The following is a 69,928-nucleotide window of genomic DNA, read 5'->3' on the forward strand; positions in this document are numbered from 1 at the left end:
GTCACAGTGACCTCTGAGTACATCATCTAAAATAACCCCATGCATGCAACCAAGAATAGAAAGAAAGGACGGATGCATTTTATGTAAATGTAGTCAGAAAGTCTGCAAGACAAATTGCTTGAAGTGGTTCGAAAGATGAAGAAATATGACTCACTTCCAGAAGGAACTGTTTTTGCTGGGCTGGACTGAGAGTAGCATTGCATCTTAGGCATTGCTGTTGGGGCTTTACTGACATCCACAGGAATGGGTTGGACGCCCAGGAAACTGTGTGATGCACATGCAGAGCAGGTGTGCTTCATGAACATGAACGCGAGGGAGCTCTGCAAGCAGAGGATGCACTTGTTTGTCTGCAGTGCAGATTTACACATAATATTTCCAATCAGTGTTATACTAGCATAAGGATTCTTGTCATGCTCTTGACAGAAAAAATTCTGCAATGTACCTTTTTCTAGGCAAGCAGAAACCGCCTGAATGGTTCAGAGTAGTGCTGTATTTAATTAAACACTGTAGAGGATGAGGTTAACATGTTCAGAGACAAACAAGCTGCTAGCAGAAGTCTCCTCTGCCCCCCAAGTTATCATCACTTAGCTCCTCTGAAGCATGAGGGTTTAGTGTTGTTTATCAACACTTCCCCTGTGAAACACAGCTCTGTGGACCCTTATTTGTCACACAGGCATCATTCTCTTCCCAGTGTTTTTCTTTCACTAACTCCTTGCAGCAACTAGCGATTTCACTGAATTAATCTGTGGCTGTTGACGACATCGGGTATTTTATTTCAGACCATCTTTCCTCTCCATGCGTCACTGCCTGCTGAAACCAGGGTTGCTGTTGCATGTAGGAGAGCTGAGAGATGTTCTTCATGAGCAGCTCCATGGCATGTCCCTGCCCCACTATGGCAAGGGGACAGCAGGGGCAGATCCTTCCTCACTGGCCAGGTATGCAGTCCTGGGAGCCCGTTTTGGCCCAGGTGTGTGTCTGAGCAGGACTCAGCTATCGTTAATTGCCGGCTGCCTTTAAACAGACCAGAGTCTGAATTTTCCAAGGCCCTGCTTCCATCCACATCCAATGAAGGCAGGAATGCAAGTTCACCTGGAAACCGCCTCTCCCTTTTAAGTGAGCACATTTTTGAGCTGGTTAGGTATTTCCCATCTCCAGCTGTCACATTTTTTCCACTGACTCCGCAGGCAGCAACAGGAGTTTCAGCGAAAGCCTAAATCCATCAGCGCGCCGGGAAGTGCAGGAAGCCAAACACCGAAGCTTCTCATCCCATTTTCAGCAGAGGGGTCAGAGCTGTCTCTGCCCTGTGGCGCGACAAGCGATTTACCGTCATCCCTTCAGCGCCGGGACAGGAAAGCGCTCGCAGACGCGCTCCATCCCCGGCGCCCCCAGCCCGGGCAGGATCCGCGCCCTGGCGCGGGCGCTGCCTCTCTGAGCACGCGGGTTTTTCCTTTTCCCTCTTCCCTCTGCCACCTCTGAAGATGATGGTTGAGCCAGGCTCTCCCGCACATGCCAGGGCCGGTGGCAGGGTGGCACAAAGCCGGCATTGTGCGAGCTCGCCGCCCTGACAGGCGAGCTAATTGTCTTTCCCTGCTCGGAGCAACAATTTGCTGGCAGGCGGACTTGTGTCATTATATAACGGGAGATAGTCCGACTTGTAAACGGATCTCCAGAACATGTCTCTCTTCCCTTATTTTGGAAAAACAATAAACTTGGGGCTGGCTGACACCTTGATGCTGCTTGCAAGGTCTCTCCCTTAAAGGAAGAAATTCGACCAAAGTATCACCTCCTCTTATCCGAGGCAATGGGAAGTCAGCAGGGGAATCCCAGGAAAGGCAGGAGCTTTAAAAATAAACCCGGAGATCTGCGGGGCTCCTTCAACTGAACCGCATGCAATGCAGCAGGCTTTCCTCCGACTGGGAAAGGAGCTGTGCAGGAAGGCTTGCGATAGTAAACCTGGACGAGCCCAGAGAGCTAACGAGGAGGAATCTGATTTCCATGCTCACTTTCCCTCCTCCCCCTGCCGAGCTCTATACTACGCTAACCGGCTGGCAGTAAGCAGGTGAGAGGAAGACAAAAGCCATCCTCACCTACTTCCGTTTGCATTTCCATACATGACTTCCAGGATGGTGAGAGATGCCCAAAGGCATCTTCTCTCAGTGATTGCCAGAATCGAAGCTGCTCCTTAGGCTCCTTTTCCCCTCCCCATTCTGATTGCTCTGAACTGGTGCCTGTATCCTCCTTGGGAAAGAAAAGAAACAGCTCTCCCTGAGTTTCATATTTCTGTGCTTCTGCACATGGTGATATTGGTGGACAAAATTTATACTCTGAGTAACTGCTTCTCACTGACTGCAGGAAGCAAATTAATCTTCAAGTTAACTTCAGTGCTGGGCTCCCCAAACAGCCGTTTTGCAGACTGAGCCTGAAACAGGGAACGAGGATGGGGTGTCATTATTAATTAGGCTGGAAACTGAATTTTCAGCTTAAAGACTAAAAAGGCTGAGAGGAAAGGACTGCTAGAGTCTGGTCAGAGCCTGCCTGAAAGCAGGTGTCTGTATAAGGACTGCACCTGAGTATCCCAGCATCAGAAATGGGCTATAATACCTTGTAATGATTCCTCCTTGTCACACCTTTCCTCTGCTCTCAACGCTAAGCCTGTCTCTACTGTTTCTTCTGCCTCATTTTCCCGGGGCCTCCAAAGCTCTGATTATCGCCTCCTTCCCCCAGAAAGAGGATAGAAAAATACTGGGAGACTGCTGCTGTATTATAACTTGGCGGCTGCTAGCTCTGCGCGTCCATCTTCCTCCACTCCTCTCTCCCCCACTGTTTGATTCCATTTCATAAATAAATACCCTGAGTATTGACGTCAGTGTAGGCCTTGAGAAATAATACTCCTGCCGCTTCCTCTGCTATGCATGGGGAACAGAGGGGACAGGGAGGAGGAACAGAAGCAACAACATCTTGGAAGATGAAGTCTTAATATTCTCATAATTGCCTTCCTCCCTTTTCAGCTATGCCCCAGCTGCAAAGAAAACAAAGATTACCATTATCAGTGTGCCCTTCTGGCTTGAAACAGGACTATCAAGTATCCGAAATTCCTCTTTTGGTCATACATATATATATATATATATATATATATATATATATATATATATATATATATATATATAAATAAATGAAGGTGGATAATGGGGAGAAATCTGTCCTAGAAGCTTGAGGGGAAAACACCATAGGTGTCTGTGCTCCTTGCATGGAGCTTAAGAAAAGTATGCCCAAAAGGCTGTCACTTTGGTGAAATGACAGAGTTGGTTCCTCCATCCAGGGAGAGAAGACAAAGACAGGGTTGCCATTAGAAGAGATGTGATCATAGGTGGTTTTGTCTGGTATTTAGGATGTGGTTTCTACTAACCAGAAGTGATAAGTCACCATGGACCTGCCAGTAGAGGCAATGATACAAGAAACTTGGATATTTTGGGGTAAGATGTCTATTAAGAAATTATTTTTAAAATAATATTTGTTGGCAATGACAAGCTTTGTAATAATCTCCCTGGCTGTTGACTGCCCTTCTAAATCAATTCCTTTCAAGTTTGACACATCTGAAGGATGTGGTCTTGTACAGAAGGAGCAAAACCTTCCTTTAAAGAAGCTGTTGGGGAACAGGGAAGCACAGAGACTGTCTCAGTACTTCTCTCATGGAAAGACATACAAATATATTGTTTTACATTGTAATCATAGGTAATCATTTCACCTCGCAGACTAAAATTTGTGAACTATGCTCTTTATAAGGCTAGCCAACAAAGAAGCACAAGCATGTTTAAGAACAAGATGTAAGAGCATTGAAAAGTCAGCATAAGCTGAATTAATTCCTAGTAATTTTGAAAAGTGGAACAGGTATTTTACTGCTGGTGACAGGGTGCAAGTTCTGCACTTACCTCAGTTGCTCTACCTGTGAGTTACTCAGGTATTTGAATAGTGTCTTTTTCCATCTAAAACTGTGATATGCTTAATACTTTCTGGTCAAAGCTGTGTGTCATGTTGCCCTTTGCAGAACACACACGAAGACAAATGTTCTGCCATGGGGCTCTCCTCTGATCACTGTTGCATGCTGTGCCTGTCCTGGAAACCCCAACCCAGAGCTGCAAGCAGCCAGATGAAGACCAGAACAGCCCATTTTGCATGTCAAGTTTGACTTCCCATGCTGCCCAAGTGAAAAAAAGAAAAAAAACCCACCACCTTAGTTCAGAAACTTCCTGCCCTCAGACTATTGCTGGTCCCTGAGCTAGAGCCTGGCAGGCTGGAAACCTCAGCTTTCAGTCTGTTCTTGGCAGGTACAAGAAGAAGGCAGGGAAAGAGGCTCTCGCAGGGCTCTCTGCAAACTGACATGATTTTAATGAGCAAATGCATTCCTTGGGTCGTGCACAGCTGGGAGCGCAGCAGCAAAGCAGGCCAAGATTCCTGTGAGGACTTGTGCCTTTCCAGCAGGTTGAAGTTATGTCTGCCACTGCCTGATGACAGTCAGAGCATCCTTCAGCAACCCGGGGGAGGAAGAGCCAATGCTAGCACCTTGGTGGCAATGACAGACCCCCTCCTAGGACATGGGATCTATTTATCTTTGAAAACCAGACTTCCATCTTTGTCTGCACTGGGAGCAGTGGAATTGCTGGGCTACCCCAGCCTTGGGGTAGTTTATGACTCACCTGCTCTTTAGAAAATAAAGTGGAAGGGGGAAAGTTACCAGCTTCCAGGAGATTGTTAGAAGTCCTTTGCTTTATTATGCTTTATTCTCATTTATTTTATAAATGAAAAGCACGAAAGGTGCAGAAAGCATCTGAGTCTTGCCTGCTGCTGAGTGCACGAGTGAAATAATCTATGGTACAACAGTACCTTTCTCAGGTCTTCTCACAGACATGTAAAAAATCAGTGGACAATTATAGGTGCAACAAAGAAATCTGGTGATTAAAAAAAAAAAAACAAACCAACAAACATGTTTTTTCCGCTTCACCTGGTGCAGCTAAGTCCTTCATTTACTGCATCAAGGTACATCACTGAAAGGCTTTTAAGAACAGGCAGGATTGAGGGGATGAAGCTGCTCTGAGATAGAGAGGAACCAGTTTGGAGGCTCAGTCTACTGTCATGGCACTAGTACAACTCACTGAAAACTAGGTAAGGGCTCAACTGCATTCTGGATTAAAAAAAATGCTAAGAAATAATGTAAAATGTGGAAGAAAAGGGAACAGTATCTGTTAGTTAGTGGTTTTTTCTCCTGTACCTCCCTGTATCCAGACAAATCCAGACACTAACTTATATACCTTGAAAATACCATGGCCACTTCCACACAGCAGTTTGGATCTTCTCTCTTTCCCAGTACTCCTTTGTGTATCATCTGGGAAAATGCCCTCCAAAGAGATGTTTTATGGAAAAAAAAAAAAAAATTGCTCTTTGCTGCCTGTAGAACTACATGACAATGCTGAGACTCAGGGGCCAGAGCTGGGGCTGGGCCAGGATGCAGGGTTAGCTTTCTCAGTTGCTCCTGGGTCTCTAAGCAGCATTTAGGACTTCTCTGCTGAAACTATCCTTTGCCTCCCCACCCTTTTGCATGTCAGCAGAGCAGCGGGTGGAGGTTCCTGGAACAGCTGGAGTGGATGTGGAGGTGCATTAAAGCTGAGACATGGCAGCTGTGCCTCCCCAGCCATGATGGGATCACTGCCCACCATGGCTGCATCCTCCCATGTTCCTGCAATCCAGCAGCTAAGCACTTGGAGCTGTGCATGCAGGTAGAGGCATCATTACAAAAAGCAAAGCAAGTTCTGCCCATCCATCTGAGACAACATGGCAGGCTTGCGTTTGTTCTCAATCCTGCTGTCTGAGATTCCCAGGCTAAGCCCATGATTAACCTGCCACTTTGCAAAGAGCCTTTGCAGGCAACAGAAGATACTCTAGACAAAGCAAAGGTCCAGTTTCATCCAGACTCCCACCCTCTGGCCAGGATGATGCTCAGAGGCATCTTCTGCCTCTCCTTGCAAGTAAAGGCAGCCCTTGACAAGCCAAATGGCAAGATGGCTCCTTTTGAAGTCTCAATATCCAAAGAAATGTGCTGCTCTGGTCTGGCCCCACGGTGACTCCTGACAGGATAAGGCAAAAACGGTTTTTGAAGAGCCGTGTTTGGAAACATCATCATCACTGTTATGGTGCCTCCAGCTTTGCTGCTTTCCTTCCTGGGGAATGCAGAAGGATATCTGGCTGAAGATTTTCTTGCTTTTTAATCAGGTCTAAACACCACCCATGACAGTGGCTTACACAACAAAGAGCAGAAAAGAAGCCACAATCAAATCACTCTTCACTCTTCATAGGGACACATTTTTATGTGAAGAAAACCTGTGCCAGTTCTTAGAACATGGTCAGAAAGGCAGACACATCCTGTTTCCACCTGCAATAAAGTACATGTCCAGAGGAAGTAGTCAGCCCTATATCTGTACAAAATATTCCCTGACCAACCACAAAAACCCCAAAAGGAAAAACTGCGTGTAATTTTGTTGTTGTTGTTGTTTATGGCAAATTTTTAAAAGAAACTGGTTTAAAATATGTATTTCCAAGGGTCAAAATCAGCAACTCCCAATTTTGAGATGGAAAATCTTTTCCAGTCCAAGTCATCTAGGGGAGGAGGCTGGGCTTGGCAAGGTCCTTGCCCCACACCATGAGAGAGGCCTTGGCCATGCCAGTGGAGCTGCGCAGTCAATGTGGTGTCAGACTGATTAACCAGATTAGGGATGGTTGGGCACTGTTTTACTCACAGTTGCTCTACTACCAAACTGGAACTGCAGTGTTTTACCTCCTACTTGAAGTGGTGCATGATGGTTGTATGTGATGAAAAGCAGACCTCTGGGATTTCTAAAAACAAAAAGAGAAGATGTATCTACCCCAAGAAACCAGAGAAACTCCATCTATCAGAAAACCTAACCTAGACACAACATTTCTTTGTTCTTTTTTGCCATCTTCAGTTCCCATCCAGCTTTCAGATCCCTGGGAACAGACTAAACTGGTAAAAGCTAAGTAAATCCCAACGGCTGCTGGGAAACAACCCCAGATCTCACCAAGAATCACTGGGCAGATGACTGGGGGGTTTTAGTGGGGCATCTGCCACAGGACTGAGGTTCCATGTTTGTGTTTAAGGGTACCACATGCTCTCCTGCAGTTTTCAGCTCCAGGAGGAGCTGCAGCACACTCTCTTCCTCCACAGGGAGTGGCTCTTGGCATGGCCTTCTTCCCACCCAACTCTCACTCCAGGAGCAAAAATAAATGAAAAGTAAAAGAAAAAGTCAGGCTTCATATTCTGGATGGATATTTATTTGCTTAACAGGTTTTCTTTTCTTTTCTTTTCTTTTCTTTTTTTTTTCTTTCTTTCTTTCTTTTTTTTTTTTTTTTGTTTTTTTTTTTTTTTTTTTTTTTTGTACAAATAATCCAGGAAAGCTTTTATTTCTCTTTTTAAAAAATAAAAACTAAGTTTTTTTTTTTTAAAAAAAAAGACACATGAAAAGGAAAAAAAAAGTCAATTATTTGCAATTTCTCTGTTTTTATTCTGCCTTCCCACCCTACCCGCTTCCCTTCCCCCCTCCCTAATTTGGACTGATTTTCATTCTTTTCCATATATATTTAATAAAATAAATAAAGGATTTTCTTTGTCGTGTATTGCAGTGCCATTTTTTTTAAACAAAGGCTTCATGGCTCAACATTGCAAGGTAATAACAAACAAAAGGATATAACATTAAAATCCTCCCTCTCTCAAGACTCCCCCTAGCCCTCCCCTCCAAACCACGAAATAGAATACAATTCAAGTAGTCTTTTTTTTTTTTTTTTTTTTTTTATGTTTTAAATGTATGGATATATAAGACAAAGCAAGTACAGAACTGGTTAACAGAGTGTCCCCATTTTATTAGCAAGTGAGAGTATATTAGGGAGATGTAATTGATTCCCCCCCTTTTACGGTTCCTAGACAGATAATATATATTATTTTAAACCCGACTTATTTTACAGCCCTCTGCCCGCCTCTCAAACCCATTGGCTCACCGAGTCCCGAGGCTCAAGCCGGAGCCTTGGAGCCTTGCCTTTCCCCCGATCCCGTGCAGCAGTGCCAGCCCTGCGGGCAGGTGCAGCCCCTCCTCCTGCGGGCCCCGGCGAGGGCAGCCCGGGCAGGAGGGCGGGGGGCGCAGGGCAAGGACGCGAGGGTCCGGCCAGAGGGACGCAAAGGGCGAGAGAAGGAAAGGGAGAAGGCAGGGCGTGGAACTGCTGCTTCTGCAGGGGCTCGGTGTGAGGGCTGCCTGCCCGCCTGCTCGCTGGACCGACGGCACTCGAGCGAGGACAGGGAAGAGCAAGATTCCCCGTGGCTCGCAAAGCCAAGCTCCGGGGGGTCCAGGAGGTCTCCACGGCCGGGGGGTGGGGGAGGTCTGTGCAGAACCAGGGCCTTGAGTTCTAAGCGGCAACACCTTCACCATTCAAAATAGTTTGTCTCCAGAACAGTTCCCTTTCAGTCTAAGTTGCGGTGGTTGTGGTGTTTTTTGTTTTTTTTAAACAAAACAAGAATGCGTGTCGATGTATTCTGTGTGTGCGTGCATCTGTGTACATGAGTAACAGCCAACTAGCTCATATGGTCATGACCAAGCTATATTTCAGAAGAGAAAAGAAACACATTTATCACACTTTTCCTAAAACGAAAAGCTAAAATTTCAAGTTCAGTATTCTCTATCTTGTCCTTCCCTCCCCACCCTCCCTTGCTATTTCTGGGTTTTTTCCCTTCCAACTTACTTTAGCACCATAACACATTTTAAACATTACAATCCCTCTTCAGATACTACACAAAATGTCCCATAAAAATAGTGCTTTTTTGCCAAAAAAGTTATATAATATATTATATATATAAATCAACTAAATCCGTGGCAAATGTGCAATGCAGACGCCTCCTCCATTTAAAGTGAGCATCAGCTCACTTTTTTTTCTTTTTGTTCTTCTTTCCCCTTTCCTTTTCCTTCTCTCTTTCTTGCTTTCTCTCTCTCCTCTTCCTCTCCTTCTCCCGTCATCGGTGATTTCAAAAAAGGTGCAAATCGATTTGGAATCTTGTAATGAAGCACACACACAAAAACGCAGATGGGGGCTCCTCGGAATTTCTTCTCAGATACGTTTTTCTTTTAAAGGTGCAAAAGAAAGTTCTAAAAATAAGAAAAACCAAAAGAAAAAAAAAAAAAAACAACCACAAAAGAAGAAAAAATGTGGGCTGGGAATGAGGCAAAAATTTTTATCCCTCAATGTTTCTCCCCATTCTATTGTTTTTTTTCACTTTATTGTCAAGAAAGACACGGAATGGATGCTTCTCGAGAAAAAAAAGATTAAAAAAAGAATTTAACTTCGTATCCTTTTTTCCTCTTGCTCTTTCTTTTGTCTTCTGGCATTGGCACCGGGGATGTCACGCAGCACCCGGCAGCAAAAAGTTCAAGTGCCAAACTGTCTCTTTGCAAGTACAGGTTTGGAAATACTGGGGGCACGGGGGAACGAAACAGGTGTGGGAAACAAGACAACCCTCCCCCCCACCCCAAAAGGAAGATGCCGTGGGAGCGGTGCTGCTCGCCACCGCCGCCGCCATCCCCTCCTTGCTGTGTCAGTTGTTTGGTTGGGGCCGGAGCAGCGTGAGGATGCCCCGCCGCCCCACTCCTTGGCTCAGCGGCCCTGGGGACGGAGGGGCTTGGGGGGGCAGGAATCGCCAGTCCTCCCACCCTCCCCCAGGAGATCAAAAAATCGAGACAGCTGGTCAGGGTTCATTTCTGGGGGCCAGCCATTTCCGGGGAGGCTCGCGCCGCTGGGGGCCTCTGGCTGGGCAGGGAGATGAGGGGACGGTGCAGCACCTTGGCTTCCTCGGCCGCTTGCAGCCCCTCCGCCTGCCACCGGTACTGGCGAGCCCGCAGGATGTTGGGCGCGTCCCGCTGCCGCCGCTGAGAGCTCTTCTTCTGCCACACGTCGTACTTGGAGTACTTGCCGTGCGAGGGCTTCTGGAAGCTCTCCTGCAAGAAGAGGGATAGTAATATTAGCCTCCACTCAAGCCTGCCCACTCTCCAGATGGGGATTCCCTTCTTGGACCTCCACCCCTCCCATGGAAATATTGCCTCATCCCTGGAAACAGTCACAGAAAGGCTGTACAGGGCTCTGAGCAACCTGATCCAGTTGATGCTTATTGCAGGGCGGTTGCACTAGATGACCTTTAAAGGTCACTTCCAACCCAAACCATGCTACGACTCTGTGACCCGTCCCACCTCTGGTTCCCCACCTTACTAAGAGCTGACTTTTGGCAGGCTACTCAGCACAACTTGCCACTAATGGTGGCTGTCTTTCAAAAGCTCTGCACAAACACCAGGCCTTGCAGCTGGGGTTTGTTCTCTCCACCCACGGCCTTCCCACCTTTTCTGTCTCTGTTTATTTCAGAGGAGGGCCACCACCCCTGCGCAGCCTCCTCACCTTGCTGAGCGCTGGCAGGCCCGCCAGGGAGGTGGCAGAGAGGTCACGCTCTGACTTGACGGATTTGGCGCAGTATGTTTCCAGCAGAGCCAGGTCGCAGCTCCGGAAGCAGCACTCCTCCACGATCCCTCGGTTGATCCGCCGGTTATTTCGTCCCACCGGTCTACCTGCAACAGCAGAAACCTTGGCATTAACCACCAACCTGGGCTGGACCTTCTCCCCAATTCCCTGTAGGCATCCCTCCACCACCAGCCACCAGAGACTGGTGGGCTCTACATCCTTCAAACACAGCAGTGCTTCTCCCAGACCAGCCAACACGCGCCTGCAAACCAGCCAAGTCTCACGTTAAGACTTTCCCAGACAAATGCTTCCGACGCCAACACATGCCTCCAGCAGCAGTTTAAAGGCGCTTTATATGATGGGGGTTTATCTCCCTCCTGTATCTCTGGCACGGGTGGCCTTCTCGGGCATAGCTGAGGCGAGAAAGCTCAAGCCCAGCCTGACTGCCAGCGCTGCACTGATTACTGCGACCGTCTCCGATGTTGATCCTGGCAAGCGGATTGTATTAGAAAGAAGCAGCACAGCGTTGTGGCTGCCAACCTCCCTCCGCCAGATCAACACGCAGGCAGGTGAAGTGAACCAAGGCAGCTAAATCTTACCAGATGGGACAGCTCTGAGACAGCTGCAGAAAGAAGACAGGCTCCCACGCCCGCCAAGAATAGCTATTAAACTTAATCTTTTAATAAGGGTTCCTCTCCCATTTCTGACTGCAGAAGGATGCAAAAGCCCATGTCTGGTGCAGCAATGACCAAGTGCATTTCATATCACTGTTTAATGACGGACGAAGAGGTGCAGAGGAAAAGCTTACACTAGTTTTACTGTGTTTCCTACTCACCTTGAAATAAAAGAGACAGGTTAAGTTGAATTTCTGATGCAAAGCAAGTTTGCTTGGGAATTGTACCCTCCAGAATGTAAACTGGCCCAAAACAAAAGGATTTTCTCCATGCTTTTGCACGTAGCACGTTATGCTCTTATGCTGTTGTGAGGTTAGCAGCCAGACTTCTGCACACTGCTATAAGCACCTTTTCCCAGCACAAGGTGCTCCGGGGGAAGGAAACAGAGGTCAGCAACAGTGGGACTTGCAAACAGAAGCCAGTGTCACAACCCAGCCAGAAGACTTTGGGCATAGGGAAAACTGAGACCAAGACTGCTCACTATGGCATGCTGAGCCCTCACCTCCCAGCTGGTCTGCAGGAACACACACGACTATCCACATGGGCCCTGTGTGTGACCCATGATCTTCACCCCTTGCACTCCTGATGAAGCAGGCACTCAAGTCTTAGGCCTTGGTGAAGACCTAAGGCTGGCTTACACAGAGCTGACCACTTTGCCTGGAGGGTATCCCATCCTGGATGCCCACCCAAATGCCTTGGGACAAAGTGCAAAGCACAGTTCTCTAAGCATACAGGACAACCCCACATATGAGAAGCAGCCCCAGATATGCAATACAGATGTGCATGTGGGATGCAGTCCTGTGCATTCAATGCAGCCCCACATGTGCAATGCAGACATGCATATTCAACACAGTCCTCCAGGCACAACAGAGCACCCGTGTGTGCAATGCTGACAGGTAAAACACCACGAAAATACCTTGCTGCTGCCTCTCTAATAGCCCTGGCAGCAGGGCACCTGCTCTCTGTTAAAGTGAGTCATGTTCCCACAGGCCAGGAGACGTCTGGTCCATGCTAGTGCATTTCCACCATGCTCAGAGGTCACACAAACAAACACAGCATCAGGTGCTGGTTGATGGGGCAGCTGACCCATACCATGAAACCTGCCTTTGGAAGTCATTTCAAATGCTTTGTTTTCTGCATTCGCCTCCCTTGTGCCACCACCTTCCTTTTCTTTTTCTCTGGAAGAATTTCAGGCATGATCTTTAACCAGCTCCACAGGTAGATGAGAAGGATGGTTCCCCCTTGGCAAAGGCTCATGGAAGGAATCTCTGTTAGGAGCTTAATCTTCTCTCTTGCGGTCAATAAACACACTGGATTGGGCCCTCCCCCCTGAAAGGCCGGGCAGATGTGTTGGGTGCCCACAGCTCAAGTGATGCCAGAGAAGGCATCCTGAGTGGTGATGGCCAAAGGAGACAGGGACAGGAGCCAGCTCAGGGCCAGCTGCCTGTGTTCTCTGTACATGCAATGCCCGGTGAGATCCGTGGGAGAGGTGCACTCCACCAACACCCTGCATTGCACATGGACCCTGCCCAGCTCCTATCAATCCCAGCGCCCAACTCAATCCACAGGCAGGCTGCTGAAGCAGTAAGCTGCTCCACAAAGGCATCCTGATATGGACAGAAGGAGTGTTCGGAAGGAAAAGAGAAAAAATTCAAGTCATCCCCTCTTGCTACCACATCCCCTAAGGGCTCCATTCACACTCACGCTGGACAGAAGGTTGCACAAGTGATGACACACATGGTTTGAGGAGAAGTTGAGGTTTTCAAAGGTTACATATCTCCTCTCAAAAACAGAAGTTTCCCACTTGCAGTTATGTGTTTGTTTGGAAAAGAGAGGGGAGGAGAAAAACAATGAGAAAAGCAGGACTATGTTCACCGCTGCGCCTTCAAGGGCAATTTCTGGCGTGGGTAGGCACAGGAAGATCACGTCAGCATGTGTTTGCAAATGCCCAGGTGTGGTACCACCAGGGTGAGCTCCCAGCAGGGACCACCACAGCGACATAGCCTCTTCCTCCCTGACTGCCGCCCCTGCCTGGCCGTCAGGCACACGTGTGGCCCCCAGCCCCAGGGTGCTGCCCTTTCTCCCCTGCATAAAGCTCCTGCAAGCCGTCCCCCTTGCCGGCACCACCGCCAGCTCCACCATGACTCTTGGATAGGGCACGTTTCCCATTACATAATTGTCTGTATGGACCTTGCCAAATGCCACTACAATCGTCCAGGGGGGAGTTACTTTAGGAAAAAAATAAGCAAACATAACAAACAAGGATTTAGTCTCAGAAAGTACCTGGATACAGCAGAGCATTGCTGGCTAACAGCAATATTGCTGCTGACCTGGATTGGGAAGAGCATTTGTTCTGTAACACAATTTACACAGGGACTAAAGGCTGAGTTTCCTGGCTTTTGCCCATGGGTGGCATCGCACTGTACCGCCACTGCCAAACCCAGGGAGGGTTTTGCCGCTCTGTCCCTGGCCCGCAGGGGAGAACTGTGTGGGCAGCAGGCTGCGGCAGTGCCGCCGGGGCACGCGAGCCACTTCCCATCGCAGCAACAACCGCTTCCTCCGGAGGAAATGCGCTTCCTCTCGGCCCTCAATGAATGGCTAGGCTCCCTTTATCCCAAAACTGTGCTTCACCAAAACCTTCTACAGAGCTGCTGAGGGGACAATTCCTGAGATGCAAAGTCCAGTGATGCAAAGCCCAGCAGCGTGAAGCCCTCCAGCTGCCTGGGGTTATTCCTTCCTAGGTATGGGCTGTCCTGACAGGGCATCATAGAAGCAGCACAAAGCCAGACTCGTTCCTGGGAGAACCCAGAGGCCACGTACCTGCAGCTCAGCTATGTTGCTGTGCCAGAGGAAGGGGCACTGTCACTGCCATGGGGAACAGGAGGCTTCCTTCCCTAGCATAAACACCCCATTGCCCCTGGCTCCCTCTCTCACCGGGGCCAAACAGATGCTGCGGGGAAGGGTTCATGGTGCTGGTGCCACCCTGGCTGGGTCCCCTCTCCTCCGGTCAATCAGGCGGTCAGCCGAGTGGAAGGGGACTTTGGGTGTAAACAGTCCCCGTGCCCCTGTCGCAGGAATGTTGGGAGCAACAAGGGGGCCTTTGTGCAGCACCGGGCCCCGTCCCAGTGCCCCCGGCCTGGCCCTCCCCCACCCCGGCACCGCACTTTCCCCCCTGCTTTTTCCTAGTATTATTCGGGAGCGGCGGGTGCGCAAGAATGTGCCCCGTCAGCACAAGCGGCTGCAAAGAGCTAAATTCTTATCAGCTGTTGGAAAGGAGGAAACAGGAGCTGTTGTTTACAGAGAAGTTGGCCGTCTCTCCCCCTGCAGCCCCTTCTCCCTCCCTGCCTCCGCTGCATGACAGCAACTTCAGGGCTGAGGCTTCCTCTCGACCTGCCCTGCTTTTCACTCCAGGCTGGACTCAGCATCCCTCCATGGGCTGTGCTGCTGTCCCTGGGTGGGTGCTGGGGAGCAGGGGTACCAACCCTGTCATGATTCCATGGCAGGAAGCCACCACCTTGACAGCAGCTGCCAGCCAAGCCAAAAGCTTTAGAAGTCCAGAGAGGAGGCATCACCAGTGCAGAGCAACTCAGATTCAGCTGTAGCTTGCCCATGCATGCCTGGGATAGATACAGAGCTGGCATCACCATGTCCACTGTGTTCCATGGCTAGGTAACCTCAGGACTGCAAGCTCTGCCCCTGCTAGTGCAGCTCTTCTGCAGCCCCAGCTCTTGGAGGCAGCTTCAACATTTTCAGCCCCAAGCACCTGCTGGCCGTGGTGCCTCTCCCAGGACACCATCGGTACATGCATCCTCCTTGTCCTGATGCAAAGATTGCTGTATCTCACAGCCAGCTCTGCTAGCAAGGTGCTCTCTTGCGAGAATGCAGAGCATCACAAGCTCTTAAATAATTGCTTCAGGAAAAAAAAACCCCAATAATAGATTTTCATACCAGTTTTGTTTTTCCCAATATTACCAGTCTGATGCTTCAAAAACCCTTGTCCAGCAAGCAGGCCCTCGGGTACGCACAGGACAAAGCTCCCCAGGTCACTTATTTCCTGTGTGAACAGGCTGCTCATCAGGTCACACATCCCATGCTGTGAGGTGCTCAATACAAACCCAGGCCTGGTTTTAAGACATAAACCCATGATGGTGCAACATAATTGTGCCCTATCGCATCTACATGGTGACACCAGTGTAGCCACGTGGGTTTAGGAGTGAAGATGAACATGGTCAGAAATAATCACTTGTGAGGCCAACTGGTGGAGGTAGAGGGGAAAAAACTAAGTGAAATGGGGATATGCAAAACCTTCATCAAGTAGAGGCATCGCCCAAACATCTTCAGCCCTGCATGGCACAGGCTGGTCAGAGACTGAAAGGGTTAAAATATTGGACTATGCTTCATCCCCAGTACCTGGGCTCACCAGAAATATTCAAAAAGGTGAGGTGGGGAAGGGGAACGGGAGGGGACAAAAAGAAATAAAGCAAGAACCTCCTTGCGAGCACCCGACTGGACATTTGGCACCAAGAGACTTGTCTGCCTTCAAAAGTGTTTTTATTTTGGCCTGGGCAGCTGGGTTATTTGAGGTGAAAGGAGGTCGGTTTGACCTTAAAACAAAAGCCCCATTCCCTTTTATCCTCAGAGAGAGGGAGGAGGGAAGAGAAAGCAGGGAGAGAGACAGATGCTCCTCTACATATAGAGGGAGAGGAAGAGCTGTGAGACTGGGAGAGGCACTTGCCTCCTTGCCATTCCAGTAAGGGATGAGGGAGGTGAAAAGAGGAAGGGTAGCTGACACTCAAACCCTCACTGCTTGGCACCATCACAGCAAGGAAGTGCACCCAGAGCACCCCAAAATGCCACCTGCCCATAGCACCCAGGGAGCCATGAGAAGATCCCGCTGCTCAGCCAGAATGGGGCAGGGGGATTGCCCCCAGAGAGCTGCAAAGCCACCTGCAGCCCAACCATCCACCCAAACCTGAACCCGAAGCCCTTCCCAACTCGAACCCTGCTGTGGCTGGGTGTGGGGCCCCTGTGCCTCTCTCTACCCAACATCAGCAGGCAGCAGGAGACAAGTCTGGTAAAGCATCCAGGTTGGGAAGGGACGTCCAAAGTCACCTCCCTACTTTGCAGCACCCTGTTGTTCCCTGCACAGGCAGACTGGAACAAGAGGGAGGCTGGGTCTCAACTCTGTTCCTCAAAAACACACCGTTTACTTGAAAGTGACTTTTTAATTCCTTTTCCCAAGGCAGAGGCAAGACTGTCAAATGCACCATGTGCAGCTGGTGTCTCCATCCTCTTCCTCCCTGTCTGGCTTTGCATCTTTCCTGTAGTCAGTCACCCTGTGGCTCAGTCCTCAGTGGGGAACAAGACATAGTGTCTTCCCACTCCCAAGCAGAGCAGGGCACCAAAACACCAAAACAAGGTATATCACACTGAGGCATCATGGCCCATAGATTACTGAGCATCCATTGTCACTGGTTTACTCCTTATCCTCCCCGTTTACACCAGCTAATCCATAGTACTGCCAATGGCCCGAAGACCCAAAGCATCCAGGTGGAAAGCCCGCTGCAGCCAGCTGGTCTGAAGCCATCTGCACACTGCACACAACAGCAGAGATGCATTTCTTTGCATTAGCTGCACTGCAAAGGGTTAAGACACCACTCTTCAGCAACAAGTTCACCGGTGGTAGCTGCTACGTCACAAAGTTTTGGGACCAGCTTAGAAGGTGCTGCTAGACCCAAGCAAAGCCTACCCGGGAGGGGAGAGTGCTCAGCTTCCTGCCTGCTCTCAGGATGCAACGTTTAGGCAGCAAAGTTTCAAAATAAACCAGGACCCAAGCTCAGCAGAGCACTGGCTGCAGACATCCTCGTTATTGTAATGACTTGTCCTTATCACTGGTGAACCAGCCACATAAGGTTCCCCGGAGACGTTCGACTTTCCCAGCTTCCCCATGGGACCAGACAGACCCCAAAACCAGCGCCAAGTTGATGCACGTCCATTCTCTCGCTCCCCTCCTGGCCTACTGCCACATACAAGGAAATCACGAAAAGCACCAGGCAGGGAAACCCCTCCTTTCCCTCCCGGCCCGGCTCTGCTGAGGCAAGGCGCGGGGTGGGGGCAGCATCCTGCCCGCTGCTGGCAGCTGCCCAGCACTTACTGAAGTAGAAGCCCCTGTCCCCGCAGACGAACTGCAGCGTGTCCACCAGCTCCCCGCCGCACAGGGTCTCCGCCGTGCCGTAGGCGGCCGCCGAGTCCAGCGCGTAGGCCAGGAAAGCCAGGAGCAGCAGCAGCATCCGCCTGGCCGCGCACATCCTCTGCACCTGGGGACAGAGGCACAGCGTTAGCACCGCGGGACAGACCCCTCTCTGCCACCTCTCCCAGCCCGTGCCCCCCGCCCACAGCACGCCGGGGAGTTGATGCCCAGACATGTCGGGATGCTGCTGCTGCGGGGAAGGACCGGCAGCGCTGCGACAGCCGCTGGGGTGAGGCCAGCTCCCTGCGCTCGGCCTGCCGGGCAGCAGCTCCGGGCAGACAAGGTTTGCATTGAAGCAGTTTTTCCATTGGAAAATCCCACTTCAGCCTACCTCTAAAAGGCTTTTATTTCCCCTGCTCTTTCAACAGCGTGATTTTTTAAATTTTCCCCCCTTTTAAAAGGGAATTAATTCTAATTATTATCAGTAGGTGTTTGGTTGTTGTTTTTTTTTTCCTCTTCTGATGACAGGTTTTCGTGCCCTGTCTGAAAACATGTCCATGCAAAGCGAAATCAAGTGAAGCTTCAACCTGTCCTAGAGCTGCTTTTGAGGAAAGCTGGGAAGAGCAGCTTTTGTTTCAGGCATGCAAGAGAGATGAGGCTCAGGCAATCAAGAGACTGATTGCACAAGCTCTGTTTGCTGACAAGAGTTGGGACTGAGAAGACACTCCTCAGGAATAATGTGGTCCCATAGGAAACACACCTGAGGCATCCCTGGGGAGGGGCAAGGCAGTGTCAGACAGTGCAGAGCATCAAAAAAGAAACTCCCTGGATATTTGCTAACTAGCCCAAAGACTCAGCTCCAGCAAACAGCTTTACCTCCGTGTCAGCTTCTGCAGGTGTCCACCAAGGGTGCTATTGCCCCACTGGACAGGGCAAAACCCATGAATGGTTCAAGGCATTATAGTCCCGCAGGGAAGAGCCTCACGATACACATACAGCCAAATAACGTCGGGTTTTGACCAGACAGGTAAGCTCAAAATTAAGAGAAGCATATCAAAATTGCAGGCGGTGGGTGGCAACCCTAATCTCAAGCAGAGCATCCCCTCTCCTTGCTAATATTCAACCAAGGCACTAGGTTTTACATCCAGCTTTCATCACCATAGCGTCTGAGCAACTCGAGAATATCAGTTAATGAATATTACCTCACCCCCCCGGGATGCTCGGAGATGGAGCTGAAGCCCAGGATAGATTAAATGACTCACCCAAGGTCACAGGGGAAGTCTGCAGCACAGCCAGGAAATTAGCCCAGGTCCCCCGAGGCCCCACTACGGTCCTGCCAGCAATAAAGACACCCTTGCTCCCGAATTTTTAGTAGCACGTAGCTCAAATTGTCACTGCTAGAAATGCATCATGCTTACAAGCTGTGAGCTCCACTGAGCAGCGGGAGGACAGGGATCATCAGCAGGAAAAGACAAAACAAAGGTTTCAAGGTCTGGGTGGGCTGTGGGGGACGTTCCCCCTATTTGAGTTTTGACGGCCTCAGTATTGCTCAGCCTGTGTTAAGTGAGATCAGCGAGACTGACAGAAGCCCTTCAAAGCTCCGGACAAGAGAGGCAGGAGCCCTGGGAACAAGCTGGTCCCAAATCAGCAAGTGATGGGACCAGGAACAGCTTTTCTAGTAGCAATGCTCCCTCCAGCACACTGCAGGTGCTTTGTTCTGTATTACAGCAGAAGCAGAGGGATGGCACCAGGCTCTGACGCTGTGTTGCCAAGCTGCAGGGTTTTACCACCTTTTTGCCTCAATTTGCTTAATCAAGTGGCCCACAGGTGTTTAGTGGGCCTCCCCAACATGAACACAGCATCACTTTCACTGCTGGAGTCATGCCGCTTGCTTCTGTCCCTTTTACAGCCTTTCTTTTTCTATGCAAATCCAAATTGCTGGTGTCCCCAGGTCTCAGGTAGTGCCAGCACTCATGGCCAGGGTGACGGATTTGCCACCAGCCAGTGTTGCCATCGAAGACACTCATACGGGACTCCAGGACACCCACACAATCCCGTGTCCCCAGTCAGGCTCATGCTGGCTGTGGGCACTGTGGCTAATGAGCAGGCTGCATGCTGGCCTCCCCCAGCCAGAGCCAACTGACATGAAGGGACTGATTGGTGGCACAGGTGACAAACACCATTTTTCCTCCACACTCAATCTAAAGAAATGGGTGAGATGCTCTGAAGCAAGGGGAGAGCGAGATTTTGTCAGCGGGTGATATTTGCTGCTGGGAAGACCTGATACCTTCTGTGGAAAAACACTTGTGCTCCTCAAAAAATACCCACTCCTGCGCAAGCCGCACTGTAAGCCCCTGGCAGCCTTCCCTGCCTCCCCTGCAAGCTCTTTCCAGGTGCCCACACACCCTCTCACTCTGGCCAGGAAGCACCCCTGAAGCAGCAGGAACAGGGAGAGCCCCAGTGCTGCCATCCAGAGCACAGCTAACGTGGAGGTGTGAAATGCAACCAAGTCCACTTTTGCCCACGCACCAGCCACCAGCCCTTCCCTCTGCTGTCACCTTGGTGTCTCCCCGCTCCTCCCAGTAGCTGTGTGATGAGAAACCAGGCAGCAAAACAAAGAGCATCCTAATTTACTACACAGTGCGGCGGTTTCTCTCCAGCTTGATGGAGTTGCAACCCAACCGAGCCCCATCAGCCTCTCCCTCTTCTTTTGGCCCTACTGACTCTGCTAATGAAAAACCCCCAGACTTCATACAAAGGCTACATGGGCTCCCAGGGTGCCATCACTGGCTCAGCATGTTCCAATAACCTTTCAATTGATCCTTCCCTTCCTCACAAGCAGGGAGGAGCAGACCCAGGCAGGAGAGCTCGCACCCACCTCACCATGGCTGCCAGAGCAGGTGCTGCTCCCCAAAACACGGTGTCACGGCACAGCTGGGTACCTGCAGCCCACGACCTGGTTGGTGCAAGCACCACGCCAGCTGCACAGGTTGCAGTAACTGAATGCTGCTCGGCATGATGAGTCTAAGCCCTGTGAATATCTCCAAGACTTCATTCTCCACTGGAAACCTGGGACAGCGCAGCTTTCGGTTTCTAGTCCCAAGCATTAGGACAGGCATAGTCTCCTCAGCTGTTGAACAGGAGCCAGTTCACACCAATGGTTGGAAGAACCTTCATATTTTATTAGAAAGCCTCTCTTACATGAAATAGAACAGGAATAAGGCAGCACAAGGGAAGTGGGCCACTTCCCTAAAGGACAAGGTCCTGGCTCTGCTAGAAGAGAGGCTACAGCTACCACTGCTCCACTCTTGCCAAAGCAGGTTCAACCAGCCATGCTGACTGCTGTTGTTCCTCATGTGCTCAGGTAGAGCTCAAAGGCTTTAGGATGTAGTGGGAATGGCAGGGTGAGACATGCCAGATGTCCAACAACACCAAATTCCTCCTAAGGAGGGCTTGTACCCCGCACAGTGTGCAAGAGGGTGATGCAGGAGGAATTTCTTGGTTGCACAGGTGACCTGTACTGTCCTGGGAATCACACCTGAAGCTCCTCTGAATAATCCACATCTGAAGCAGCATTATCAGGGCAGGACAGGCTCAGACAAGGTATCAGCACATGCTGCTGGCCTCTCCCTCCTTGGAGAGGGTCTGCTTTGCTCTCTATCCTTCATGCCCCTCTCATACCTTTCCTGGCATCCCCAGCACCCTACACAAAGCCAGACTGCCACTGGAACCAGCTCAGCAGCAAGCTGTTTATGTGCAGGATGGTCCTGCCTTGGAACTCCTGTGTTTCTCTGCCTTGCAGCACACATCACTGCTTCCATGGCCAGGGACCCCCAAACACCTCTTGGCAGGTCCCAGCCAGCAGAGAGGTCCAACAGAGACGGATCTCTCTGAGTGGCTGTGGTGTGCTGGGAGTGAGCCCGAGGGCAGGTCTGCAGTGGAGTTACCCTCCCACCCGAGACAGTTAAAGCATTTTTTCAGGATCTGCTGCTGAATCAGCTGGATCAACAGTTTCTGTCCAGCTGCTGGGGATTCAGGGGCCAAGAGGCCACAATGTGCTAAAAGGCCCAGTTGCCAAGTCTCAGAGTACAGCTCAACCTCCCTTGTATCCAGGCTTGTGCTGAGCAAACCAAACCATGATGCCTCTTGGGCAACAAATATCTCCCCAAAAACAGAGACAAAACCTCCAGTCTGACCTAATTCCTTCTTCAGTCTGCCCTTCATTGCAATTTAATATGAACAGAACAACGTAGGAGGGAATTGACAGATGGCCCAGTCTGTAAAATTTGGATTTGGACAGCAAAAAGAAAAAAAAAAATTCTTGCTTCTTTGTGGAGCAGCGCAGTGTTTAATAGGGAGCATGGCAAAAGAAAAGTCATCAGCCCAAACCCAGTGGCACATGCCAGAGGGGAAAACTCCAGTTTACACATCCCAGCATCTCTCACACTCCACACCCTAAAAAAAAAAAAAAAAAGACAAAATAAAAAAAAAGACAGACTGATGTTTTGCTACTCTGATGATCACCTGTGAGAGACGCTGAACATCTGCCTCTCTGCATTACTCCTCTCCGTGGACAGCCCCAGGAGAGTGGGGAGCTGACCCGGTTCTGAGCACGGCAGTCCCAAAGGAGCAGGATGTGGGCACGTGCGAACCTCACAAGTGTCAAGTGAATGCCACCCCTGCTCACAGGGCAACCCAACCTCACACAGGGCACTGGGCCGTGACGCCCCGGGGTGTCAAGGAGCAAAGGGGTAGTGGAAGCCAGTGTGAGAGGCAGGTGCCTTGGCAGCTGAAAACCACCCAGGAGCCACATCTTGGGCAGAGGCACAGGGATGAGGTGCCCAGCAGTACCTGAAGGCAGAGGAATCACCTCATGCCATGCCACAGAAGAGCCTCTCTTTTCATCTGAAAGAAAAAGGAGATTTCCAACCACCCACAGCTTGGAAGAAGCAAGCTTCAAAACACAAAACTTTTGACCACTGAGTTGTCAGGCAAGTAAAAAAAAAAAAAATCAGGAGGAGCTGCTGTTTAGTTCAGGCTTGAAAAAAAATAAAATACCTTCTGATTCTTGGCACCTGGCTCGCATGACATTCATATGGCTGAGGCTGGCAATACTGCTGCTATTTTCAGCCCTCACTTTTTTTTTGTCTTCACTGCTTGTCCCCATCAGCAACCCACTCTGCCCCACACCGGGGGGTCACCTTTCTTTGCCTTCCATCCCATGAGCCCAGAGAGGCACCTGCCTCCTCTGCCTGTGGGACAGGGGCCGGGGCAAGCAGGGAAACACTGCCTGCACCCCATGTCTATACATGCTGCAGGAGAACTACTGTGCCTGTGGAAAAATCAAGCTGAAAGAGGTGAATGGGGTATTCAGTACCATTTACTCACCCCACTGGGGAGTAGGAGCATATTGCATAAATTTTGGTATGCAGCCCAGAAATATTTGATTTATTGTATAAAAAAAAGGAAATGCAATCTTGCTTAACTCTTCTAAAGACAGCTGGCAGGACCCAGTGAAGGGATTTAAGTCCGTTTTAGTAGCCTCACTTAACTCCTTTCTTTATTGTTCCTCTCTCCTTTCAGCATTCTCTTCCAAAACCTGGAGTGTATCAGGGAAAGTTAACAGCAAGTTAAGCTGTTAAATCAGGAACTGTGGTGACTGGAGTCTACGGCAAGTGATATTCCCACAACACACTGAACTTGCTTTATGTCTTGGCAGAGCAGCTTTAACCCTTGCAGAGCCAGGCTGTAACGCCAAGGCAGACTTCCTCTCCTGGTGCACCCCAGCTCTCCCGACCCTCCCACAACCATGCCAAGAGAGGCCGGTATCGCCTTCCCGGCTAAGACACTCATCAGCTTTTAAAAGCAAAGACAATCCAAAGAAGGATCGGAGAGGTCAGCCCCAGGACACGAGCTGGGAGAGGGTGGGCCACTTACAGTGCTCGTATGCACTGCTGGAAACACACCAACTCCTCGGTCCCTCTAAAAATAAGACCTCACCTGCTGTGTTTGCTTTATTTAAAAAAAGAAAAGTACAGAAATGCTTTTCTCTGGTGCTCCGTGAGGCAAGCTGGGCTCGTGCTGAAGCCTATAGGAATCAAGGGGAAGACACGCACTGACAACTCTGGGTTGACTGGTCAAAGCAGCAGCCCTCCAGCCAGGCTGAAAAAAAGATCACCTGTCAGAAAGAGTGCTGGGACACACACGCAGACACATTTTGGCTCTCAAATTTCATGCAGCAGTGGGAGGGGACCCGCGGTGTCAAATCTTTTATCCCTTAATGAATTTTCACAGGAGCTGGGATAGCCCCTTTGAAAGGCTGAGTGAACTTGTGTGGGTGTCAACAACACGGAGCAAGATTTACAGCTCTGACCCATTCACCCCCACCAAAATTGTCAAGTTGGGTCCAAAACAGCACAGTGGAACTCAAATCAGAAGTGTCAGTCAGTTTTATACCTCCAGATGTCCTTAGCACAAAGTCATCCTTAACAAAACCTCACGACCCAGGCTCCTCAACTCCACTCTAAATCAAGGCAAGAGGAGGAATAAAAATCCCAACATGCTGAACCCTGCAAAGTAAAAGGGAAAGAAAAAAAGAAAAAAGCCACCCACATACACGCACAACCTGACAATAAACAAACCCATAGGAAAACAGGCCTCAGTCTCCTAAGCACATCCCAGCATTTGGAAGAAAACTACAAATTTTGTATAGGAAGCCTGGGTTGAAAGCAGAGGCTCTCCCGAGGTGTCCGTTTAAAACCACCCACACAAACCTTGTTTTTACACTTGATTGCTCCACACCACCCTAGCGAGACCTGGCGTATCAGCAACCCTGCTGAAGTACCTCTGGCTGGAGGCGAGGCAGCCACATCTGCTGGTACAGTTACGCTAAATCCGAGTTCCCTCATGAGCCCCCAATTCCCTACTGCTCAACTGAGTGCTAAAACCTTTCCAAGTTGCGCCCTTAAAACAATTACTGTAGGTAAAAGCAATCGGGAAGGAAGAAGAAGGGAAAAAAAAAAAAAAAAAAAAGAAATTAAAAAATCACAGAAAGTTGAAGGCTGCACGCCAACTATTAACTCTCACTCCATTTTGGCTTGGCTTTCTTGTTTTTCCTCTCTGTATTTTTATCCCTCCCGAGACCAAACACACCGCAGTGTTTTGCAGGAGAGAGTTTAATAATCTCCCCGGTCTCCGGAGCCGGAGAACCGCCGGTCTCCTCCCCGCGCGTCTCTCCGCTCCCGCAGCCGCCCGGCGCGGAGGGAGCGCCGCGGGCAGCCGGGGGCCGCGCAGCTCTGCGTGACCTCGCATAGCCCCGGCCCGGCCCCCGCACGGCCGCGGCCGCCCGCACACGCGCGCTGCCGCCCCTCCGCCGCTCCCCGTGCGAGACCGCGCCTCCGCCCGGGCGACCCCTCCGGCGGCATCCTCCCCCCGGCGGCATCCCCCCCCCGGCGGCATCCCCCCTCCGGCGGCATCCCTCCGCCGGCGGGCGCGGGGGCCCCCCGGGGATACCGCGCGCACCCCACCGCAGCGGGGCCGCTCCGCGGCCGCGGCTGGACCGGCGCTCGGGGTCCCTCTAGTGACACGCGTGGGGACGGCGGGCAGCGGGGCCGGCGCGGCTCTGCCCGGCGTGGCTCGGGATGGCTCAGCGGTACCCGGCACGGCGCGGCGCGGCGCGAGGAATCCCACCGCGCTCTGCCCGCGGAGGAGCAGCGCGGAGCGGCGCTTACCTTGGCGCTGCCGATGCTACTCTCAACTTCTTGCGGCGGCGGCGGCGGGCCGGGGTGGAAGGCGGGCTGCCGGCAGCGCTCATCCGTGTGTGCCCCGGCGCTTGACATGCTGCTCTCCTGCCCTGGCAGCGATCGCGGCTTTGGCTTGCCTTCCCCGCGCCCTGGCACGTTCTCCTCGCCTTGCCTTTTTGGTATGTCAAGTCCCTGCTGGATTTTGTCTGAAGGATGTTATTTTGTTACGATCAGGTATTTTGTTATTCTAGAGAAAGAAAGAGCGAACGCTTTCCCTTCCTTTCTTTTTCGTTTTTCCTTTTTTTTTTTTTTTTCTTTTTTTCTTTCTTTCTTTTTTCTTTTTCTTTTTCTTTTTTTTTTTTTTTTTCCCTGGGTTGTTTTTCGCCTTTTTTTTTTTTTTTCTTTTTCTTTTTTTTTTTTTTTTTTCTTCTTCCCTTCTCTTTCTCTCCTGTTTTGGCTGCCCCTTGAGTGGCTCTCACTTTTGTGTTTACTGAGTGCGTCCCCTCGGTCGGGGTGAAGGGGCCGGCTGCCTCACTGCCCGCTGCTCCCGGCTGCTGCCCCACGAGCGAGGAGACAAGCAGGGCGCTCCGGCTTTTATACCTTTTATACCCCCCCAAACCCCCCACCCCCCCAATGGGCATGCTCTCCCGGCGAGCACCAGCCCGGCCACGCAGCCAATAATGTTGCAGAGCGGTCTAACCCCCTCTCTTCCCTCCCTCCCTTCCTTTCTTCCCTCCTTCTCCCTCGTAACCCTCCGGAGTCCAGCTCGGGAGGGAAGAGGGGACCGAAAGTTTTTGCCGCACGGTTTCTTTGCGTGCTGCTACCCGAGGTGGGGGCTTTGCCCCCTCTGCCCGCCCGGGGTGGGAGGGGGACTACGCGCATCCGCGGCCGCCCCGCAGGTGAGGGGAAGAGCCGTGGATCCGCACCCCGATCCCCTGCCCAAAATACCGGGGAGCACCCCTTGAGCACCTCTCGCTGCGAGGCGGCGAGACCCGAGTCCCGACGGGACGGGGAGAGGGGAGATCGCCCGGTCCGTCCTCTCTCGGGTCCCCCTCTCGCTGCACACGGGTACAGGTGTCCGCGCCGGCCGCCGAACAGCTCGGAGGAGCTCCCCGGCAAAGGCATTCCCGCCCGGCCGCCCCGGGCCCCGTGCCTGCTCCGCTGCGGGCAGCGAGCCCCGCCTGGGCGGCAGCGAGCCCCCGCGGCCACCCCTGCGCGTCCGTGTGGACAACATGGACGCTGCCCCTCCGCACCCGGATCTTGCACCTCGCGGAGCACCTTCCCGCTGCGGTTCCCGCTGGCTGGCTCGCCTTTGCTTCCCGCCGGCTCCTGCAAGCAAGCACTGCTGCCTCTAAGCCAAAGGGGCTTTTCCCAGGCTTTGCCGTGCGTGTGCAGCAGCGCTCCCGCTGCTCCGTGCTGCTGCAGGGCAGGCACGCCGGGCTGCATCGGCCGGCTCTCGCCCGTTCCCGAAGATCTGCCTTCCGAGTCTGGTCCGGGGAAGGAACCCCGCTGGCTTCCAAAGGCAGCCCCCGGGCGGTCTCCGGTGCCCGCACCCTCATCCCTGCCCCGGAGGGTGCCCCTCTGCGCGGGCACGCGTATCAGGCTGCGCCGCAGACGCGCACTCTTGTTGGAGCAGAGAGGAGCAGGGCTACCTGAGACCTGAGAGGCAGGGTTGGCCCACCTCAGGTAGCGCTTGCCATAGCTAGTGGTGCGAAAGGGCAAGGATGCAGCAGTCCTAACACACAACAACAACAACAACAACAAACAATTGTTTTTTTTTCTTTTTTCAAGTTTGTACTTTATCTTTCCCCCAAAGGATGGGAGGCTTGGTGCACTTCTCAGCAGTCGGAATTGCCCTAAACGTGCCCAAGAAAACGTGGGGCAGGATTATCCTTTCTCACTGTGCTTTGGGCATCCTTTCCTTTCTTCCCTAGCATTCTTCTGTTTGCTATGCTGTCCTCTGGGATGTGTCGCTGCGCATCACACCCAGCAATCCTGGTGTCAGGGTTGTAGGCTGCAACCGGAACATCGGCACATCTGGGGGATGCTGAGGAAGCAGTTCCGTGCATATCACAGACTCAACTACAGGCATCAATTCTCGGCTCCTACACTGATATTTAAACATGCAAAGAAGTGACCTGGCCATCAACGAGACTGAGCATCTGCCAGCATGTGCCCACAGCTCCAGATCTCTCCTTCCCTTGGGCTTTTGGAGTTTCTCTTAGATGCTCGGGACTTAGCAAATCCGAGTTGTGGCCCTCGCAAACTGCTCAGCAGAGGCGGTCTTAACAAAGAGCAAGCCACCTTTCCTCCCTGCAAAAGCAGAACCCCATCAAAGGAAAGGAGCCAACCTTGGCAGGGGGGTCAGCAGGGCTGTAAGCTACTGTTAATAGATGAAGGAGCCCAGCTCCCTTCCCCCAGCTCATCACAAGGACCTCCTGAGAGTAGACAAAAGAAAGCTTGGAGGGTTAATCTCCCTGAGAAAAACAAGCGATTTTCCAGTAAACAACTGCAATAGCAAACAATGGGGGTGAAAAATAGCGATCATAAAAAAGTCGATTTGGAGGAAGAGGCGACCCAGTAAGAGAGGTGTCCTTCGGCTGCGGGAAAAACACGGCAGCAGTTTGGTGAAGATTCATCAGCAGCAGAAGCAGCAGCCACAGCAAAATAAACCCCACAAGTTGCCACTGGATCTACTTGTGTTTGTGCCTTTTGATCTTTTAATTGCTTCTTAGTTATCCTTCAGTGCAAATAAATAGTGCATTGTGTCAAGAAAGAGGAGGGGGGCGGGGAAGGGAAGAAAGAGACACAAAAGAAAGAGCTGTCGCCCAGAAGAGAAAAGGAACAGGTTCTTTCCCCCCACCTTTAAAGGAGTGAATATATCTGTATTGGGGGGGAGGAAGGGGATAGGATTAGAAATCAAAGAGAAATTGGAGAGAAGCACATTAAGCCTCAGGCATCCTTACAGTAGGAAGAAAAGAGTGAGGTGGTAAAACCCTTCGGGAGTTTATTCGGTGAGTTATGAGAGGATCCACGAGTGTAATATTGTTAAAGGTCAGCCGAAACCTAATTTAAACTAGGGATGTGTGACCTCCGCCCTTCATTTAATACAGTCATAAGGAACATTACACTGCAGATAGCTGGAACAATAGCTGCCTCCACCCCAAACTCCAGCCCTTGGCTTTGCCTTCGAGGAGGGCCGGCAAGGGGGAGCAGGAGAAGGACCAATAAAACCAGGGACGCAGCAAACCTGTAGACAGGGAGGCGGAAAGAGCAGGATAGGAAGGCCTCTAGAGCACAGCACTGACCACCAAGGGTCTTGCAAAATCCCAGGAAGCATTTTGGTTTGAAAGCAGATGGGGCTGCAGCAAAGCATCACCTTAAAACGTTGAAAATACAGTAAAAATAAATCAGTGCCTCTTGCATTTGTCTGACCTCCGTGGTGGTAGGTGCCGTTCAGGAGGGAAATTACAGTTGTGGGTTCCCATTAATTTTGCAAGGAGCAAGGGCAGCGTTCACAGAGCAAAGTCAACCAAAGCAAGCTGAAACGAAGTGAAGCTAAAGTGGGAGCTGAAATAAAACAGTATCTGAAAGGTGCCCTGAAACGACCAGGGGATGTCAGGGACTCAGAGGGAAAACCTCTGCTGCTGCTGCAGCAGCCCGGGAGAGTTGGGGCAGACTGCAAAGCCTCCTGGCGGCACTGCCCATCTGAGCTGATCAAAGCATCTCGTGGGTGGCCCCCAACATGTGGCGTTGGGCCGGAAAGCTTTCCAGGGAAAGGGGGAAGAACCGGAAAGCTTAGGCCAGCCTGGACCTTGCAGACAGGGATATGAACTTCAGCAAAGGCAGAGGAATGTAAATAACTGCAGAAATGCAGTGGTCCTGGGCCAAGATGGATGTTAGAGATGCTGCTAGGGAGGTGAGCCAAGCAGATACCTTCAGGGAAGGGAACATTTACATGATTTTCCCCTTCCTCTCCTGCCTAGAATCCAAAGAGAGAATCCCAGCCCAGCCAAGACATCCTGTGATGCTCATTTGGTTTATTTCACAATTACAGCCCAAATGACAAAGTGGAAGAGTGGGAATTTGTGGTGCATGGTTCAGGTGCTATGCCTGCAGCAGTACAAAGGCACCCCAGTTTGTATTCTCACGTGTCCCCCTAAATTCTCCTATGTCAACAGTGAAAACAACCAGGAGAAGCCAGACTGCTTTACTGACATGCCCCACAGATTTGGGCTGAGATGTCCAAGATGAGCCAAAAGGAAGGTGAAGGTGGGCTGTGGATCACTGAGGATTAGAAGAAGCCATCCGTAGTGAGACAGGAGAGGGATCAGCCAGAGGCCTGTATGCAGCTGTTTAATGGTTGAGGAGTACTTGGCCCAGAGCATCTTTCACTGGCTTTAAGAAAGTGATACCTTTTGCTTTGTACAACCCAGGAACCTGACAATAACACCGTGTCCTTGCATGCTGAGATATATTGATCCTGGGGCACACTAAACTGTTGGAACGGGAAAGATTCACTGGCAAAGGGGGATGTGATATATGGAAGGTCCCTGAAAAAAAATTGAAGCCAAGAACTAAGAGTGAGAGAAATAATTCACCTGGGGCCCCCAGTCAACAAGGAACAAACAAAAGCAGAAGCTGGGCACGTTTGTTTTAGGACTCCTGGCACGCCTGGGTAGCAAGAACATTTTGAGGCCATGCTCTCAGCCCAGAGGGTTTCTGCTGCAGGATTGCTTTATGGGCAGTGAAAAAGCCAGTTGCCCTTCGGCATTAGCAGGGCACCTTTTCTTGGCACGTTCAGAGAGAAAGAGGGACTCATATCAACCCCTGCCCAGATCTACTGTTGCCTCAGAGCACTTACGGGACTCAGGTGTTCAGGAGAGGTGTTGGCATTTGCTTCCTAAGGACCTGGAGGTTGCTGAGGAAAGCAAAAATGAAGTTATTCCACCATCGCTGTGCCAGAGGAATTTGTGACAGTGGTAAAAGGCACTGTCAGTGAAAACAGGGTAGTGTTTTCACCCCTGTTTATATGGAGGAAAAACTATGCATTTTTTTATGGGCTGGATGGACTTGATATTCCTGTAATATCTTTTAAAATTTAATATCCCCAGTGACTAGAGAAAAGCTCCAGTGTGAGCAGGCTCACATGGCTCAAGAGGCTGCAGGAAGGAGCATGTGGGCTAGAGAGGTGTCCCTGTGGCCAAGTCTGAGGGAGAAATTGAAAAAGCACAAATGATGTTCAGCAAGTGAGGCTGAGTGGGTTTGTTTGTAGGGATGCTGTCTGCAGCGAGGCCCAAAAGGAGGAGAAGGGGTCCCAGGGTCAAATGATCCCAGAAAAGGGAGAAAAGTGTCTCCTCTCTCCCCATCATGTGTGGAACAGCAAACATCTCTTGGTTATCCTTGCTTGCCAAGGAGGACTCCAGCTCAGCTAACAGCTTCCCGAAAGGAATTTCCAAGAAGGGTATGATAGGGTAAGAAAGGAGGAATTCCTGCCCTCTCCCCAGCTTCTTTTCATTGCAGAGGGAGCCCAGAAGGCTCCAAGTTTTGTCTAATTATTTGTGTCAAAAATGTTCAACAAACGGAGTAGCAGAGAAGTAAGATGTGCCTGTGCCTATATTAACAGCTAAGCACATCACCGTTTCCTGTTTTCCTTTTTTTTTTTAAGCATTGCCATTAAAACACCCATTGGAATGTCATGGGGAAGAAGTGGTCCAAGATTGTTTAATGACCAATAAAAGCTCCAGCAGGTACAATTAGTTCTTCCAAGCACCAGCGGATGAAGTTGGCTCTTTACAGCATTGTACAAATATGGGTCTGTCTACAGAGCAGGCTCAGAGTAAAAATATTCTGCAAATGCAACATTACAGAAGGTGGCAGGAAACCCTTTGGACTAGGAGTTTTTTGGGGTAGAGACTGTGACCCATCTCTGTGTCCCTGCAGGGATGGCCCAATGAGAATGTTCTGGGAAAGCAGCGGTAGGAGGAAGCAACCCTGTATTTCCCAGGGAAGAGCTGAGCAGCGGGAAGGTGGTGTGCAGGGATGCCACTTGCCTCTGAGCAGGAGCACACCATGTCCTCTCAGGGTGTCTGTGTCTCATCTTCCAGCAAGGCACCCTAATTCACACCACTTTCCTCTGCTTGCACTTGGAAAACTCAGGGATCACCCTTAAAAATATTCTATACTGCTCACACGAGTATCAGTATCAACTGGTCTGTCTGGCTGCATATTGCTGGATTCATGAGAGAAAACAAGTGAGCTTTTAGTAAGGTCTTTCCCAAAAAATGAGACAGCAGCTGTTTCTGAGATCCTCTCCAGCAGCTCCAACAGAGCAGTCGTAACTGGCCAGTGGCAATGCTGGTGATGGACTATGCCAGAGGTGATTGCAGTCCATATATGCACCAGTATTCCCCTGGTGCAGCTTTTTGAAGATATTTCCCTTGGCCTCGTTGTGCAGTCAGCTCAGAAAAGCTGCCCAGGTGGTCAGGGCTGGGATTTCCAGCCCTTTGCCACTATGGATGCAGCTCATGCATTTCAGCTCATGCACCCTTGGAAGGTGCATGGTTTGAGCACCCTTTCAATACTCTGCAGAAAATCAGGTACAAGAGCCAGCTGCAAATACCACAATGGGATAGATTATTTTTCCAAGTGCCCAAGGGAGCTGATGGCATGGGGCGCAGAGAGTGATGCATTTTGGACAATAAATGTGAGGCCCTTATTTGCCGCAGCGAGGTGGAGTGGTGCAGATATGTCTCTGTTGTGTAATTAATGGCTTTGAAAAAAAAAAAAAAAATCGCAGCCTGTTGGCTAAGCCCAAATACCTCTGAGGGGTTCTGGAATCCCAGCTATGTATCTTTCAGGCATTTCTTCCTCCTTTTTTTTTTTTTTTTTGCACTGCTGCTGTGCTTCAGTGCTGGTCTTTGTTTGCATCTCTCATTGTCTTTCGTCAGAGGGTTGGGTGGCAGCACCTCCTCCAGGCCAGGGCTTCACACCTTATCAGGGATCACTTCTTCAGGCCGGGGCTTTTTGGGCAGGATATAAGTGCTGCCAGACTTACCAACTGAGGCCCTTATGTCTGAGCTGAGCACTGAAGACCCCAGAGTAGGATGTGGGCCTGGGGTCCCATGGCAGGGGGCTGTGGGCATGGGGCAAGGGCCAGCATGGGGGTCATACAGTGCCTTCCTCTGCCACTGCATCCACATATCACCTTGGGCAAGCCACTTAACTTCTCTCTGGTTTTCATCTCCATGCAGCAGTTCATGACAGGGATAAGTCTGTCCCCTGTTGTCTCATTCCCTTTTCAGCTGGGACTTTCAGCACCTACAGCTGGCAGAGGCCATACGGGAGTTTGCAATAACGTACACCCTCACCTCATTCCCATTTCTGATGCAGGTGACACAGGGACACCCTGTGCCCAGCCATGCTGTCAGCGTCCCCTCCAGACCATACTCCCCTTGCCCTGGGTGGTAGATGCCCAGTGGGGAGGGAGGAAGTGTGAACAATTTGTTTTCTCCCTTAAACAGAACTCTCTCTCATAATCATAGTGAAGGAGGGGAGGCAGCGGCTCTTGGCAAAGCAACTCACACTAAGTGCACTTCACTAGAGATGTTTATATTCTGCTGCTGAAAAATTCACTGCGCGTGGCAATAGTGTGGCGTGGTGCTGGCAGACCCAAGCTGGATATTGTGCCCTGAGCCAGGTCCCAGCCAGGGTGGGCCTGGGCATGTCACCAGCTCATAGCTATTTCACCTTCAAGGACAGGTGTATATCTGGGGTTGGTATCTCTGAGTAGTGTCACAGGGCAAGTATGTATAACACAATCCTGCGTGATGGGGAGGAAGGCTTTATATAGTGCCAGCTGTGTTCCAGAAAGGTACCGGTGAGAGAAGCAAGGATTTTCCCCAAGATCCCAGCCCTTTCGGGAGCAGGAGACCTCACACAGGGTAGGACGCTTGAGACTGCTAAACTAATTACTAATTGCTTGGAAGGTAGCCCTCCCCAAAAACTGGTGCATGTAAGCTTTTCAAAACAGCAGGTGGTATGCTTGCGTAGCACGTGCAAGCGTGAGTGTATGTGTGTGTGTCCAAATGTATTTTTGGGCTGAGGGGGAAGCGAGTGCTTGTCTGAGTAGGTAGAGCCAAATGGCAGGTGATTCAGATGCTACCCCCTATTTCCGGCACCACTCCAGTGGTGTCACTTGAGTCCTCGTCTCTTCATCAACCAGAGAGGATGGGCTCCAGAGACGCCCTCTGTGAAGCCAGTGTGCAAAGGGTTAACTGGATTCCCAAGGCAGGTGGGAGCTCAAGTCAGACTGGGTGATATCGCAGACATGTTATTTGAAAAGCTAAGAAATTGTGGAATTCCTCACCTAATCCAACTTCCCCACAGTTTAAAGAAAACTGCAGTGAAAGATATCACCGCAGCCAAGGGAGACCCCCCACGAACGTTTCCCTGCATAATCTGTGTGTGGACATAGGCTCCATCAGCCACCTCCCGTGGCACTGGGATTCTAACCTCCGTGTGTGTGTTCACACGGAGCTCATGGGATGCGCACCCTCAGTGCCTTGACCCGTATGAGCTGCAGGTGACTCCCTGCCTGCCTGGGACACCGTTTGTGTGTACACCGCCCTCCCTATCCCTACGGCAGCCCCTCTGCCTTTACCTGAGCCGATTGCAAGGACGTGCTGCAGAGACAGTGGCAGCAGAGAGTAATTAAAACACCCGCATGCGCGAATGTTCAACGAGACAACACCAAACTTATCGGAAATAATGCTCTTGACTTCAGCTGGTCCCAGTTTAGGGCATCCCTAATTATGAGAGGTGGCTGTGGTGAGCACATGTAGCTACACAAATACCTGGACATATCTAACGACCAGCAAGTGTAATGACAGTGATGGAAATTATGTCCCTATTCCAAATCTGTCCATCTCTCCTCCCTTCATTTTTCCAGCTCTTGCTGAGCCATGTCAGTCCACCAGGTAGATCTTCCTGCCAAAGAAATCTTTGTTTTGCCCGAAAGTAAGTTGTAGAGTTTTTGAGGTTGTTGGGGTTTTTTGTTTGGGTTTTTTTGTTTGTTTTTTGTTTGTTTGTTTGTTTGTGGATTTTGGTTTTTTTTTTTTTCATTAAAGGCAATCATCTCAAATATGTAGAGATCACACGGGTGTTTTTTAGTCAAAACAAGCACAGTAACCACAAGAGGTGCCAGAGTGGAACAATCTCTTCTCCACGAACCTAATCCAAAGCGGAAAAAAATAAAAATATGTTTTCCAGAGGTAGAATGAATTCCTTTGTCTCTAAAAAATCCTGCAATGGATATCAGGCATCCCCTTTCCTTTTAGAGGAAAGTTGCTCTTCCTCCAAGAAACCTCAGTGTCTGAGGTGCAGAATTATTTCAGGCCAGACCTGCTGGGTCCCACTCAGGGCTCCTGTCATCAGAGATGATGGGTGCCTGCAACTGCTGATTCCTATGAGCTGCTTCGGTATCCCTTTCTGGGGGAACCTCACTATTTCTGGTGAGTCAGTCCAGGGGCTTTGGGCTCATTTGAGCAGGCTGAGTACTACCCTCGCCGACTAATTAACTTACATGAGCACCATCTCATAGTTGTCTGAATCGCTGGGGTGTCTCCACAGCTCCCATGCCAATCCATTGAGACCCCACTCATGTAGGGCAGCATGTCCTGCCTGCCCCAAGCCACAACTGTCTTGGGGAGGAAGATATCTCTGGGGATGCCTTACTGATCCCCCCACAAGCAGCAGTGCAGCTGGGGTGCAAACCCACTCCGGTGGCTAATGCTTCGTGGCCGCTTTATCCCACCCACCACCGCCCCTGCCGTTCCTAGAGACCCACATGAGAGCAGTAATAGCACTGTCAGGGTATACAGAGTAAAAGATGACTCACTGCTAAGCCTTTGCTCCCACCTTCGGGAGGCAACCAGATAGGGAGTAATCTCCTGGGGAAGGGGGGTGGAATTTAAGTGAGACTGATTTTTTTTTTCCTGAAAACCTTTCATTTAGTCTAAACAACCAGCTTGGGATGTTGGCACTTGGCTTTTAAATTAAGCATGCTTTTCTGGGCATGATTCTGCCAGGATAGCAATGGCTGGAGCCACATTCTGGTTGTCAGAGTGGAAACAGCCCAAGATCCCTGCAATAAAATGGAAAACAGCCCTTGAGCTTCAGTAACTGCTTTGAAGGGTCTGCCCAGGCTGATGGGTGTGAGATCCAGGGAATGGTGATAGTTTGCAAGTGGGCTACATGACCTGCACAAAGCCACCAAGTAGGCTGGGGCTGAGGAAGCCACTTCCACCACACTTGGAGGGTTTTGTTGGTCGTCCCATCTTCTGGGCTGCTCTTATCCCTGCCACTACCACATGGTCTTTGGTTACAAACATGCCAGCCTTTATGTCCTACCTCTATCTGCCCACTGGTTTCCAGCACCAGGGTTGATGCTGTGGCGCTGTTTCAAGACCATCTGATGGGGCAAGAACCTCCTGAGGTCTTAAGCCCAGATGGTGGATTGAGCTCCCTTGCAGGCAGCAGCCTCTCTGCATCCGAAACCCAGCTGCTCCAGGCACAGAATTAGCTGTGGGCTGGGAGGTGAGGGTACAGGAGGTGGCGAGAGCCACTCAGACCAAACACAGTGGGTCACGTAGTGTGGGCACTTCACTTGGTTCCACCTGGCTGTGCTGTATCTGGCTGAGAAGATGCTGCTGACACACATTTACCCAAACAACATCAGCTTTCCCACCCGCCTCTTCTCTGGTGCGGCCACAGCAGAGGCTGTGGGGAGCCAGCCTCCCAGACACAGCCTTTTTTCATAATACCAGCTGCTCCAGGGCTCTCTGACAGACAGCCCTCTCCCCCATGTGCTGTTCCTGAACTCTGCCACCCTCCTGCCCTTTGTGACTTTGTCAGGAAGGTAAAGCAAAGCGTGCAAGCCAGGATCCCGGATGGAGTGGGGAAGGACAGCTCTGCTGTGAAGCTGGGAGACCTGCAGCCCTGACAAGAGGTTTCTGTCAGGAAAGCCCTGGTGTGTTGAACCTCACTGTGCCCCAGCGGGTGCCCAAGCTGGAGCCCACATTTCTGCTGGGCTGCCCAGAGGATGTGCTCTTTGGCATTCAGATATAGTTGAATAAAATGGTTTGCAGCACAGGTTGCAGGGGCAGGGTGTGGCAGTGAAGGGGAAAGGCACCACACCAGAGCTCCCGCTACTCTGCAGGATGGAGTTTTCTCCTGCTTCTGCACCAGGCATCCAGGTGTTGTCAAAAAGGGGATTTGCAGTAGCACATGTGGAAGATATTACCAACTAAGACTGATTTCAGAGGGCTGTTTGTATCTAAAATGGATTCACTGACAGCTTGGTTGCTCTTGCTGATTTCGAGTTAATCATAACAAAAGTCCAAATGAATCACTGCTTGAAGCCATTTTGCATTGCCTTTTTTTTTTCCCTATTCCTTCATTGAACCTATCACAGGGTCTTCATTTAGGCTTCCCAGTCCCAGTTTGCTGTGAATGAGACAGGTTCAGCTTTTGAAGGAGTCATCCACATCAAAAGCAAGTGCTGCCTTTCCTCTCAGATTTATTTTGAGTGACTGTAAGCTGGAAATACCAGGCTGTCTTGGGTCAAGGCATCTCCACCTACAATCTGGGACCAACTCACAGAACATGCCAGAGCTGGTGGGACAGACAATGTCTTCTGCTGCAGAGCTGCATGAGATTTCTCCTGACCAGGGAGGAAGATTGAATTGGAAAGCAACTGCAGGTAGGAGGGCACATTTCCTTCCGATGGATTTATTCTGCTCATTTGATCCTGGTGTTGAGAAGAGAATAGTAAGACCAACAGGCTGCCTGGGCTGGTGGCAGGGTTCACCACCACATCTCAGCTGTGATGGGGTATGGCTGCAAAAGGGAGGGGTTTCAAGCAGAGACTGTCTCTGGCCTTGTCTCCGTTCCACAGAACATGTGTCATCTTCCATTGATTCAAACCCTACAAATCTTCTCTGTTGACAGCTGGACTATCCCTCTGAGTAGTTGCCTCTTGCTCACCAAACACCACTCCAGTCCAGATGGGGTTGACTTCATCTTGTAGACATTAAATCTCAGAAGGCATTTGGCCACTGTGCACCATCAGGACTCTTATCTGGACCACCATCTTGGTTGCCACCAAGTCTTTCTCAACTTTTTTTTTTTCAGATATGTAGAGCTAGCTTCCTTACTCTCCATTAGAAAAGCAGGTTTCAGGCAGGTCAGATCATTCCTGCTGCTCTTTTCTGCTTCTTCCCCCAGCTGCTTTTCATCCCTGATGTATTTAGTGGTGAAAATGTGTTCCATTGTCTTTTATCAGGCTTGCAATAGGGTTTGCATGCAGTGTTAATCAGCTCGCGGTGATGCTCACCAGGCACAACACCTTCTTAACCTGAGTGCTAGGCTTTCCCCACTTAAACCTCACCCTGCAAGTGATTTAATGGAATTTATCTCATCCACATCAGAATCCTCTCATGGGCTTGTCCTAACACAATCCAGAGACACCAGACTTTGTTACACTGCTTTTAGTTATTGATCTGCTTAGAGATGAGTTGCAAAATTACCCACTGGTGCTTGAAACGCCTTCATTTAAAAATCTGGGGAATCTACGCGGTTAGGAAGGGACCAGGCATGAGTCTTTGATGGTGTGCATTTGGGAAATGAATTATATTTCTAATATTGTGTGTGAATGGAGAGCCCCCACCACCGCTGAGGCATTTCACGGAGAATAATTTAGACCCTTTCCCTAATGTAAGAGACTTACAGATATTGCCAGATGTTAAGTTCTTTAATTCACTAAATTAATACAAATTGCTCTGTTTGGCCTAAAATCAAATGAAGATCTGCTTCAAATGTTCCTTTGGTGGGCAGAGCCAAGCCTAAGCATCCCATAACTCCCAGCCCACAGACTGCCTCCTGACTCCAGCACCTAGGTGAGGCACAAGGACAAATGCTTTGGAAGTAAAATGCTATAGGAGTGATTCCTTACTTATTTGAGATGCAACAATGACTTCATTTGGAAAGCCCAAATCCCGAAGTTAAGAGCCCAAAACCAGAACTGAATGAATGGGAGGATTTCACTCGGCAGCTTCGAACAGGCTCTGCAAAATTCCTCAGGTCTAAGAGGCTCAGGCATGTCTCTCACTGTGGATCCTCATCTCTGGCTCATCTAGTACCCGAGGTTTCCAGGAGGGTCCATGGCAGATCCATTTCCCCCTCCTCTCACAGCTGAGCATCACCAGGCTGGCAGCTGAGCCAGGGAGAACCTTTGTTTCAGCGCTCCATCAGTCCTGCCTTGGGTTTAGTACACTTTCTCGGCGCTTCCCAAGTTGTCCCTGCGCCTCCTGAAGCTCTGAGCACTCCCTCTGCTGGCTGTAGCATCATTGGTGCGTCACCCCCCCGTGAGGAGGTGCTGGCTGGGGTGAAGGCTATCCCCAACAGCAGAATAGCTGGGCAAAGTTCTATCATGGCCAAGGATCAGGACCATTATCCCATAAAACGTGATGTGTGGGAGTGAGGATTTGAGCACCAGCCCTGTGGCAAAGATAGGTGGGGAGATGTCCCAGTTTGAAACTTTAATGTTTCCATTCAGGATATATCTATGCTCTGGCAGCCCTTCAATGCCAGAGCGAGCCACAAGAGCCCAGGATGTTGTTGCACAGCACAGGTTCTTTGCAGCTGGAGGTTATTGCAGCTCAAAAAGGTGGTTTGTGACTTGAAAATACAGGTCCATGCGACCCAAAACGGGTCATAGGTCCCTGCTGCATCAGAGGGAATATTGGGCAGAGTGCACAGAAAGGAGGTGGGCTACAGGGTGACAATGAACTGGTGCTGAGGGTGCCCTGGACTGTGAAGAGCCAGGCTGGCAGTCCCAGCTCCAAGGAGGTTCAGAAAGGCAACCAAAATATTCCTTGAAGGGTTGCCACCTTTAAACAAGGAGAGGAGCAGGGGCAGCATCGGCAACCCAGCCCACCATCCCTACAGATCTCTGGCCGTGCCAGGAGCTGCCTCTGGGTTGGGGGGCAGTACGTTTTCATTGCTCCAGCCATCTCCTTGCTGCCCCAGCTCTGCTGGTCCCATGGCCTTGGTGCAAAGCCTCACTCCAGCATCACATCTCCAGGGAGTTTTCCTCCATCGCAGTCTGTATTTATCAGTTTTTCTCCCCTATTTTTGCGGGTCCCCGGTGGCCGTGCCGCCGTGCCCTGCCCTAGACGGTGTTGCCAGGCAGCTGCAGGCAGGGGTGTGGGATCCAGCTGTGGGCCGACCTGCGCTCCATCCCCTGGCAGCAGCTGGGACTGCAGGAGAAGGGAAAGCCGTCGCAGGAATCCGGCCTTTACAGATTCCCAACATTTTTGTGTTGCCCTATTTCAGTGACAGAGCCGCGGATAATTGCTTTGCTCTGAACAGATATGTGAAACCTCAGGATCTTTTCCAGGTTGTGAGGACTGTGAAGCCCAACAGGAGAGGATGAATTCCTCAGGAAAGATTCCAGAAACTGTAACTGCACACAGGCTAAAGGGAGAAATTGGGTGGTTAAAGTCTTTTTGGAGATGAAGAAGGCAGTCATGTGAGGTTAGCAAGGCAACTGGCTTGAAAGTTACTCCTGGTCCTGTGTTCTTAAATGGGATGCACAGAGAAACGGGGCAGTCAAAGCAACAGCTCCACAGGGTGAGGAAGGGCAAGCATCTTGAGAATGATATCCGGGCTCTGTAGTCAAAACCATAAAGGAAAAATGGGCATGATGTCAGTGCTCAGCGTCGCTTGCTGTTCCTGGGGTGAGGTCAGGGATCTTGCAGGGCAAAGGAGCTGCTGCTGGAGGAGTGCTTAACAGGCAGGACTTCAGCCTTTGGTGGTCTTCCCACAGGCTTAAGGCATAAGCCAGGCCGAGTCAGATGACCCCTCTGCACCCTGGATGCAGGGGCTGAAGGGTGGCTTTGTCCCCTCCCTGGCTCTGCTTCCACAGCTGAGAGAAACACCCATGGTTTGGTGAGACAAAACGCCCTGGGAGCACAGGTTTGCACACTGAGCACCTGCCTCAGAACATCTGCGCCAGGACTAGGACTGGAAAATAACCAGTCCACATTTCATCAGAATTTCCTGGGGGCAGGGGTTTTTTTCCTTATTTGGGGTTGAAATTCATTATTTTGGGTCAAGGTGCCAGCTTTTGGAAAAATATGGCCAGGTTTAGGCTGCAGACATACTGAAAAAACAATTTCAGAAGCAGGAGAGGAGCAGGCGGTGGTGTGCAACCTGAGTGTGCTTTGACTAGGTCTTGGTATTTTTCACTTGGTGATTTCATTTTTTTGCCACTGAAATCAGTAGAAGCCCAGGGGCCAAGGCAGCATTTATTTGGGATAAGTTTTAAAAACCTCCCAAAACATGTAGGAAAAATTTTGAAACTTGGGTGTGCAAGACCTGCTGGCAGGCAATTCTGCAGAGTCGGGACCCTGCTGGGTCTCAGTCTCCAAAGTGGAGGAGGTTTCTGATAAGGGGAAAAAAGGGTAGAATTTTTTCCATTGAAACTTCCACAGAATGGTTTATCGTCAGTGTAGGGTGGGTGGTGTCATTTATATTTGATTTTCCGTTTTCTGATTAGAAGAGAGGAAGTTGCATTATTTTCTGACAAAAAGTTACATTTCAGAAGTTGGCAGTTGTATAAAACACCCCCACTGCCAAAATCCAGCATTACAAAGCCCAAATGACAACAACCTGGAAATCAAAAGCCAAATTTATTTCTGTTATCCATTTTCTTCCAAAATCTGAAAGCATTTGTGTGAAATTTTAGTGTGAGCAACCACATGCATTCTGGAGATCCTGGTAACCCTGGCATGTACCAGGCATAAAAAAAATAAATAAAGTGGTATTTGGGCTGTCTTTTTCAGCAACAGAAGGGAGGTTGGAGGAGTTCAGTAGGTTTGTCCACATTTTCTTGGCAGTTGTGAAGATGACTGGGAATGGAGGGAAAAGATTGAGGGATGGAGGGAAATTATTGAGGGTCAGATCATTTCCTTGTGTGCTCCTATGGGCTTGCTTTTCTTGCCAATATTCTTCTGGATCTGCTCCTGCCTGCTCTGCCCAGCAGGACCTGGGGGGCACGTGAGAGCCAGCCTGGCACTGGGCTTGGAAAAAAACAGCCTCCTTCCTCCCCACAGTGTGCAGGAATAATTCTGCCAGAGACAATGCACTGGCAGTGACTTTCCAGATCAATTTATAGCCTGACCTAAAGTTTTCTTCCTGCCCAGAGTGAAAGGAGAAGGAAGAAGGACTATTTTTTGTTCAGGAAAGGTTTCTTCGGTGAGGTTGGTCTAGACCAGAGTGAATCTACTCAATGCATGCTTTCCAACTCAAGTCATTGCTACAAGTCTGTTATTAGGGATCACTCTGCAGATAAGGAGAGAAGCTGTAACCAGGTTTAAAATTTCCTAAAATGCTGATAAGATGGTTAAAAAGAAATAAATCCCAGAGTATAGTCTGACTATATCTAAAGTGAATCTCTTAAGTTCCCAGAGTAACAGAGAGGTTTCTATCTGTGGTTTCCTGGAAAGGAAATAATAGTCAGATTGGCTCTGGGAAAGTGGCAGCCTTCCCTTCCTCTCCAGATAAACCGGAGCAGCAGATCCCATCCAGCAACCTGGGGGACATGATCTGCCACCCAGTCACCAGGGACCCCAATGGCCAGTGCCCTGCAGAGGCTTCTCTCCATTCCCATTTCTGTGCACATCATTCCCCTTTCCTTGAAATGAGCAGCGCTGCCCTTTTGGATGAGGGCTCGTGCACGTGGCAGACAGGGGCAACTTTGGTGCTTTCTTTTCTAGGCAGTGTTAACAACTCAGCAGCCCAAAGAATTTGCCTTGCAATCCCCTCTGTGGCTCAGCTTTCTATTCTCTATTCAAGCAGCATGAATGAACCGAAGCCTTTATCTGCATTCTCTTCAAATTGCCCTCCACCACAAGCATGAGACCTTTGGAAGTTTGTTGCAAGCGTAGCAGAGCCAAGATATTTTAGTCAGGCATGATGCCCCACCGCTACCGCAAAAATCGCTTCAGAGCAACTGCTGAGTCAGAATAAAGAGGACTGGATGCATTTGCTTCCCAAAAATCACAATGCAAAGCCTGGCAAGAGGAGAAGCAGGGAGGGAAGTCAATGGATGCGGCATTCGCTGCCCTTGAATCATTTCTTCTGCAGGAATTCATAAGATCTGGCATGTCCCAAGCACATCTGAGAACAGGGAATAGCCTGGGCAAGGGCACAACGATTTGAGGGAGGCTTTATAAAGAAATTCTATCCTGGACCACCATTAAAGACATCGGGAAGGACCTTGAGGACACCCACTCTTGGGTTTGGGTGGGGTAGGGGGTTAAAACTGCCTGCCCTGCCACAACACAGGGTCAGCAAGCCATCAGCATCATGTTTGCAAGCCGGGGAGCCATGTGCTCCATTGTGGAAAATGCACAGGGTTGCCTTCAGGCTTTCTTCCCTGGAGCTCCAGAAAAAGGGAGAAAAGTACCTTTGTCCTCCTTTGGCCTGCACCTTGCTGCAGCTTTTAAAAAGTGAAGAGCTGGCCCTTTATGTTATTTTCAGTTCTGGAAAGCAAAAGTGTAGAACTTCTTTCTTTTTAGGCTTTCTACAGTTTTAAAATTGATGCATTATTTTCTCCTGCTCCTCCTGGAGAGCAGTGTAGCACACCATAGGCCACTCATCTCCAGGACAGCTCTTGCTTTGGGGAGGAAGGAAGCAACAGTACCTGTATGTGCTCTGCAGAGAGCTCCGACAGCTTGGGTCCCTAAAGTGGGCATGGGGACATGCCTGACCTGGGTGGTCACCTTCTGGAATCTTTCAGCAGAAGCAAAAGCGTCCACCCTTGGGTAGCCCAGAGCCTGGTGGTTGGCTTGTGGTCCTGGGCAATTGGATGCAGAGGATGAAGAGCAGGCACCTGAACCTTCTACATCCCTTCATTCTTTTAAATCCTGCCTTGCTGAAACCAGTCCGGGCCTGCGGGCAGTGCTGATCTTGATGAATCAACATTTCCAGCAGAAAAAGTGGCATTTGCAATTTCCCAACAAGTCTTAATTGAGAGCATTCAGAAAAAGCAAACAAACAAAGATCAGTCCAAACAATGGCAGAGGGCAGGAAATGAGCTGGGCATCTCTGAAGAGCTGTCCTCACCCGAGCAGAGCATCGCTGCCAGGGCAGGAGTGCCAGCAGATAAACAGGGCTGTGTCAGATGGAGGAACCATTATGGCTGGATGTCCTTTCCCTCAAGAACATCCAAGCAGACCTGAACATCTGTCTTTTGGATCAGGGTGGTATCTCCTGGGTGGATGGGATTGCTAGTGCTTGGCTGCCTGCCTGAATACGTTGGATATGTTGGTGGCCTTACAATGAGCTCTGCTTTTTTTTTTTTTTTTTTTTTTTTCCCTCTTTCTTTTCCTCTTTTTTTTTCCTTTTTTTTTTCCTTTTTTTTTCTTTTTTTTCTTTTTTTTCCTGTATCACTTGTCCTGATCTCATGGTTCCCCAGGATGGCTAGGAGAATTGCTTTGAGGGAGTGCCCTCTAGAAACCACTGGAGCTATACACTGTGAGGTTTGGTGGGAGCCAAGTAGCTCAGGAACAGAATATATCTTGCTGTGCTTTCCTAACCACATGATTTTGGCCCCAAGCTGCTGGTCACAGTTGAAAGCTGTACTGCTGGGGATATTCAGTGGGGCTCAGCAGAAGGGGTGATGGAGAGGGGTGAAAAGGTGGTCAGGGAGAGCAAGGCTGGCTGAGTAGCACTGCAGCACCGGTGTGGTACCTGCATGAGGAGGCCCCTGTCTTGGGCTTTTGGCTGCATCAAGGGAATTTTTATGGAAGGCCACCACAGGGAATCATGAGTGCTTTCTGATTTCATTTTTTATGTCTGTATCTTCTTTTCAGCAGCTCCTCCAGCTGCTCTTCCAGCCTTTCAGTTTGTAGTGGTTTGGCCAGTTTTGTGTGTGTGATAGGATTGGGAGTAATGCATCCTGGCAAGGATGAGATGGCATCTTCCATCTGTGCAGCTCCACTGGAGGCAGTCGGAACTGTTTTGGGAAATGAGGCTGTTAAAACCACAGGCTCCTCTCAGACCAACTTTCAAAATCTGTCACCAGCAAAATGCTGCTGTCCCCTCTGTCAGGCTGAGCCCATCCCACAGAGCCCCTCTGCATGGCTTTCAGTAGACTGCCACAGAGTCCCTCGGCAGAGGGAACACAGCCCTTCCTTACACTCTGGGACACTTGGGCCACCTGACACTGCTGGGCAGATTTTCCTCACAGAAAGGGGCAATTTTCAGGCTGGATACTTGAAAGAGTTTTGCAGCAGCAGGAGCAAGGATACTGCCCGGCACATGGCCAATGGATTCAAAACTCCTTCCAGATTAAAGCCACCTCTCAGTACATGGCTTGTCATATCCTTGTGAACAACAAGCACATCCCACAGCAGGGACTCTCCCTGTGCCTCCCACAAGCAGAAATAGGAACTAGACACACTTTCTGAATTGGCCATGGTGGTCATCCATGATTTTTCTGAGTACAATGAATAGGTGACATAATTCTTTGCTTAATCTTTACCGTTTCCATTATGTAGCTGAGGAAGTTTGGTCTCCAGCAGCCTGGCTATATTTGGGCTCTGAACTGCAGGAAGTTGATCAGCATGACATTGTTAGAGACGTAATGTTTCCCTAGCAAGAGAAGTCTTGTTCAAGCCTCCCTGTCTTCTTCTCCTTCTCCAAGCACTGGGGGTGCCGGATGCTCCATATACCTGCTCCAAAGCTGTGTAATACCCCTCCCCTCCCTCACTCCCATGGAGTTAATTCGTGTGTCAGAAGGATAATCTGAAGTGATGGCTGAAAACTGCCTTACCCAAGCAGGGACACTGACACTCTAAAGCAGAAAAAAAGATGTGGACACATGAACCAGCGCAATCCTTCCAATAGATCCACAACATTTATTCAATTACTTTGAAGGTGCAGTAGCATAAGTGCAAGTTTCTGCCCACGGCCGGCGAGCTCTTCAGCGCCAGCCCTGCTGCTAGTTACAGTAGTTTTCCAGCTGGTAGAGGGAGCAGGTGTTGTGGCAGCATTGCTCAACAATCCCTCGCTTCACTTTCTCAAACTCCTCCTGCTGGAAGGGCAGCTCTCCCAACTCACCATGCAAGGGACCGCTCACTGCCAGGAAAGAAGAAGAGAAGTTGTGAGACATCACACAGCACCAGCCCTGGCTCTTGAGCCCTGCAGACACCCCCTTAGCAGGCACCAGATTTTTGATCCAGTTGGTTGGAAAACAGGAAGGAAGTTGCACCGGTTTCCTCAGGCTGCTTGTTGCACCTTCAGGCTCCCTGTTTCCTCTCCCCAAATAATCCTGTGGTGTTCAAATGATGCTGAGCTGAGTGGCTATTGGCAGGGATAAAGGGATACAGGGTCTTTATTGGGGAAGCTGTGTGGAGAAGAGGAGAAATCCTTCACCCTCCCTGGAGTGAGCAACTAGTAAGTGAGATGATAAAATGGGGTTGTCTGCTCTACAGAGAAGAGTTTGGGACTACGGAGCCCTTTAGGGAGTCACCCAGTGTTCTGGGAGCCTGGGCAGACAACTGGGATGTTCATGGGATTGCGGGGACAGTCCGGTTCTGAGGATGGGTATATTTCCCAGCTGTTCCTGAACAGCCTGATTCAGTTGGCTGCCTGGATATAGCCCCAAGCTGACAGCAAAAGCATTTGTGTATGTCTGTGTTCACAGCTGGGGGCAAGCTTTTAGAAGAAATGACAAATTAGGGTATTTGGACACAGATAACACTCAACAGAATATTGTATTTGCTGGTGAGAACTTGAAAACTTGTGCACAGATACGTTCATGTTTTAGTTGCCCAATGAAAATATGGAAAATGTTAAATAAATATTTTCTTTCCTGAAGGAAGAAAAAAGCCCTTAACAACAAATAGAAAATGCCTGGAAAGTAAGAATGAGATGTGGTTTCTAGGGCAATACAAGTACAGTACAAGATGCAAAATCCCCGAGCTCCCAAATTGTGAGGCAATGAACAAGGCACAAGAGTAACACAAAATCATTATTCTAGTGTGCTAGAAGGGAAATTTGAGAAAAATTTTGTCTAATTTAAAGTAGAAGAGGAAATAGCTAGTCAATGTTTTGTGATTTACTTGTCGTCACCCTTCAAGCCAGCTGTGAGCAGACTGTAAACATAACCAGATTGTGTGACAAAATAGGTGGTGGCTTAGGCAAAACTCCTGTAAAGAAAGGACCCTCAAAAAAACGATAGAAAAAAGTAGAAAATCCTTAAATACTTGCATTCTGGTTGGCACAATTAAAATTCTCTGTACAATATTTAGGTAATTTGGCTAATTAAACCTCCAGCCCATTTGTGGTGGTCTCCAGAAATGATCAATCAGAGACTGGAGCAAATGACATCCCAAACAAATCATGGCGAACCCTCTGCTAGGGCATTATCTTTTTTCACCTTTCAAAAATCCCTGAGACTGTTTCACAGGATGGTTACATACACAGGACAGGGAATGAATGAATGAATGAATGAATGAATGAATGAATGAATGAATGAATGAATGAATGAAAACAGTATGTGATGGGAAGAGAAATGGCGGGAGAGATGTATTGTACCCAGGGGATGGTAAGTAAAGGTCAATCTTGAAATGAGAGGATTGAAATTGATGCAATATGGACAGGGGTCTCTTCTTCATCTATTCAGTCTTGATTAGAAGCTTGGAAGACAGAATGTTCAGTGTACTTCTCCAGGCCTCACCAGTCAGCAAGGATGTGGACAAATGCAGAATTGTGTGTTTAGAGATCTAGAAAATATGACCTAAGAAGGCAGTAGGGTTGGGTAGCTGAGGAGAGATCAAAACTAGGCATGGGAACAGTATTCAATATTTTGAAAAGCATTCATAAAGATGAAAGGAATAGGCTCTTCCCTATGTCCACTATTGAGAAGACAAGGAATAATTTACAGCAAGGGATGTTCAAGTTAGATATGGTGAAGAAACACTCAAGAAGAAGGTCAGTTAAACTTGGGAATGGGCAGCTCTAGAAGGCAGGAAAAACTTTCTCTGGAGCTTTTTATGAACATAGCAGACAAACATGACTAAGAAATATAATGGAGACAACTGCTGGGGCAGAAAGAGGCTTCTTGAGTTCCTCCCACCTTTATTTTCTATGAATATTCCCAGGCTGCTGCAACAGCCATGCAAAGAAATAAGACAAGTTGGAGCTTTCAGGCACAATTCCTTTTGCCTCATGAATCCTCTCTCCCTGCCTGTTCTCTCGTCTGCCTTTTTAACCTGAAGAGCTTTTCACTGGCAATGTGTTGCTGTTGGTATGCCGAAGGTATTCCTGGCCTTCCCCATGAAGGACATTCCTGGTGTCACTGTCGCAGAGAGGCGGTTGTTGCATCCCGCATCGCACAGCATGCAATGGCTTCCACAGTCAGCCCGACTTACCCAGAGGCTGCTCAACGTCCCGCCGGGCTTTGGGTTGGTAGAAGAAGCCCCGCTCCCCACACACCAGGTACAGAGCTTCCACCAAGTGGGAGCCGCAGAGGTGCTGGTTGACAGCCGCGTGGCTGCTCCCGGGGCCAGAAAGAGCCAGGAGGGCCAGGAGGGGCAGCGATCGGATCCAGAGAGCCATGGTGGGCAGGCTGAGGCCTAGGGGTAAGAGGCGGAGGAGACACAGGAAAGTCTAGGAGGTAAAAATAGGTTGTTATCAAGCATCATACGTCTTTCAGCTCCTCTGGCATGGAAATGAGACCAAAGTAGGAGATGGACCTTCTAGTTTGAGAAGGAAGGGGAGCTTTCTACACCAGAATTTATAAGTGACAGTAAATGACTGCTAACTATAACCATGAGTCCATCTCCGTGCTCCATCAGTTTCAGGCTCCCTGCTCTCTTGCCTCAAAAGTCTGGCAGAGCCATCCCACCAAGCCCTGTAGTGTACATGCCCTTGAGAGCCAAGATCACCAGACTCCTTCAGAGGAAAAACTCTCTCTGCCCATTCAGAAGGGGCTGTAATCTGTGATGGTGGCCCAAAACCAGCACAATGTCCTCAAAGATCTGAGGAGGCCTCATTTTCTTGGGTCAAGGAGCCACACTTGTCACTGCCTGCTTCATCAACTTAAGAAGACAGGTCTGCACAACAGGTAGAAAGGGAGGCAATCTAACTTACCCAAGAGCTGGCAGCAAGAGGTGGAGAGAAGTTCGCTCTGAGGGATGAAGACGGTTGGTAGCAATGTCCCCATTCTCTCTTTCCCGTATTTATATGCTTTGTGCCAGCCTAAAGTGACACAAGAGCTACCAAGAGCCCCTCCTCCTTGATGACACTCCAGCCAAAATTTTTGCTACTTGTGCAAATTAATTTCCCTCTGCGTAGCATCCACAGGTCTTTATGCAAGTTAAGACAGAAGCAACTGTTTGCAGTTTCCATCTCATTTAGTCTGCTCTTTTTGCTTCCCCGAAGCTCTGTCCTAAGCCATCAGTGACCCTTTTAGCAGGAGATAATGGTGCTATTACAGCTGCAATGACTACTAATGACACTAATGCTGGCAATAGACACTGTTGGCATTGAGGTGGTTCAACAGCTGTTTCTAAAATGTAAAATTAAAAACAAACATGTTAATCTGTTTGATTTATATCACCTTGGAAAGTATGCAGCAATAGGACCAAGTGGTTGGTGAAATCATGCTACTGTCAGATGTTAGGAGAAGGAAAACACATTATTGTGCTCGGGTTCACCGGCCACACGGTGCACAGCGAGAGACACGCGCCCACAGCTTGGGCAGGGGGAGGAATAACATCTGCATTTTGCAGGAGACCTTGGGTGGTTGTTTTGGCTCAGCACAGGGCCAGAGTCTGAGCATTTGAAATTGTGTCTGTGAAAATAAAAATAAGGCTTTTCCCCTTCTCCCACTGAAAGGCAGGTTCCCTCCTTCACCTGCCCCTTCAAAGTCCTGTTTGGGATTAAGCAGAGTAAAGGCTCAGTCTCTGCCATTTGCAGGTGGGAGCACTGAGAATCTCAGTTCTTCTCTCTGGGGCTCTGTCCAAAATGGTGTGTTTACCACCAAGAAATGTTTCTGGTAAATACCAGTGAAAACCTGGAGATATCTGATTATCTCCATTCTGGTGGGTAAGTTTGCTTTTAAAAGGAGATAGATGGTGGGTCAGCAGTGGTCCATTGGCTTTTATGGGTCCAGTTTTGGCAACAGATCTAGCTCTTGCTCTTTTTCACAACATTATCCAATTTTTGTGCTCAGCTTTTCTGCCACCAATAACGAGCTTGTTCTTTTTTCTGCTTAAAGTATATTTTCTTTTCCTTCTCTCCTTTTACTTTTTTTTCCTGCCTGAAAAGGCCCATTTTAAATTCTGGGGATGAGATCATCTTCAAACTTACCATTGCTCCAGCTTTTGAGACTGCAAGTGCTCAGGACCACTGTACAGGAGACATTTTCATCTGTTCAAACTGTCTGCTTGTTTAACCTAGAATAAGCCTGGTTTTCCATACACAGGAGAAATCAGATGGAAGTTCACCGAAACCAATGCAAGGCCTTGAGATTTGAACCAGGCTTTGATTCCTTGAATAGTCAAAGCAATTCCATCCATCAGCCTTTGGGAGGTAGGAAGCGCCATATGCCCCTGTCATGGCTTTGAGTGTGAAGTATCATATGTTTGCTAAATGACTGCGATTGCAAAAAGGCTCCTGAGAAGCACTAAATCTCTGATGAGCGCACAGGGACGGGACCCATTTGCTCAAACGTATGCAAGACAAGGTTATCAGTTACATCCCCTGCCATGCAGGGCTTTCAGCCCCCTGCTAATAAATCCAAGTTGTGATGCTCAACTAGAGTTAATAGCATTTCTGCACAATGTGTAACACTATCTCTGCTTCTCTTCCCCTCAAAAAAGATATTGGATGTACTTGAATGACCGAGTGGTATACCCATGGAGAGGAGCTCAGGTTTCAGCAAGATAGGAGTTCAGAGAATTCATTTACTGGGACCTTCTTACTACCGGGTAAAGGTGGGGAATTAGCAGCTACATAGGATAAAATGTGCCATTTTACCCCAACTGAAGTAGGTGGTCAAAGCCAGCAGCAGAAGCCTTGTGTGACTCATGCTTCCTCCAGAGCAGGGACCTTGCACCTGGAATCTCACACAAAGAGGACAACTCTCAGAATTGCCCTCCAGATCCCCTTGGCAATCATTTGCCTGCAGTCATCACACTGCTCGAGGTTCAAGGGACCTCACTCAAGTGATTGCCTTGGAAAGGCTCCTGAGCAGGGTGTTCCCCAGGTTAATCACATGCTGAGATTTGCCATTTAGGGCTTTCCTGTTTGCACTTTTGAATGTTACCTGAGCTCACCTGAACTCATGTTTTATTGGCAGAGGGGCTTTGTAAGGACGCTCCTCCATCCACTGTTGTCTCCCTTCTAGGCAACTTCCCTGCCAGACTCTCCCCTTCCCTGAGGCTTACACCACTGATGTCACAAATAAAGCTGCCTTATTTTGCTTTGAAAGTGCCATGTACTTAGCTTGTTTCTTCTCTTACTCTTGGCTAACCAAATCCTGGAGGTAGCTTCAAAAAGCTCATGGCATTCCTGCAGCATGCCGTAGCAAGGGAAAGGCTGACTGTACCAGAGCGTTCAGGAATTCCTCTTGGCTCACTGTAGTTTGGGTACAGAAATAAGCCAGAAGATTTATTGGAAGGAAACAGATATCATGCTGGCTCAATGTTCAGCACAGGCCAATTTTTTTTTTTTTTTTCCCCAAAAGTTTCCTACTACGATTTTTTTCCCCTTACAAAATATGATCACTTTGATTATTTATTGGAAAACGTATTTTCTTACCATAAATGGTCCTCTGGAATATGAAAAATGCTAGCAGTGATATAAATGGATATAAAACGGATACAAACTGTGGAAAGTTTTGTCTTAGAGGGAAAAATCCCATGTCAGCAGTGAACTGAGAGAGGGGGCCAACAGGGGAACCCACTTCTAGATGGAAAAGCTTATTCCACAGAAAAATCTCTGCTTGCTCCTTCCAGGCTGGTCTTCCCTGTGATTTTCATGTCATTAGGCAGTGATGAGCCAAGCACTCATCCATTGTTTCAGCTATGCATGCCTCCTGTGATCCCCCAGATCCTCAGGTCCACATTGGGCTCACTTGGCTGAAGGGCGAGAGCGGCTGAGTGGGCTCCTCCTGCCCTTCGTGCTAAAGCCCCTCCAGATGTGACTCAAAACCACCTCCCTTCCTCACATCTACCCCAAAGCCTGAGCAGTTGCATCAGTGGGAACAAGGTTTAGGCAATCCCCAGTGTCATGTAATCGAGTTTTACAGTCTGCTGCCAGCACAATAAAATCTTTACTACTGTAGATGTCTTTGCATTTTCAAACCCTGCCCTGAAAAAATAACAGGCCTACTACGGGGGAACTAGTTAACAAGTTTGTGCAAGTTTTAGTGACAGCAAAGGTCAGGGCTGGAGGCAAGCGAGTTCTCAGCACCCAGGGATCCAAAAATGCCACCCACATCCCCCTTGCTGCTCTGATGCCCGGTGGTCGCTGCCACTGTCCTTCCCATGCCTGTGTGTGCATGATACCAGAGGAGTCGCAGGAATCCACACAGCAGTGACCACAGCTCCTCTTCCCTGTGGGGTAAATTCAGTGGCTTTTGAAGCAAATAGCCCCAGTATAGCAAATAGCAAATAGCTCATCTGTGCTGTGCCAGCAGCCTGCTGCAACACAGCTCCAGTCACCCTGAGGGGTCTGCATTCCCAAGAGCAGGTTTTGGGGCGGGGGGCAGCATCCTTGGTGCTCCCTGTTTCCATGTAGTTGCGAGCTGCTTTGCTCCCACTGACGTGTCCAAGTACATCATGAGCAGTGGCACTGGTGTGAGGTGAAGGGCAGAGAGGTGAACCTGGCACTGAGGAGGGGGATTAATCCTGAAAATACTTGCAAAGGTGCCTGCAAAGGTACATGGCCTTGGGGAGAGAAGGGGCTGCTGTAGCAAAGGGTGAGGCTTTGGCTTTATCTGGAGTCACACAATGAGAGATGCCCTTGCTTCAGAGGGGGCATTGTGCAAACAGAGCAGGGGGATGCTCACTGGGATACAAGTAATCTCGGCTGCTTCCATGACCTAATCCAGGCGGCTGCCTGGCTGCAGGGCATGTGAGCCACCCCCATGGCCCCACCAGCCACCAGACTCAAGCAAGGTCCTCCTGCCTAACTGTGGACTTCACAATTTTCCAGGCTCTTCCAGGCCAGGGACTTTATCCTGTTGCTTAGGGCACAAAGGAGGGGTTTATAAGACAGCAGGGAGTATCTCAAAGCTCCATGTAACCAACTGGTGGGTCTGACCCATCAGTTCCCAGCAGCTCTGGGCTGGCTGCAAAGAGCAGAGAAGGCTGTGAGTACAGGCACACCCCTGCAGATGCAGCTCACTGGCAGAAGATGCTCCAGGGAGCAATTCCAAAGAGCCAGTAGCTTTCCATAGAGAGCAAGGAAGGTTCCCAGGTGTGCTGCAGCTCTGAGAACAGCCTCCTGAGGCTCAAACCCTCTGGCCACCCCTCCTGGGTACATAACGCCTCTCACAGAGAAATGGTGATCTTTGGCAAGCCCAGCTCACCAGGAACCACAGAATTTGCAAATTAGCTTGGTTGCACCTTGCTCAAGCCCCCCTGGCCTCTGCAGGCTCAAACCTCTCCACAAGTGCAGCTACCCAAGTGAGCTCGACCAAATTTAATGATCTCCAGAGTGAAGCTCCCAAAAATCTTTCCCATCCACTTTGGGAAGACCATATGCAAGGTTATAAATAGAGATGGAAAAAACAGCTACGCTTCTTTTAACCCTATGAAAATATAGCTGTTAGCCACATGTTTTTTGAGAAGGTAAAGAAGAAAATAGGACCTAAGAGCTGTTATTAGTTCCTAGAAACAGCTATTAGCAGACACAGCAGAACAAATTAGTTTGTTTATCAATGAGGAGAAGATTAAATCTGTGGCTATTAATGGCCTAAAAGTAATCCTAGGTGGAGATGGAGAAACATTAGAAGAGGTGATGATGACCTACCAGAGGACAAGTACTGAGAAACAAAAGTAACAAATAACTTCTACTGAGTGGAGGAGCACTGGAAAAGTAGCCTGATCAGCACCAATCTAAAAATACCCATTTTCAGCACTGATACCATGTCTGTCCTTTGTGTCGTGGAGTCCACGAGAACAGAGAGGATCTTGACCCAGTCCTCAGGAAGCAGCCATGAGAGAGGCTACTGAGTCTGTCAGGGAGTTTTCTCCAGTGTCCAAAATTGTAGGCACTAAAGTCTCACAGTGCCACCACCATGGTTCCCACAGCAGGTGGCATTACAGGTACCCCTTGGACCTGGAGAACTCTTTGGTAAAACAGAGGAGAGGATGACCTGGTCCTTGGTCACAGTGCTGGAAAGGATGGGCAGACACAGCAGAAAATGCTGTGCTAAAACTGGGCGCTATAAGCAGTCAAAGCAGCTAGTGGGTAAGGAGGGAAGTGCCAAAAATCAAGGGTATGCTTTTTACTGGGTCAGACTGGATCTGTCCCAGCTCTAAAGTGGTCTCATGGACTGAAAATAAATCATTGTGTCACATACTTCTGTGTTTTTCGCCACTGCACATTGACCTAAAACCCCATTTTTCCCCATGACTTCTGGAGGTGCTGCTTGCTCCTTCACCTTCATAGGGTGTACCTCGAGCTTCAGCACTTTGGGTTCCTCCAGCTGGGTTGGGACCTGAGACAGGAGCAGCAATTTTTTTCCTCCTTGTGACATTTGGTGTTTTGCTGACTGGCACAGCTCTGTGTCAAAGCACCTTTCCTAACACTGCATCTGGCAGTGAAAATGAACCCAGCTCACCATTGCTCTCGTGAGCTGTGGTTGCTCCTAGGCATCCATCTTCCTGGCATTGTCATTCCTCACTCCCAGGATGCTCCGCTGGGGATGAGATGCCAAGGACTTACAGAAGGGCTGCCCCTTTTTCTCCTTGTGGTCAGCTGGACCCCATGGTAGAGTCTTCTGATCTCCCCTGCCAGGGAACAGGAACTCCCAGGTCTGATACCATTAATTATCGCTGGGTAAGTGGATTGTTTTGAGCACTTAAAGCTACTTTAGGGATTTGGATGCACACTGGTAACTAGTCCATAAGCTTTCCTATGGGTTCCTAGACAAGGAGGTGTAAATCCTGCTGATAAGGCTTGTTAGTGATAGGGGGCTGGGGAGGGGAAGAAGGGGGTGGTGTGTTTGGAGCCAGGCACAGGGTTCTCTGGGGCCGGGAGGGTTAAGCCCACTGCTGCAGCCCCCTCCTCCTGCTGGAGAGCCCCTGGCTGGGGGGAGGCACTGGGGTGCTGCAGGCAGTCGGGGTCAGGCTGATTTACAGCAGCAGAGGAACCGGGGCTGTTAATTCAAAGTTGCCGCTTATCGGTGTTTAGAAAGCAAGCTCCGATCTGTTGGTTAGTGATTTGGCCTTTGCTGTAAATAGAGGGGCCCCATGCTTTGCTCGGACATTTTTGTCTTATTATCTTGTCTCAGCCTCTGAGGGAGGTGGGAGAGTTATTTAAGGCTGACCTTAGTGGAAGGAAAATGAACAACTCCCTTACCCCACCCTGTTATTCTCTCACAGTCCTGGGTAACAACTGTTGCATTGAAGTATCTGTGCAAGACACTTAATCCTCCACCATCCCTGAAAATATTTTGTAGATCAACTCACCCTGCTGTGCCCAGAGAAAATAATCACCAAGACACCATCAAGTAGAACTAGCGTTAGGAGTTGGGGGGGGGGGGGAGGGAAAAGGATTTTTCTGTCATTATTCCTCCAGAAAAATCAATGAGTATGGGCCTTGAATCCATCAGAGAATGAAGTTCACCACTTAGCCTGTTCTGTCTTGCATTGCTGTAGTTCAGGTTTAATTCAAATCTTTGTATTACGAGTTTGAAAATCAGTTGCTTCATCCCAAGCAACTAAAGAAAAACCTCTGAATGTTATATACAGAAACACATATACAGTGGCTAGTTGGAGCTGGAGAGAGTATTTTGGATTTGGGAAAATTTAGATTGAGACCCAAACCCTCTACAGCTCTGGAGTAGAGCACTCAGGGGACGCACAAGGAGTCTGTATGGGTCCCATCCATCCCTGTTGGGGTGTGCATGAGTTTGGGGAGGTTCGCTGTGTACAGAAGTAAATATGTGCATGAGCTGCAGCTGCCCCTGTGTGATTCACACCTTACACAAGATGTTTGAAGTGAATTGGTTGAAAGACACAGGAAGAAATCCTTGTCCATTTGGAGCACAGCACTTGCTAGACTGAAAAACATCTAATCTCCAAATGCTTGTTTTATTGACCTGTCACTGCCAACACCACCAGCTGCACAAGGAGAGTATTGCAAGGCTACGGTAGCACATCTGGGGTGCAGACACATGGGGTTTTCAATCCCTTACCTAATCTTTGCAAACATCTCTCTTTAGTTAAAAACTACAAAACCTGAACAAAACAAAAAACAAACAAACAAACAAACAATCACCATTCAAGCCCCCTTCCTGATCAGTTTTCAAGGTATTTCAGATATTTTCTGCTTTCAGCTGTGCCAGAAAAATGTCAAAATATCATCTTTCCACCTAGAAAACCTAGCGTTCTTCTGAACATTGTAATGAACAAGTGTTGGAAAACTGAAGACAAATTCCTGTCATTGGAAAGTGCAGTACCCATTATGGTCCCTGGGGAAAAAACCCAAGACTGATTTGAGCTGGATTAGCAGCACGAATGACAGCTCAGGTCAGCCACAGCCTTATCCGAATCAATTCCCCTCTCCGGGGAGGCGGTGCGTGTGTGTGCGCATACCTGCGGCTACAGGATTTGTAAATAATTGAGTTCTTCTCATCCCTACCACCACAGCACAAGAAGAAAGATTTGGTCCTGAGGGGGCTGACAGAGGTTCAAGCCCCAGATCTGCCACTTAGATGCTTCTTCCCAAAGCTGTTTAGGCATGTAATTACTTTTCCGGCTCTGTGCCTGGTCTGAGTCTCTGATTCTCTGCCTCCTTTTATCTGTCAGCTTTTTACAGGGACAGGAGTACTCCTCTACCTCCCAAGCATGTAATGAAGATGAATTCATTACAGCTGTAACACTTTAACGAGCACTGTGAAGATACAGGGTATCCTTACAAGTCCTAAATTAGGAAACTCCCTCTCAGAGTGCGCTGGGGTGCCTGGATGCACAGCCCAGATCTGTGCCGGCAATACATTAATCCACCTCTGTGCGTAATTCTGGAAGGGATGTTAACAAGAGAAAGGGTCTGGCTTTCATGTAAAAGTCAAGCTTGCAGTAGTGACTGGATTTAGTTTCCTTTAACATGAGGATAACTTTGGAGTAGGAAACGCTTAAGGGATTGGGCATATCTTCTGGTCTCTGGATGTGCATCCCAATTCCTGGGCATCCTGTACCCCATCCACCTGGATGCAGCAGACACAGAAATAGTGAGAAATGCTGGGAGAAAATGTATTTAGTGAAGCAAAGTCCCCTGGTGTTTTACTGTTTAAAAGAGAAGTCCCAACTACTGTTTCATGAATAATTGTGCAATTGGTAATATCCTGCCAAAGAAAGGCTTAGATCATCTCATCTGCAAAGCATTTTCCACTTCCAAATACACATTTTGCATGAGAACAAGTTGTAGGTCTTCCACCATAATGTGCCCCAGGCTGGATTTTGCATACTACCTGCAGGCAGGGCAGCCAACCTGAATCTGGACAGCAGAAGGATGCAAGAATCAAAACTCAGGATGCTAGAGCAGAAATATATTTTTTTATTCTTAATATTATGTGAGCAACAACACGATTCCAAAATGAAAAATAATTCTGTTTCATATTTCTTTACACAGAGAGACAGACAGACATATCCACCCACAGCAGCAGCAGCAGTGACAACAGTGAGACCGCTCAGCGAGGCACTGAGACAGGCACACACTGGAGGGGTGGTGGGGCCTGGCTCTGAGGAAGGCTTTTCCTCTTTCTTCCTCCCTTGCCATCCCATGCTCCATCTAGGGGAGGGTTTCACCTGGGCTGACCCATCACTGATTTTCCCCAGTCACTTCTGGTAGGGTTTGCAATCACGTTTGGTGAGGTCTGGGGGAATGGTGTGGTGGATCTCATGATCCACCCAAAGGACATGAGCTCGTGCTTAGCTCTAAGAAGCCATATAATCCTACAAATATGCTCCACGGTTAGGAAAAGGGAATTTATAACATCTTTTTTGTGAAGGGTGTGACTGGGTAGATCCTCAGTCTTTCTCTGGGTGATCTCGAGGCCAAGCTGTATGGAGCTCTGAGTAACCTGGTCTACTGGAAGGTTCTATGCCCATGGCAGGGGCTTGGAACCCAAACCATTCTGTGATTCTATGATCTTGTTCAAAGCAGCTCTACAAACCTAGCCAGCCTTGTTCACAATACTTGAGGGATACTTTAAGATGAAATTGAAGGCATGGGAAAAATCCAAGGCGACTCAGGAAAAAGCTTAAAACCAGGAATACTGGTGGGCTGCAGGAAATCCCAACAATATCAGAGATTACAGCAGGGGCTGTGGGCGCCTCTCTAGCCCACAGGAAGCCAGTGGGTGATAGAGACCAAATGTTTCCAGATATGAGAGAGTGGATGAAAAGAGACTCAAGTATGCACCGCTTCTATTAGTGGGACTGTTACGGGAAACAGCAATAATCTATACCAAGGCAACATCAGAACATCAGCTGCTTCAGCGGGAAAATTGTGTTTGGGAAGGCTCTATCCAGTGACTTGAAATAAGCTTGTCTTTAGAAAAGGAATACCATCTAGTGGCCCAAAAAGGCAATAAGGATGTGCAACGGTAATTAGAGAATCAGATGAGCTTAGAAAGAAAGAAGGAAAAACTACAGAAGTAAGGAGGGTGATTAACATATATAGTGCAGTGATTTGCCCTGGAGCAAGAGAGAGCTCAAAAGGGACCTGATCATAGTAAATGCAAAGCTAAAATTAGACACTTGCAAAAGCAGATTGGGATGCAAAAATTAAATTAACTGCTGAAGTTCCAGAAAGTGGTGTAGAGAACTGGATTGGGAGCCATCACAGGAAGATGATTTCAAGGATGATATGGGCAAATGGGAAAAGAAAGAGAAGTTGAGAATAACAGCCTATCCCACAAAGACTCCAAATGCTGTCCCAGGGTAGATGGGTATGGCAGATCAAACTGTTGTAGCTGTTAAAATGAAAAAAAAAAAAAAATTACCCCAAGGCAGGCAGCTGCAGATATGAAGCCACTGAAAGAAAGCGTAACAGTAGAGAAACTGTTTATATTTAGAATTAAATGGGGATTAAGTGGTAAATTGATTAGATGTGTGCTCCACCAGCTTTTATCCATTGTACATCAGGCACCTCACTGATAAACCTTTAATCTTGCCACCATGGGCATTTAATGAAATTGCCCAGCAGGATGGTAAGACACAGATCCAATTGGCACAATCACTACCAGTCCATAAGCTTGAGGAAGACGGAGAGTCTTTAATAAACTGATAGGGACCTGCTAGGGAATGTCGTAGACATGAGCAGCAGGACATGATACCATTGAGATACCACCTACTCCCAGTAGAGCACAGGTATCCCCACGGTCCCTGGCAGACCTGAGGCTGAGTCAGGCTCCTTGGACAGCAGATGAATTAGGAGAGATAGTGGCACAAATGCACCCCCACAATTCACACTAAGCTTCCATATGGCAAAATGCAGGGAGAGAAGCAATTGACAGAGTTGCTTTCACATTAAGAGACAAACAATATACCTTTACTTGCATCCCACAGGGCCGAGCACCTGCCCTGCTGCACATGCTCATGTGAGCAAAGGGTTTGAACAATGTGTGCAGGGGACAAAGAAAAGAGATTTCCTTATGGGATGATATTCGGGGAACCACAGCTGCATAAGAAGAGGTACAAGAGAGATGAAGATGAGTTTTAAAATTAATAGACCAAACAGGATTTTATGTCAACTTGAATATAGCAAATTAAAACAACCTTGAGTTAAATGCCTGGACTCTGAAACTGGTGAAACAAGAAGATGGATAAATGTTAGAAAGGTTAGGCTTTCTGTGAAATAAAGACTCCCACTAATCAATTCCAACTCTGAAGAGTGCTAGGAGAATTTAATTTCTTATGGCAGCATATCTATACCTGTGCTAGTATCTTATGGCAGCGTATCCATCTTTGCTAATAGCAGCAGAGCTTTCTGGAAATGACAGGAAAAGAATCAAGAAGGGAGCTGGAGCAAAGACCAAAACACTGCCTTATCTGTCACGAAAGAAGATGCTTGAAAAGCTTCTGCACTCAAATTCCCAGTTAAAGGAAAATTATTCCTAACAAGAATTTCAACAGAGCTGATACTGTGGGAGCAGTGCTGTTACAGAGAAATAGTGGAGAAAAATGGATACCAGTAGCACACGAGTCTTTTCCAGTGGCCGGACCAAAGTTTCCTTGGCCGTGAGAAAATCTGGTTAGAGGAAGTCTGGGCTGTGATGGAGTCTGTGGCATTTCTCCTTAATAGTGCAGTTGTACCCCAGTCCACTCCTTCTTAGCTTTTAGACACAAAGGGAAGAAATGGATATTAATGTGGATATCATTTGAATGGAAACCAGGAATGAACCAAAGTACCCCACACTCATGGGAGTGCTACATTTGAACAAAGAGGAAAAATAACCCAAGACGCTCCTATCAGTGAAATGAGGGAACAAATAGTGGGCAAACTAGAGAAAGGATCCTGCCAAGGAGCTTACAGGCTGTGAGTAGAAGACAAACCCTTCCACCAACACCTCTCTGCAGATAGCTACTGTCTGGTGGTAGAACAAAATACTGGTTGCATAATGGGGAGAAAAGCAATGGCAAGCACTTGGTTAAACACCTATGAAGAAAACAGGAGTTCTACTTTACAAGCTTAGAGAGACAGTGGGAATAAAATGTATGTAAAGGATGTTAAAGTAATGTGAAAGCTACAAGCAATACTGAGAAATAATTTAGTGAGCAAGTAGATAAATTAACTCAGACTTTGCTTACTGCAGCCCCAACCAGGTGTCAGCTAAAAAAGGTGACATGAATAGTGTGGCCAGTTGAATAAGAGCATCCTGTGCTTCTTTATGTAGCTCATTATGACAGTCGAGGGTGAATGTCATAATGAGCTACATAAAAAAAAGTGTAGGGTACTCTGAAAAGAGTGCAGAACTTATACTTGGCCTCAAATGAGGTACGAAACATAGGACATAAATAAAAATTGCATAAAATGTGCAAAAGTGAATTAGTAAAAGAAAGCTGCCAACTCTACTGCATTGGCTAAACTAAAGACTGTGACAAATACTGCCAAGGGATCACCCCAATAAACTGTCACAAACTAAAGAAGAGTATCAGTAAATAAATATCTTTCCTGGGTAGGCTGAGGTTCTTCCACCTAAAAGGAATACAACTGCCGGAACTGTAAAAATTACAGAAAATTGTTCATAGGTGTGGAACAGCACCTGACTCAGGATAAGATGAGCAGAGGGGAGGGTTGGGAAGGGGGAGGTTTTAAGGGAAGAATTCAAGTCTTTATAACTAGCCTGGGGACTAAGCAAGGACTGTATAAACCCTACCACCTACAATCACCCAGAATGGTAGAAAGAAATGAGTCTCACTATTAAAAGGAATCTAAAGACAATTGTAGGACAATATCCAAAATGATGGGCTAAAAAGTTAACCTTGCTATCAGTAGCTTTAAAGCAAGCTTGGTTTACAACACTACCATATTTTGTTTGGATAGCCTGTCTCTTAGTGGCCCTGTGTCTAAGACCCTAAAATGTTATCACAAGATAAAGAAGAAACAACATGAGAAAAATGTGTAAAATGAGAGAGCAAGGATCCAATTCATGTATGGCTTCTGAAATAAGGAGCCAAGTAATGTATTTGAAAACAGATAAAAAGGAACAAGGCTTAGAGACAAAATGAAAGGGGACCTATTAAGTTACTAATCAGATAAATCTTCTAAGATATTAAATAGGTGAGGGCCGTAGTAAATACAAATGGGTTCATGTTTCTCAGATGTCTCCCTAAGGGGGCTGAAAAATTCTGGAATCTGTCACGAATTTGTCAAGAACAGAGACACCAAAAATGGCCCAGAGAGGGACCTCTGGCGCCTGTGCAGCCAAGCTCCTGCACTCAGAGCCTGCCTCAGCTCAGCCTCATGTCCCAAAAGCAGGGGAATGCAATTCTCCTGGTGCTCACCTTCCCCTGACTGCAACACATCTCTTTGTGTGCTTGCATACTCACGGTGCTGAGGTGCACTGTGAGTTTTGCTTATTTGCTATTTTTACAGGACAGCAGATTTTACTACAGCTCCTCAAAAAGGCAGCAGCTGACAGAGTTAGGGAACAGCAATGCAAACTTCAAGGCAAGGCAGAGGAGTTCAGAGCTCCTGCAGTTGCAAGGATTTCTAAATTGGCTTTTCATTCCATATTAATATGTTTGGTCTTTTTACAAATTGCATTAATTTTTGATATTTATGAAGGCAGATAATGACTGTGAAGTTCTTTGGAGATCTAAGGATGATCACCTTCAGTTCTGGAGGCCAGACCAGAAAGCAAATGCTTCCACAAAGATTCCCTGCCCAGTCCTGATCAGGAGCCTGGAACTGCTGCAGGGTTTGGAGCATCCTTGCTGCTCTCACAGGCAGCAACCCAGGAGCTGGACACTACCAAATGAGAGGAGAAACAGCAACCTGCAGACCAGTAAAGTGGCACTGGTCTTGTTAACGAGGTCATAACCCATGCATTAACTACACAGACTGAATTGTTACAGCTTGCCTGTCTGTTTTATCCTTGTTTGTTTGTTGGTTTTTTTGGGGTTTTTTTTTGTTTTTGATTTTGTTTGTTTTAGTCTGTTTTACTGAAGTAATCAGTACAATTTTCATGGCTAGATAGCTAAACTATGGCCTAGCCTGCTTTAGTCTTGCATATCTTGATCCAGCTTCTTAATCTAATAGTAATAACTGAAGAACCCAAATGAAGAATTGTTACAGCTCTTAAGGGAGCCTTGAGAGTTACAGCTCATGATCTGGATCCACCCAGATTGGGAAATCATAGCTGCAGTTTTGGAAAAAGTGCTCTGAAATGACAATAACTGAATGAACTCAGTAGTTTTATTGGTTTACAGGAAAATCTGAAGAGAAGGAACAGCTTGAGGAAAAGCAGCTAGCCCTGGTGTCAAACTGCTGATTTCAGTAATGGCCTTTTAAGCAATTTAGGAGGAATTTAGGAGGAAGGGTCAAATAAGAAAAGAAACAGAAAGGAGAGATTGAAGCAGGCAGGAGACTAAGTGCTGTCAGTAGCTAAGGAGTTAAAATTTGAGAGAGCTTGGGGGTAAAGCACATGTATGTGGAGGTCTACAATGGGATAAAGACTAAAGGATTATACACTATTATGACTTAGCCACAGTAAAAGTAACATGAGAACAATGTTAGCCGTGTTAATAGCCAAAACTTCACTGCCAAGTCTTGCAGCTCTTTAAAGAGGAAATTATAAAAATCATATATCGTGGATAAGGATGGCAGAAGCCAACACAGAAACGTTATAAATGATCATGCAAACAACTCTGTGCAAGTCTCCCCTTTGCTGTCCCCCACAGCTGTTTAGCAGCCTCCACACATCCCAAGCCCAGCTCTGATACTGCACAGCTGCGTAACCTTGGGCCAAACTTCTGAGCAAACTGCTAAGTTATGAGACAGCCTGCAATAAGATAAGAAGGGCAAAAGCAGGGGGAGGAAAACTGAGAGCTTTGGGTCAGATCAAGCCACTAATATCTACACTGAAAACTGCATGAAACTGGGTTTGAGCACCCAAGCCAGATGTTTGCCTTCCTTGGAAATGACCAGCAGTAGCATTAGTCACACACCTGAGCTACTTCAGGTGATACTAATATTAAGATAACTATGAACAGGACTCATGGAGTTGCTTTAGGGATTTAAAAAAAAAAAAAAAAAAAACAAAAAAAAAAAAAAAACCGGCAGATTAAATTTTTCTCTCAAATTCCAATTTAAAAAATTATCTCTCTCTCTCTTCTTCTTTTTTTTTTTTTTTTTTTTTTTTTTTCTTTTCCTTTTTAAATAAAGTAGATTTTCTCCTCTTCCTTGCACCCAGGATCCTAGCACATAGCTCTTGACTTCAAATTTTTAGCTTGGCCATGTTTTTTGTCTCTGCTAAGCCTCTTCCAGCAGTCAATAGAAAAACTACCCAAAAAGCCAGCAGGCCTTGGGTGCGTCCCACTGCCCTCCTCCGAGCTGGCCCTACATACAAAAGTGGAAAGCTGTTGGGGTTGCGTGGTGACAGGCAGCAGTGCCCATGTTTGGAGAGGACAGGTAGGAATTATCAGCTGGGAACTAGGTGAGGTCAGGGCTAGGTTGGGCTAAAAGGGGACGGAAATGGCTCAGTTCTTGTATTAACTGATAACATTGAGCGCGTTAATCAGCGAGTGAAGCTCATCCCTTACGCTCTCCAGGGAATGGCAGATCATCTGCGGGCTGTCCAGGAGCTCGATGCTGTGGGTGTAGGGCTCGTATTTCACTGAGAAAGGCCGCTTGATGTGTGCCGCGTAGCTCCTGCAAGGGAAGGGTGCAGAAGGCTGGATACAAGAGATGGGTCCTGAGTCTCCCTCCTGCTCACCACCATTTACCCAGGAAGATCACCACAGGTTTATGCCTCCTTTAGGCAGAGTTTCCACCTTTCCAGCTGCACTATAGCAGTAGTTGAGATCCCTTCTGTTTGTCAAGGAACACCGTGAGTTTGGCTGTGGCTTTCTGTGGGCTGTACTGAACAGGAGGGTACATCAAACCGGTCACCTCCATGCCACTGCTAGGCATCCTCTGCTGAAATTCCTTTTTCGAAAAATGCCAAGGAGATTTAGAAGCTAATTGCAGGGAAAGCCCGTGGTATTATCGTATTATATTACTAAATACTTTCTGACATGCATTTACTGACTAATCTCTGCTTGGAGAGGGGAGAACTAGCTGTGTGGCATATTAAGGATGGACTTGACAGGCAGTGGCTCGGACCTGAGCTAGAGGATGAGAATAGTGTCGCCAGAGCCTTGTGCTTCAGCAAAGCTGTACCCAAAGCCAAATACAGCTTGAATCTCAGTGATGAACTTGATACCTTTACCTGATATCTCTCAAGAGCAAGACCTTGTTGTTGCTTTTCTAAAGGAGAAGTATGTGGTCAAGTGAAAGCAAATCAAGGATGGGCTTCCCCAAAGTTGCCCACATTTTTTCACTTCCAGCACTAAGATTTGCATACTTTACAAGGTAGGGGGGTTTTTTCATGTGGGAGTTGTGTGAATATGGAACTGAAAATCTATAGTTAGGTGCCGATGGCTGCAGTGTCATGCTGGAAAGGCTTGGGGACACGAGGAGACAAACAGTTTAACACCAGGCATGCTCCTGCCCTTTGCTGAGGCGTCACCCTTTCTCTCCTGAATTGCTTAGCTTAGGCTACCCTCTTGTGGCTACCGCGGGTCTGCTCTGGCGCGGGGCTCCGGGAAGCGCGGCCCTTTCCCAGATGGAGACAGATGTTCCTCTAGCTGGTACTTCATGCCTAGGCCGGAATTGGAGGGATCTAGAGGAAAACACAGCACAGAGGGCCAAGGGGAAACATGGTCCAAGGCGCAGGCCGGCGCTGGCAGGGAGGTGCCGTGCCATTGCAGGAAAACAACTAAAAATGTGTAAACAAAGGAGGTTTCTGCATACTCACATTGTCCTCCTCCTAAAAGATGTGGTTCCTCTCAGTTCTACCAGGCAAAGTCCTGCTCACCTGTCTTGTTAATGTCATCAGCCACAGCAATGGCTCATAGCACAGCTGCTAATGGCTAGAAGCCTGCCCTCCAAAATGGGCGTGCTCCCTTGACACCTTTTGAAGCATATAGATACAGCATGGCTGCTTGGAAGGGCACTGGGGGAGTGTGTCCTTCCTGAAAAAGAGTTTTTTCTCCAGGTGTAACACTGATAGTCAGGCCCGTGGTGGCAGCTGCCAGTAATGCAAAAGAGACAATGCTTTAATGTTTTCACCTCACAGAGTAGCATCTGTGTGGTCTCTGAGCTTTTTAAAGAGGATCATTTACAGTGCTTGTCACAGTCAAGACCCTCTAGTCTAATCTCGGCTGTGCATGTGATGTATTTTCCCTTTTAAAATGCAAGGAAATGACTCATTAGGCAGCAGTAGGGGTTTTTTAAAGCAGCCTAGTGTTTGTGTGTGAGCACGGGCTCCCCCGGTGCTTGCTTTTGAGCAGCTGGACTCCAGGTTGTATGAACAGTGCAAGTGAGGGTAATAAAAGCAGAAGTTGAAATATAGCAGCCCTCACCACGTTATTTATATTAAATACTCCTCTTGCAGGAACTGTAAAGTCATGTACGTCATGTTCGCCTCATCCTGTCTCTTTCCTAAGCAAAGATAAAAATGGTATAGGCAAAGTTTTCCCCGTGAATCAAAGAAATCCAAGGACTGAGCTTTCCTCCTGTGGGCAGTTCTGGGTATGACCAAGAAAATGCTCTTCTGAAACATGTCTGTGGGTAGAGCTGACCCTTACCATCCTGTTTGCAGTCCCATGGGATGGGGAAACCCAATTACTGTGGTGGGATGGTGTCTGGGGTCCACTAACACTAACCAGCCTAGAAAGCAAAAGTTCATGTTTTCCCCTAGATAGTTCTATTCATGTCAAGCATGTTCCCTGCAGGAACTGGAGAACCACTTTACTTTGGAAGACCTGCTCAAGGTTTTCAGAGCATTTCTGAGAACTTGGACTGAAAGCAGCCATAATGTCAAGCCCTGTTTAAATATATAATATCTTAGTTTCCTATTATATAGATCTCTCTCATTGCCCAGTCCTACCTCAATTTGTTTTTGGCATCGCTGAAGCTCTCAGACACAAAATAAACAGGCTGGTAGTTCTGGTCCTGGTAGGGCTGAACAGCTGCAGCATCAGGGTCGAAGTCCCGCACCTCTGGTTCGTCTGACAAGGAGTGCTACGAACACGGCAGAAAAAATCCAGCATGAAACTAAGGGGATTGGGAAGCACATATGTGGTATGCAAAGGTGGAGAACAGACTGAGGAAAGTCATTGTGCAGAAGCAGAAGGTGTTTTTCTCTGCAGGGTCTAGAGCAGAGGCAAGTTATGGTGGGACTTACTATGAGCTCCCCATAGGAAGAGAGGAGCCCAGCTCCGTAGGCTTTGACTATTCCATTCTGTCTGCAGAGCCCAAACTCCACCGTAAACCAGTAAAGCTGTGAAAAGAAAAAGAAAAATTCCTGAGGGACACAGCTCCTCATCTTAGTCTCCCTGTCACTTCTGAGCTCTTGCATCATGGCCAGGGTCTGGGGGTGTTTAAAGGAACAGACACCTCTCCACATTTTGCTTTCAGAAAAAAGTGCTAAGCTAAGTTGATGCTACACCAGGACAGAGTCTGTGTCCCTGGGCTTGTTCCATCTGCTGTGAGATGCTATTGTTTGGTGTCCTTGGGGCAGGAGAGGTCACCTTGCTGAGGGAGAGCCAAAGGAAGCAGTCATTTAATCCCATCCCAAAGAGTCCCGGCAGTGCTGCTGTTGGAAATACGATGCTTGATGATACAACTGGTGCCCGTGAAAATTGGGTTAATGTGCAAGCGAGCTTTGCTGTTTAACTGATATCTGCTCCGTACAGTCATCATGAAAAGAGCAGGGCTGGGGCAGCTTGGGTGGGAGCTCTGAGCCAAATGTTGGAATACCAGGCTGGACCAGTCCCCTTGATACTACAGAAGCACTGCTGGAGATGTTGTGGCCCCCCTATCCAGCAAAGGGAAAAACGTACCGTTGCTAGTTTCTCAATTTCTTCATCAGTTGCTCCCAGAGATGCCAGCCCAATGTCCTAGGAAGAGAAAGGAAGGGGCAAACATCAGGACAGGTTTGGTCTGAGGGCCTTAGAAATTGATTTGCTCTGTTTTATTGCCTCAGGACCACACATATTGCTGTCATGCAGTGCCAGGCATCTGCTGGGACTTCATCATGCTCAGACTAAAACCATGTTGTTGCAGAGTCAGTATTAGGGTTCTGGTCCATCACTAGAACTCTCACGGTCAATAAGAGCAAGAAAGGTTTAGGTGACAACACCGGGGTTTGGATTCCCACCTCTCAAGGGGGAGAAAGCGGAAAACACCTTACCTGAGAGAACTGGGCAAATGTCTTATCAGCCAGCATCGGGACGTGCCCCAGCAGCTCATGACAGCAATCTCTGATGACAGGACGGGGGAAAGAAGGAAAATACAGTCAGCAGCAGACAGAGTGTGTCTGCTGGGGAAAAAGGGTAACTGCTGGCCAGCTGGGACTGTGTGGGCAGGGTGGCCGTGGGGCCAGGCGATACTCACGGCTCGGGGGAGTGCATGGGTGAGGATGCATGGCGGATGTACTGCGTGCACTGGAAGACGCGGAAGGCCAGGCTGGCCAGGAAGTCCCGTGCTGACAGCAGGCCAGCCACTGGCCGGAGCTGGAAGCCGGTCCTCTCTGAAACAGCACACACCATCTGTGCAAGGTGCACAGCCCGCGGGCTGTGCCACTGCTCCCAGCCCTGGGAGCAAAAGGGCTACACCAGCCTAATCTATCTGCTCCTGCCAGGAACAGCACCTGCTCTTCAGGTGCTCGGTAGGATCATTTGACCATGGGCTTGCCCTTCAGTCACAGCCCGCTGTGTTTAGCTGCAGTCCCCACCACTTGGGCTCTGCCTCTGTCCTCCAGGGGCAATGCACGAGCCACCAGCTCTCCTCCTAAATCTCAGTTCACACACTACTCCTTTGGGTCCAGGCTTCCCATCTGTAGTTGCTCCCACTAGCAGACCCTGATCCTGGGTTCCCTGGGCTCAGGCCCACCTTTCAGGAAGCGAGAAACCTCCTCCAGCTGAGGGATGTTGTTCTCATTGTAGCCACAGAATTTCTCCAGGAGACTGAAAGCTTCAAGGTACTCCTTGCAGGCATGGGTTGGGTACAAGCTCTTCAGGGTGCTGTACACCTCCTTCCTTCAGAGGGAGAAGTGGCAAACATTCAGTGGCTAATGTGCCCAATCCTCTCCTGCACTCTGGCTATGCTCTATCAGGGACTCATGTCTTTAGGCTCGGTGTCCTTTTGCCTTTCTCTGCCTAAGTCTGTCTCTGCACATTGATGGAGGTATGAAAAACATACAGACACACACTCAAATGAACCTGCAAAGGCAGCAACTGTGTCTGCACAGACCTATACAGAAGACTGTATAATAGGTATTAACTGGAATTAAAATATTCCCAGTTGGTTAACTCCTGAAGTTGCACTGTGAAGAGAGTCAATAAAACCAGGAGATGACCTTGTTGTACTCAGCCTATGTACTCAGCTCATATGCGCTGGTCTTTTCTTTTTTTTTTTTTTTTTTTTTTTTTTTTTTTTTTTTTTTTTTTTTTTTTTTTTTTTTTTTTCCCCCAGTTCTCCCGCAAGAACACTCCTGGAAAAAAATCACATTCAAAGGAAGTTTTTTCCTTAGTGAGGCCTGTGAGGTACCACACAGATATTCACCATGGGCCTCATACTTCTTCCTGCAGCTGTGATAACTGCTCTTTGTTTGGAGGCTGCTACTGAGTCAGGACCCTTAGAGAAGTGTGACTACAAATTATCTACCTTGCTCTGTGGGGAGGCTCCTTTGGAGGAAACTCCTGTGGGCTGCAGCATGAAAGTGTTTTTTATAACAAGCCATTGAGTAGGATGCTTGCACTGCTGACACATTTTTCAAGAGGTCATGCCCTAAATGTTTGGGTTTTAATGCCCAGCTTCTAGCGGTGAAGCACTAATGGTAAAATCCGCACTAATAATGGAATCAGCACTCACCAGGTAGCTGTCTCCTCCGCCGTGTATTCCACACGAGGGATCGGGTCCCCACTGCAAGGCAAAAGCACCCTTACTGAGCAGAGCAGAGCCCCAGCCAGGCTCCTTTTCCCTCTGAGAAGGAAGCACTTTGGAGAAGCTCTGCATGAAATTCATCTATCTTCTTTAAAAACCAAAGAAGGGGGTGACAGGAAACACAAAGCCTTAGTACTGGGTCATTTGTACAGGTGTAACAAATACATAGATGCAAAGAAAAGCATGAGTTTAGTCAGAGATTATAAATGAACAAGGGATGAGCAAGAGTTTAGCAGGCATAACACTTACCAGGAAAAAAAAAATGGTTTTCACTAGAAAAAAATTGAAGAATTTTTTGCATGAAAATAAATTCATTTCATGTCTGGACTTCAGGGAGCTAATGGCTCCAACAATAAACCAGTGGCTGGGGAGTAAAAGCAGCTAATAAAGAAAACTAAATGCACTTGACCTGCAGGAAAATATATTGTCAGTAAGATTAAGGATGGCAGGAAAAGAAAATCTCAACATTGATATGTTGCCCTAATCTTTTTCAGCCTTCTGATGTTTGCATTTTTGTAGTGGAGTTTCTCACGGATTATAACATAAACAAAGTGTTTTCACATTCCTCTCTGGAGGAGGGATAATTGATGGACTTCTAGTTTGCGCAGTGTGGCCGGAGAAGTGGCGACCTCATTCTCCAATTCCTGGTCATTGTCCAGAGTCTATGTAAGTCAGGGTTGAGAAATAAATGCACTCTTTTTGTTCTGACAACCTGACTTCGTAAGGGTCATTCTTTTCAT

At 48.6% G+C, this 69,928-nt stretch overlaps 3 protein-coding genes across 4 annotated transcripts in view; all 3 read right to left on the reverse strand.

Moving 5' to 3' along the window:
• Window positions 1–7,617: 7,617 nt before the first annotated feature.
• Window positions 7,618–25,281, reverse strand: IGF2 (insulin like growth factor 2). Of its 2 annotated transcripts, XM_040068633.2 has the most exons (5): window positions 25,149–25,281; window positions 17,383–17,545; window positions 10,495–10,661; window positions 9,888–10,043; window positions 7,618–9,197 (listed from the first exon to the last, which is right to left on the reverse strand). In XM_040068633.2, exons 1-5 carry the CDS (start codon window positions 25,254–25,256, stop codon window positions 9,177–9,179), a joined length of 615 nt encoding a protein of 204 aa, XP_039924567.1. In that variant the 5' UTR covers window positions 25,257–25,281; the 3' UTR covers window positions 7,618–9,176. The 2 variants fall into 2 exon arrangements, with proteins under 2 accessions (XP_039924567.1, XP_039924566.1); XM_040068632.2 differs by having other exon boundaries at window positions 7,618–10,043.
• Window positions 25,282–45,228: 19,947 nt separating this feature from the next.
• On the reverse strand, window positions 45,229–48,456 carry INS (insulin). The gene is made up of 3 exons (XM_040068286.1): window positions 48,384–48,456; window positions 47,663–47,866; window positions 45,229–45,365 (listed from the first exon to the last, which is right to left on the reverse strand). The coding sequence occupies exons 1-3, from the start codon at window positions 48,454–48,456 to the stop codon at window positions 45,229–45,231; spliced, it is 414 nt and encodes a 137-aa protein (XP_039924220.1).
• Window positions 48,457–63,330: 14,874 nt separating this feature from the next.
• The window catches only part of TH (tyrosine hydroxylase), a 16,925-nt gene continuing 10,327 nt past the window's right edge, over window positions 63,331–69,928 (reverse strand). Inside the window, 8 exon segments of the mRNA XM_040067264.2 lie at window positions 63,331–63,848; window positions 66,130–66,263; window positions 66,427–66,522; window positions 67,085–67,141; window positions 67,435–67,504; window positions 67,638–67,773; window positions 68,136–68,281; window positions 69,117–69,167. Of these exon segments, the coding sequence (XP_039923198.1) occupies window positions 63,689–63,848; window positions 66,130–66,263; window positions 66,427–66,522; window positions 67,085–67,141; window positions 67,435–67,504; window positions 67,638–67,773; window positions 68,136–68,281; window positions 69,117–69,167 (850 nt within the window). The 3' untranslated portion in view covers window positions 63,331–63,688.

This window comes from Hirundo rustica, chromosome 6 (genome assembly GCF_015227805.2).
Source record: "Hirundo rustica isolate bHirRus1 chromosome 6, bHirRus1.pri.v3, whole genome shotgun sequence".
In the NCBI taxonomy this organism is placed as follows: Eukaryota; Metazoa; Chordata; class Aves; order Passeriformes; family Hirundinidae; genus Hirundo; species Hirundo rustica.

Bases quoted from the DNA above. Each gene is read 5' to 3' on its own strand.
- IGF2 (XM_040068632.2), bottom strand. From the start codon at position 25,256: ATGTCAAGCGCCGGGGCACACACGGATGAGCGCTGCCGGCAGCCCGCC. The intron at 10,662-17,382 runs GTAAGTGCTGGG...CTGCTGTTGCAG, and splicing joins GGACAGGGGCTTCTACTTCA to GTAGACCGGTGGGACGAAAT. The intron at 10,044-10,494 runs GTGAGGAGGCTG...CTCTTCTTGCAG, and splicing joins GCCTGCCAGCGCTCAGCAAG to GAGAGCTTCCAGAAGCCCTC.
- INS (XM_040068286.1), bottom strand. From the start codon at position 48,456: ATGGGGACATTGCTACCAACCGTCTTCATCCCTCAGAGCGAACTTCTC. The intron at 47,867-48,383 runs GTAAGTTAGATT...TCTTACCCCTAG, and splicing joins CTCTTGCTGCCAGCTCTTGG to GCCTCAGCCTGCCCACCATG. The intron at 45,366-47,662 runs GTAAGTCGGGCT...CTTTCCTGGCAG, and splicing joins GGACGTTGAGCAGCCTCTGG to TGAGCGGTCCCTTGCATGGT.